The 72,089-nt window shown below is 35.4% G+C and overlaps 2 protein-coding genes across 2 annotated transcripts; both read left to right on the plus strand.

Annotated features, from left to right (window-relative positions):
* Nucleotides 1-26,540: 26,540 nt before the first annotated feature.
* PDHA2 (pyruvate dehydrogenase E1 subunit alpha 2) lies at nt 26,541-27,687 on the plus strand. Its single transcript, XM_036853808.1, is given in 2 exon segments — nt 26,541-27,238; nt 27,240-27,687. Coding segments are annotated over 2 exon segments (1,146 nt in total).
* A 23,387-nt stretch (nt 27,688-51,074) lies between these two features.
* LOC118895891 (transmembrane protein 135-like) lies at nt 51,075-54,029 on the plus strand. The gene is given in 2 exon segments (XM_036853456.1): nt 51,075-51,088; nt 53,072-54,029. Coding segments are annotated over 2 exon segments (972 nt in total).
* The last annotated feature ends 18,060 nt before the right edge of the window (nt 54,030-72,089 follow it).

Here is a 72,089-nt window from a genome sequence, read left to right on the forward strand (position 1 = left end):
GTAAGTCTCTATATCAGCTATCTATTGCTGCATAACAAATCATCCTAAAATTTATGACTTAAAACAACAGCAGTCATTTACTATCTCATAAGGTTGGGATATATAGGCTAGGAATTTGCAAATAGTTGATTTGGGCACCTCTGGCTCAAGGTCTTTTATGAAGTACGGTCAGATATCATTTGGGCTGGCATTCATCTGAAGGCTTGACTGGGACTGGAGGATTCATTACTAAAGGGGTTCATGCACATGGCTGGCAAATTGGTGCTGACAAAGTGGATCCTTTCTATGGGGCTTCTTGAGTGTCCTCACAACATGGTGTTTGGATTCACCTGGAGCAAGTGATCTAAGAGATCAAGCCAAAATCTTCAATGCCTTTATGATCCAGATTTGAATATTATACACTGTAACATCTACCATTTAATGCTGGCTATACAGCTCAGCCTTGATTCAGTGTGAGAGGGGATTAAACAAGGGCATAAATACCAGGAGATGAGGATCATTCATGGCCATATTGTAGGATGACTACCCTAACCACTAATGGTCTTTGAACTTTTAACCTTTCATTATATCACCTGTCAAACATGGAGATTTTACCATATGAGCTCAAGGTCCCTTCTGACTCTAAAATTTCATGATTTTATTCTTCACTTAGGCATATGATTCTCAAAGAGAGCATATGAAGGCGAGAGGGTAGAGTCAGCTGGAATCTTCTGTTTCCCAGCTTCCTACTAATTTCTATTCTGTTCAATAATTTTTTTCTTAGAAAATAGGATATATGATGGCTCTGCATATTCCAAATGGAAATAAGTAGCATTTTGAATAGTATTATAAAATGCTCATTAGCTGGTTAATAAAGTAGACTGGGCCGTGTTTAAAAACAAAACAACCACTCCCACCAAAACAAAAATCCCCCTGCTGTATTTAAGTTGATTTACTGAATCCTGATTAGGAAGAGCAATCTAAGGAATCCTCTAGGAACAATTAGAATACCAAAAAAGAGAGTATGTCCCAGCAAAATAACCATTGGTGGTCTAGTGGGAGGACCAAAGGCTTTGGATTAAGAACTGGGTTTGAATTCTGGCTCTGTCTTAACAATCTTCAGCAATCACCTAATCTCTATCAATTTCTTCATATGTAAACAGGGATGACAATTACTACTTCACAAGATTTTTTGGAAGAATTAACTATATTAACTATGTGAAGTGACTATGACCATGTCTTTCTCACAGTAGGTGTGTAATAATTGTTATTTTTTTCCTCTGGCCTATATGTTTTTCCCTAACCTCATTGAGTACTCAGGCAGCATAACCACTGAAACAAGTATATTTATAATATATAAAAGCAAGGAAAATTTTGCAAAAGGAACTTAAAATATCTGCTCCATTAGATATATAAGCCCCTAGTCCGTATCGATGAGTAAAGTTTTCTTTCCTGTTTCATATGTGACCATTTGCCATTCTGTCATATAACCAGTGACTAGACCACTGAACTCCTCTTTAGTTTCCCTCCAAGACTAGAGTGGCTAAAGTGCTGTGATAGTGTATAAAACTAACTACTTACCTGTGTCCTCTCTGTAGGAGAATTATGCTTCTCTGCCTGTTCAATTCAAGTACGTTCACGTCACTTTCTTTTTGCAGGATAATAAGACTAGTGTGTGCAGTACCGTGTTCCTTGTTCCCTCTGCCACTGAAGCTCTCAAAGCTCTAGGTAGTGGCTGAACTGTCAGCCCACAGAGTGAAGATGACGACAGCGCAGAGTAGAGCCCCAGCCAAAGATCACGAAACAAGAGCAAGGTGTAAAAACCTTTGTTTCTTTAAGACACTGAGCTTTGGGAGTTATTTTTTTTATCTTTCTTGACTGACACACATGCCAAGTGTGTTTAACAAGTATGTAAGAAAGGGACATTTTCTGCCTCATTTTTGACAGCAGTACCAATTTGAGAGACCAAATGAAAGAGACAGAGCAACCTGTACAGAATTTCAAAGGCATTATTAGCCAGAGCCAGTTTTTCACGCTTTTGAATCCCATATCCACCTGGAAAATCTAAAAGATCATTATCATATAAGAATGATTTTGTGAAGTGATCAATAAAGAGATTTATTTGGAGACAGTGATTGCATTTCTGTGATTTCCCACTATATCTTGCACATTTGGGGGTAAGGGGTGGAGGTGTAGCTACCTTCTAGTGCTAAGTCTAGCTAGAAGAATTCAGGAAGGGACGCTTAGAGAACTTTGAAATGTATTCCTTGAAGTTGGCAGACACAGAGGTTTGGAGCCTGAATCCTGACTCTGAAAGTTGGAGTGGACTGTGGATTGGGATCTGACTTTTGCCTGGGAAATTTAGAGGGCAAGAAAAATAAGTGCTTGGTGGCTAAGTGAGGAGGGTGCTGCTTCATTGGGATCTGGTGGTCTGAAGTCCTACAGTTTCTCTGGGCAAAAGATGCATTTATATTTCTGTGCCCAGGAGTGAGCCACCAGGAAGAAAGAAACATTGAGAGAACATTGTGTGTCCTGCCTCTCAGAGCTTTTTCTGCAAGAAGACCTCAGAAGAAAAAGAGTGTAGGCCTAAGATGCCCTGGCATTCAAATGACCACACAGAATACAGAACGTCTGCCAAGATTAAAGGAACTTCAGGAGAGAGGGGCTCAGCATGAAACCTATTCAGGCCCTTGGAAAGCCCCTCACAAGAAGAGCCAGCTTTTAACCATTGGTGTGGTCAGAGTGCAGAGTTGCATAGCTAAGTAAGTACTGTTTTACCCTTTACTCTTGTCCTTCCTCCACATTTTTTTGACCTTAAGTGAAACAGCTGCTAGTTTGTTGAGGGGAGAGGTGCCTGGGAAGAGAGTGTATAGCAAAAACACTGTGCCTCTACCTGCCCACTGTGGGAAGGAAGCAGGGCTGAGCTATGTGATTATATGACTATGCAGAGCTTACCCTCAACATTGACCATAGTGTACTCTAAATCCACTGAGTAGGTGAGGTGGAACTGAAATTCAGCTGGTGTTGCATTGGCCAAGTCCTGGCAGGGGACTCTGGTGTGCTAAGAGAAAGGGGTACTTTTTCCTGATTTCCACAGAGACACCATATTGGCTAACAGAGAGCCTGGAGAGAAGAAGATGAATGGTAAACTAAGGTCAAATTTTTTATTCATATCATGAAATGGACATTATAATTTCCAAATTAATACTCTGTTCTTGACTAACCATGACTATAGTATGGTCTGTAAGTGGGCAAAAAGGTACTGTGACACACAGAAATTGTCATCAGAAGGAAGGGCAAGATTATCACCACTGAAAATAAAAGGACAGTGAAAGACAAAAATAAAATGCAACTTTATTATAATCTGTATTTCATGCTTGCCCAATGTATTGTTTACATGTAAACACATAGAGAAAGAAAGAGATAGAGTGATGAGAGAGAGAAGCATAATTAAATAAGAGAATCCTCTGCCCTACTGTTTCATTCACACTTTTTCCACATCCTCTCCCCTCCATCCACTAAGGAGGCCTTTTAGAACAATAAGTTTCAAGTCAATGTGATGTTTATGGAGGCAGGTGACCAATATGAACAGAGGCGAAGCTTTGTTGTTGTTGTTTTGGGTGGTACTTTCTTTTGCTGTGTTGGGATGTTTTGTTTTCAGTATATTAGTTTTCTTGTGTTTGCTCCAATTTGAAGAATGTAGGAATCCACTATGTTATATCAGTTTGGAACCATAAATTTATCACTCTAGCTTAGATTTCAAGGGATTGCAGCAAGATGGAATTATGACAGAGGCCAGAGCAGAGGAGTTGCCAAAGAAAGTAGAATGGAGACCAAGGGAGAAATTGCTTCTAGGCGCCCATTCAACTTGGATTCTAATCTGGAATCAGTAACTTATTACTTTGCACCATCCTCTGGATTCTGAGTTTGGCTGTGATCATCTGACTGGTAAGACTGTTATTTCTGCTAATAGGCAGTAACTACATATGCTTCTCCAATTTTTTGAAGTATATCTTTATCTGTATGGGTGTATAGATAGATGGATGGATAGATAGATCGATATAAATAGATATGGAGTGATATATAAATTTAGATAGGGATATACACATAGATATTTCTAAGGAACTTATTAACATTTGTTTTATTTATATTTTCTCTACTATATAAAGCAGTGTTCTCTTCAGTTCTGTTCACCAGTGAATTTGTAAACGTGCTGCCGTATGAGAAGTGAGCATACATGAAAATAGAATTTACGTAGTAGCTTGGGTTGTAATCAGCTAAGTTGACTTAGATGGACCTATACCCATTTTTAAAAGGTAAACCCTCTGGAGAAGTTTCTAGACTTTATCATGTCCAATGTTTATGGAGTAGAACCCAGTAATAGGAGAAAAACTGTGAGAATATGTGCAGAAGTGTGAAGAAATGAAAAGTCTTCATATTTGTGATGGAAGGAGATTGTGAGGAATTCTCTACGGGCTGAAAGGAGGGAAGATGGAGATAAATTTGGAAGGAGGGCATTATTTTACTGTTATTTTAAGAGCTCAAAATCTTAAATTATGTGTATTTTTAGTAGGTATGACTTCTGCCTATTGATGGAGTAACCACATTCACGTGTTCTGTTAGTTTGCTCTCTTAGCTAGTTCCTAATCTCTTTTTAAAACCTCAGGTGGCGACAAGGGCATAGCCAGTGAAACCTTAGCCAATAGTCTGGTATACATGTAGGTAACTATCTAGGAATGCACAGGGTGAGTGGTAGAGGGCCACCTCACCTATAGCACTGGCATAGGCGTGAGGGTGCTACCAATTCAAATAATGGCTGATAAGGCAGAGTGGATTACGGATCATCCAGGCTTATGTTCCTAACCCTGGCATCCAATCTGTGCAGTTGGGATATAGGACTTTGTGACAGGACTCTCCTAACAACAGTACGTCTTACTGAAGAATCAGGCAGCCAGCACATTTTTTATTCCAGGAACTCTACTCTTGTTCAGAACAGACCCACAGTCATTCGCTATAGGTATAGGAAATAATCCCTGTAGAAAAACTGGGACAAGAGTTAGGTTGTGAAAACTGTAGCCAAAAAGCCTAAGCTTCATAGAAAGCTTCGTGTCCCAGCAGAAGAACTGAAATATAAATCAGTGAATGGGAAGAAACCCACTCCTCTGGCCAAGTCCTCATGACTGGGAGGATGGGAGAAAGGAGGATGGGTAGTAAAGCTCTGCAGCTTGCTGGGTTTGGAGTAGCCTGGGCTTGTGAGATTAATTGTTAATTCTATCCACTCTCTAATGTCCTAAGCGTGAGTATGATTGCCTCTGAAAATTGAGAAGGACAGGGACTGAAGTCTGAAAAGTATAAGTGAGTGAAATTTTTCAATACCTAGAGTTGAGCAGGTCTAGGAAAAGCAGGAAGATATAGGGCATACAAGGGTGGAATGAAAAAGAAAGTGGGAAATATCCAAGGACTTATTTCCTGTACTTTATAATGGAAGGCATGAAAAAGGACCCCAGTTCTTTGCCAAATCCCAAGGCAAAATCTTAAACATTGAACTTTGAAATGCTCTGGGGAAGAAATCCCTAAATTCATCCTTTTCTAATGAAACACAGCTTCTCATTCTTAACTCCATTCTAGGAAAGGGGCATAATGGGACAGCAAGTCTCCTAGCATTACTTAAACATCCCCAGTAGACAATTCCACACCTCATCCTGGGAACTAAAAAGGAGACCTTTCCCCATTACTTCACAATTAGACTCAGCAGCAGACCTTCTAAAGTAGACAAACACTTTCTCCTTTAACCTTCACCAAGTAGCCAAGGGACCCTTTAAAGGAATGAGCTCACGATAAGTACCAGGCATTTTGAAATCAGACGTGAGTGTCTTAGAGGCTACCTATACTCCAAATATTGGCTTTGCATATTTAAAATTTATGTTTAAAATTTTTTCTTTCTGGAATACAGCTAATTTAGTCCTTTTAAATTTTTTGAACAAAAGTATAGCAACAACAGCAAACCAAAGAGCACAACACCCATTTCAGTCCAATACTCTGAAGAATCCAACCCTTGAAGAATTGAATGTGCTTTTAAACTTGGAAAATGTGTTCCCCACTATTTAACCTAAATGCCACTATAATTATAACCATTTCAAACTTATTCCTATAATTCTTTCTGCAAGATATCCAATTAGAATAAAGTGTTAATCTAAACAATGAAAATAGAATGGAAACCTGCAATTATATAGTCAAACTTTTCTCATGTTAGAACAGAATGAAGAAAGGCATTATTTAATTAAAATACCAAATGCCACAATCCATGAGGAAAACCAAGCATAACCTAAGTACAGAAGATGGAAGGTGATATTAAAGACAAAACCTCATGTCTAATACTTGACATTATGTATGAATTTGAATTATACCCCAAAGAAATATTCCTATTCTTGGTGGTAACCATTAGTGAATGTATTTCATGTACATTATTTTTAAAACATAGCATGGGGTAAACAAATGTTGCCTGCTCCTTCTTTAGCTAGACACAAGTTCCTGGTACACTGGTCTGATCCAGAGCCTGTTTCATTACACCCAGCCTGTTTTGCTCTTATAACCAGTCCCTTTGACCATCGGAAATTACAAACCTTTATTGCAACCCCATCTTAAAATGTCTTTTGTAGCTCCTTCACCCAAATCAAGAGTAAGAATACTGAGAACCAAATAAGACTAAAAGGGAAACAGTTGCTTGCAATCCTATTAACAATACTTACTTACAGGAATAAGTCCTGCAAGTTTAAATATTAAAAAAAAGCAATAATGCAAGTACTTAGTTTAAAAATGTTAATGAAGTTTTCACTGAATGTACTAGCTGGCATTCTATTTGATATTATTAAGTTATTATTATAAGCGAGTTTGATGAGTCATAACTTCCTGATTATCTGCAGGGAAGTCTGACCAAACTATTGGCAATTTGTAGTTAATGTTTACTTAATAAGTAAACAGAGAATATTCAGTTTCCAGAATTACTGTATGTGTACCATGAAATAAGGAATACATGTATATATGAATATAAGAAGTAAATACGAAAAATCATAGTCAGTATATCAATGAAGAGAATCATGTCTAATAAGAAAGCTTATTATTACTATTATCGAGATAAATGTAACTAACCTAGCCTGTCATGGATATACTATAGATATTTTTTCCAGGTTCAAGGGTCAGAATATATATATATATATATACCTACATATGTTTTATATAATATTATATAAAATATATATATGCAGGTTTAAAGGTCAGAAAATATGTTACTGTATTTATGCCCCATATACAAAATATATATCATTAATTAAAGTGTTCAAAAATATTTGCCTTAAAAAATGCAGGCTATATTACACTTATCGTCATTCTAAGCACTTAGATACATACATAATGTACTAGGCATTCTATAGGATAGAACAAAACTGTATGAGAAGATGGAGTTGTAAATACAAGATTCTCCCTTAAGAAAAACTGACCCTGTCCTGCCTGCCCTCCCTATAGCATGTGACTGTGTTCATCCTTTTCCTCTTTATTTACATTGTCTTCTTCAGTTTGTAGAGCAACATATTCCATATTCTTCTGCCTTTTTCCTCCCTCATGGCTTTTTTTTTTTCTTTTGTCTTCTCTTCAGGATTCCTCTTCCCTTTCCTGCGTTTTTAATATTGCCTATCCCATTATTTCAGGTTTCTAGCCTAAATTTTCTTCTCTTGCTTATGGAACACACTTTCAGTAAGTGATCTCATCTTTCCTCTAGTGTCAATGTCCGTGCTGTTAGCCCTTGTTTATGTCTCCAGTTCAACTCATTGACATGCCCATACTGTTAAAAGCCAAATCTGTATTTCCAGCTCAGATCTTTCTCCTGAGACATGATGCCTACTAGGTAATCTAACTGCTTCACAGCACGTCAAACTTAGCTTGTCTAAAATCAAATCCTTAATTTTGCTGACCTTATAGTTTAAAATTTTTTCTTCCCTTCTTATTTCCTATCTCAATTAACGACATCACCACACACCTATTTGAATAAGCTGGAAATCTAGATGTCCAGTTTGACATCACCTGCCCTCATCACCTACAGCCATTTTGGCACATTGTCTTGTCAGTTTTGCCTCTTTGACAGTTCTCAGCAATGTCCATCATTTTCCATCCCTTTTTACCAGGCAGTCTTAATTAAATTCTATACCGTTTCTTATGTGGCTGATTCAGTATCCTCCTAACTGATTTTCACCTTCTTGGCTGTCCTATCAAGGACATAATAAAGACAGAATGATCTCCCTAAAATGCAAATATTATCATGTCATTTTGTTTTTAATATTATATGGCTCATCAAATCTTTTAAGGTTAGAAGATTCTAAATTCCCTGGTGTATAATAGAAGTCTCCTCATATACAATTTGCAACTCTTGCTCATTTTCCTGCCACTCAGTTCCTGAAACTCTACTGCCATAAGTAAAATGTTGCATTCTATATATACTGTCCTCCATGTCTTGTGTATATTGCTCATTCTAAGACACTTTTCCTTTCTCACCTCCATTAACTTTCTCTCTCCTGCCCATTCCTACCCTTCTGAATCACACACACACACACACACACACTTCATTTGGATCAATACAGTTGTTTCTTCAAAATCAGCCTGACTCTTGGAGAAGATTCTCCCATGACAAAACCACTCAAAATATTAAGCTCCCACATGTTCTGATGAATACCTCTTTTAAAGCCATTTTACATTACATCTGAATAAACTGTTTTTTTTAAAAATTCTCCCTCTGAACTGAAAAGTCCTTCTTCTTAGAATAATTCTTGGCACATAGGAAGTGTTCAAATTGGTAGTTCTAATTAATAAGTAATGTGGGGAGAACTTATTTTTAAAAAATCCATCCCATTTAAAATGTAGTTTTCAGAAGTCAAGGCTATGGCGTTTGTTACTGTTATTGAAAAAAAAAGATTTAAAAAATCACTTTACTTTCCTCTAAGTTCCTCTTTGTTAAATAGTAACAAAGTATAGCTCTCAGCATATTTTTCAGCGCAAAGCTGTAAGTACTATAATTAATTCTTTTCCAGTTGTTATTAATTTACCTTTTAAATTTAAGGTTCACTATAAGCAATACTTTAAATATACTTCTTAAAATGAACTTTTAATTCGTCACTGTTCTCCTCAAACTTTCTAGTGACCCCAGCTTATTAAAAAGAAGATCCAAAGTCTTTGCAGTCTTCAATCCCTCTGTGATTACACCTCCTTCCATATAACATCCTCTCAATAAATATTATTGAGTGAATTAGCTGTTGAATATGTTATATTTTCAGCATTCTCAGGAAGGCAATATATGGAATTGCATTGAAACATTCCTCAGATAAAACGATAATTGTTTATATTCTCCACGGAGCTCATTTGCTGCTGGTTTCAGACACCTATTTAACGTGATGCAGTTTTAGATATTTCCTTTGTACTATAAAACCATCTCAAAATGAGTATTCCAAAATGTATGTTTTGCAAAGTTTCTACGTGCTGTATAATTACTGTGGAGAAAGCATATGTTGAGAATTAAAATATTTTAAGTTAAGTTTAGACCCTAAAATTACTGCAAAATTATGTGTTTGGTTTCCTAAAAACTGATATAATGAATACTGAAGGCTGTGTCAGGTATTTATTTGAAAACAGCTTTGTAGCCTTTGGGAAATTCTTTATTCTATCTAATCACTTAAGAGTAAAAGGATGAATCTGAAACTACAAGAGGAGTATTACAGACGATTAGAATGAATTTAGTTAAATGGAGGGAAAAAATTAACCTTGAGCTTGCTATGGTATACCAGATATACTGAAATTGTAGTCCCTCCATTGAACATAATGACTTCATTCTACAAGCAGCATTAAGTAGTACTTTTCCATACATATTGTATAAAGGTGTATATTGTTACTTGGTTAATCACCATCTCTTGTCTTAAAAATAAAATGGATTTTCCATCATTAAATGTTTAAATGAAGGAATGTGAAATGACCAGTCTATTTCTTCATACTTTTTTGGAGTAATAATGTCTTTCATGATTTCTTTTTTCTCTTTTTGTCAGCACTTAAGATCTTTTATAAAAAGGACCTGTCCGCAGGGTGGGAGTGTAGAAATGCACAATTAAAACATGTCTTTATTACTTTACTGTTTGTTAATTAACTGAACAGCTTCATCAGCAGATCTATCAAGCTTTCTTTCCTGAAATTTTAAAGACTAAGTAATGTGAGAATGAGGCTCTTGTGCAGTATGTGTGGTATGGAACAATTGGATTCATTTTCATCTCATATGCAATAACATGGTGTGAAAATCAATGAGGAGTGAAGGTGTGGGTAATTAAAAGATGCTTTGTTTTCATTTTATATAAAATGCCTTTAATCTGTTTGCAAAAAAAATCCCTTAAAACACACAAATAAGCAAAAAGCCATACATATACACAAAAGACAAAAGTCATGTGAATTAGAAAGGTGTTCAAGTTAGTGCAAAGAGTGAGTATTAACTGAGAATGAATTTACTGCGAATGAGAATCATGCAATAAAATGATTGACTTTAAAACAAAAATCTCATCATGCCATCCCCTTATTAAACCACTGCAAGTGGTTGACACTAATAAAGACCTAATAGAGACGTGGGTCCCTGCATGCATCACCAGCCTCCTCTGCCGGCACTTCCCCACTGTCTCAGCTCCAAGCTCAGAGCTGTTCCTTGAGTTCTTTGATATGCCATGCTCCTCTGGGCCTCAGGGACAGCCAACATGTTGTTTCTTCTGCTTGGAAAACAACTACTTTTCTCCAATAATCCAATTTTTACTCGTATTTCAGAATTCAGAGGGGAGTGTTCTCTGAGAATTCTTCTGGATCACCTGCAGCAGGTGGAGGTGCAGACGGGGGAGATGTCACCACTTAGAAAATATCTAAGAGCATATGGAAGCAACTTTTATTGTACTAGTGTCTGCTGGACTGAGTGTTGCTGCCTTTTAGTGCTCAAGGACCAGGATGCTCAACGATCCACAGTGTGAGGTCAGTTTTGCACATTGAAATATTGTCCCTCTCAAAATGCAAATAGTGTCCCCATTGAGAAATACTGATTGAGAGAATAGATCAAGTCCTTTATTAAAATTTATATTAGCTCTCTGTAATTTTAAGTAAATAATTTTATTGGTTATTTAATATTAGGCCAAATAAAATTATTGGGCGAGGGGCAGGGATCTTTATATCTGATGTGTTCTTCTAAGTAAAGGGAATTAAAGAAGTGTGGCATTCTTGACCTCTGATTCAGCATTCAGAATGTTCCTTTACTCATTCTCCCTTATGGAAGACAAAAGGCTCCTTTGATTTGTAAATTTGGAAAATATAACCCAAGGATCCTGTTCAGACTTCCTCCCTTGGGAATGGGCTGCCTACAGTCCTGCTCCTCCTTGGGGAAACTTCACAGTATTGCTAGGTGTTGGTGGGTAAGTCTGCCTAATCGTGGATTACAATCCACAAACCCATTAACTTTGCTCACGAAACTGCATCTTCTGTCAATAATAAAAATGATATTTAGCTTCCATCTGATACTCTTTCAAACTTTTAACTTGTTAGCCCCCCTTACAAAACCCATCATTTCCTTCTTAGGCCAGACCGCCTTTAAGAAACAACTCACAGTAAGCAAAATTTTAGAGAGCAAAATAAAAGCAAATATAAACAAAGTAACAAGGCTTCTGGTGTGGCCATGCCTTTGGTTATGGACAAGTATTTTGATTTGGGTTTTTCATTTGTGCAGTTAGATTTCAATTTCTGCTGCCTGGACAAAATGCTTTCAAGCCAGCCACAGGATCTTGTAAAGGGATGCTTAGGTGTTAGCTAGTGGGCAGGCACGGGTAGCCTGGCAAGTAGAACTGAGGCCACAGAGACCTTAGTGAAGGCACAGGCCTGAGAAAGATTAGAGAATCAGACAGAGCATAAGCCTCAGCAAAACTGCTGTGTCTTCATGATATAGATGGCTTCAGGCTTCAAGATGTTAAGAAGCAGAGCTTTTCCTGAGCAGGCACTGGTGAGGCAAAGCTACCTCTGTGGGAAAGAGAGTCTGTCCAGTTATGGGTCTCTTAAACAACAGAGGAAGGAACTACACTTTCTTAAATCTCAAAGGTGGGTAAGCTCTTTATGTGCTGGAGAGCCCTAGGGAGTCTCTAGATTTAAGTTATTAGACAGAGGTCTAGGTAAATAGCATTAGGTCAGCTGCCCAAAATTCCATTCTGAATTCAGGACCAAGAGAGAAAATCTGGAGGAACAGGTGGAAACTACTCAGATCACTACTGGGTGTGGTTCAAAGTGATTTGGTCATTATAACTGGGCCTGCAGGTTTTCCCCGTGCTCTAATAGAGTATTCCCCAAAACTTCATGGACATCAAAAATGGAGAAATGGCAAAGTCAGCAGAAGCACAAGACTGTGGAATTGTTCCTTCCCAACGCCGGAGACCCAGACTTCAAAAGCTTCAACAGCAGCTTCAGTTCAGAAAGGGAGTCAGTGGCAGCAGCAACTGGGCACAGGACTAAATTGTCGATTCACAGGAAATGGTGACAGCTGTGTTACTAGACAAACCTCACCCGGAATGCTGCACCAAGTGCTAGGGACTCAAAGCTGAGAGAAAATGGACATTAAAAGATTTTGGAATGTATCAACTTAGAAAGAAGAGAAAAAAGTAAGATTGGGTGACTGTGTCTATCACTGCCATGAAACTCTCAAGAGCCACTTTCTGAGAGAGGATATGGTAGACATAGGAGCCTTCCACCATCCGCCTCCCCTGATGTGTTAAATGTGCAGTACCAAAATTCATCAATTCAACCTTGCTAGAGGTTTCTCCTATTAGTTCAGGTTAACAGTTCTTAATTCTGTAAAATTTACTAGCATTCTGTTGAGGCTAAACTGAAATACTTTACTTACTCCACTTCTTAAACTCTCTTGAAATGCTTCTGCATTCTTTGGCCAAAATGGAGGGAAAGATTTTTTACTTTGTCCTCATATTTGTTTGAGCTTTTGTTATCAGTTTCTTATTATCTTCTTTCATTCTCTTGCAAAATCTCTAGTATGGTATATTAGAAAGGTGACGGGACATAATTTGGGATGAGGAATTTTTAGCCCGGGTAACAGAGTAGCCTTTAGTATTAATTTAATTTATTCGGTGACAAGCTAATAGTTATGTATACCAAAATCCATTCTTCTTCTTTAGTAATTGCATCCTGTATTTTATTTATGTGCCCAATGGAAAGACTATTTTCCACCTTCCCTATTATTCATTAAACATGGCCTTGTCACTACTTAAGGACCAATGAATGTAAACAGAAAAGTGTGTAATTTCAAGGAAAATTCCTTAGATGATATCTGGCATGTGCCCTTCACCTATTTTTTGTTCTTTATTGTTTTCCCTCCATACTGCTTCTTGAAAAGTAGATGTGATGGTTGGAGATCTAGCAGCCACCTTGAAGTATAAAAACAAGGACCACATGCTAGAGATGGGGAAGCAGAGACCTAAAAGGAACCTGAGTTCCTGATGAGTCTTCTACTTGAGAGAATGAAAGTTTTTATATACAGTGGTATTAGGGTTCTCCAGAGAAATAGAACCAATAGGATAGACATAGATATAGATATAGATATAGATAGATATCAATACAATGAGATTTATTATAGGAGTTGGTCCACAAGTTTATTTAAGCTGAGAAGTCCCACTATCTGCCGTCTGTCAGCTGGACAACCAGGAAAGCCAACGGTTTTTAAAAAATGTTTCTTGGCACTTTCTTTTTATATGTATTGCTAATTATGAATCCTTTGCTATGTTCACTTTCATTATTTTTCTTTTTATAACTTGTTCTTTGTATACTAAGGAAATGAGCTCCTTAAATCTCATGTATTACGCATACTTTTCTTACTTTGCAATTTTTTACTTCACCATATTTTTCCTGCAATTAAAATAATTATTTGGTCAAATTTATTAGTTTTTCCCCCCTCCTTTGTTGTTTTTAGGTTTTATGTCAACCTTCTTTCCCTACTTATCACAATTTCTTCTAGAATTTATGATTGTTATTCTTTTTTGTAATTAATATTTGGATCACTCTGAAGCTGGTTTTTGTACAATAGCATGTTTAGTTGCCAACTTCATTTTTTAATTTAATTTTTTTTGCCTAGGTATATAGTCATTTGCCTAGGTGTATAGTCATTTGCCCAAGACCATGTTCCAGCATCCTTATTTCTTTATGCATAGTATTTTATATTTTTCATATATTTATGAATAGTATTTTATATTTTTCATTTTCATATTTTTCATATAAAATAGTATTTTATATTTTCATTTTCAAAATAGTATTTTATATTTTTCACCTATTTTTTTACTCTAGCTTGAATAATTGGTCTTTCACTCTATAAAGACCAAATGCTTTAGTTAATTGTCATTTTTTAATATTTTAAATACAGATCAGAGACAATCCCTCATTAATAATCTCTTTTGGGACATCCCTGGAAATTTTCCCTTGTTTAATTTTTTAGTTTAATTTTTAAACTTTACTCCTATTTCCTTATCTCCCTTCTTAGCCCCTCAAGAAAGTCATGTTATTTTGTTTTAGATAACATTTATTAAATTTAGAAGAACCAACATAGCCAAAATAATGTCTTGTTACCCACAAACCAGATGTACATTTCCATTTTTCATAATTTTTTATGTTCTTCTGTTGGAATTCTTCATATAAGAACGTTTCTCACTAAAATATTTCCCAGCTATTTTATTTATTTTGTTAATATTATAAAAGGTATCCTTTCTTCCTTTATATTTTTAAATAAAAAACAGTATAAAAGCTATTATGTTCTATATGCTCATTTCATGACAAACATTTGAATTTATTTTATTATTTTTTCAAAAATTGTTTGATTCATTCTTCTGTGTTTTTCCAGGTATAATATTTTAGAAGAATAATATTTCCAAGTATAAGTGTATTTCTTCTACTCCCACATCCACAATTCACAGAATTCACCACCAGCATGACCTGTCCACACTGAAAGAACTGAGTCATCCATTGAGGAAACAAAAGAAAAGATAGAAACAAGGAAATAAAATGAGCAGGATGCACGATTTCCCAGTTGCAGAAAATAAATCAACAGGAGGCTGGCCAAGAAGGAGCAGTTAGGATGAGAGAGAAAGGAGAGGACACTCATCAGTACTTGGAATTGGATGGAACACTTTTGGGTTTTTCCCATCTTTTCAGTCTCCTCACCTAGAAGAGGTGAAGTGTGTTATCTAGATGGCAAAATTGGGAACTATAAATTGGACAGACTAGGCTCAGCTCTTCTCGCTTCTTGGGAATGAACATACGACAGGCAGCAGAACTTCCTCTCTGTTCTTCCTATTCCATGACCTCAACCTCTGGGTCTCGCATTGCCTGTTTCGGAGGAGGTGAGTTTCCTTATTCCTGGGTTGGGAGACCAAATTTGCTCTCAAACTAAGATATCTTCCAATGGAAACTTTACAAAACTACTGATGACATTTTGGCCTCCATTTTTGAATCCTTTGTCTTATATACCAATTTATTTAGAATCCAGGCAGGAAAGAAGTATAATTTGATTGGGCCTCTCAGAGACCTGCACAAGAACTTAAGGTCCCTGAGGGCAGAGTTCCTATCTTTTTTAGTATTCTCTCTCTAGTGTACAGTGGTTAAGAGAATTCTGGACTCAGACTAAATTGGTTTCACAATCTGGCTACACTATTTACAAGCTCTATTATGTGTGATAAACATCTTCAATAAACCTCATTTTCACTGTGAGAAAGTGTGCATAATAATGGTACCTACTTAAAAGTGTGCCTGCAAGAATTAACCTGGATAACCTATGATAAAGTTTATACAATGAGCATTACATGCTAAGCACTCAATAAAAGTTGGCTATTGTTATTATGACACATAGGTGGTAAAAAATAAATATGACCTTAAATGAATGTAATCTATCAAAAACAAAAATGGACTAGTTGTTAGGAAATTTGAACACTGGAATCCAGATTTGTGCAAGTACAAACATAATCTTCCAAAAAAGAAATTTCTCTAACAGTCAGAAAAGAGAAGACTTTTGTGAAAATCAGACCACACAATTTGTTCATGAATTACATAAATACACTAACAAACAATCTGAATTTATCCTAGAAATTCTAGGAGAGTTGATTATTAGGAAATCTATAAATATAAGGTACTTAAGAATATGTTTTAACTAGATTATATAAATTGAACAAGATATTTTATATATGTGTATATATGTATATATATGTACATATATATATATATATATATGCTATCTATCTATCTAGCATATATATATGCTATCTATCCATCCATATCTTCTCTTGGGTGCCCTCTGACCCATCTATGAGGTTGACCAGATTCCCAGAGGAGCTCCAGAACGTCTGCCTATGGGGTTATCCCAGGGCCCCATGCCTGGGCATCAGATCCATGTGAGTGGACTGGCAAGTATACCACTCCTGCTGACTGGCATGATGTGAACCAAGCAAGACTGGACTGTCAGAACTGTACAGACACATTGACTTTGTGTAACTCTCACTTGCATGGGATACAGGACAAATTCAAAGCTTTTGGCTACCCATAGTTCAGCACCAGTCCTTGGGTTTAAGCATTGAGCAGGCGTTGGCTCTTGTACATCTGCGTTATGAGCATGGTGCTGTCTCCAGTCTACAGCACCCAAGAGTGGTAAGGATGGCAGCAGGCATTCTTTGCCCTGTGAACCAGTCATCACTTGTATCTAGGGTGGTCACTCACCCATTCTGAAAACCACTCCACCTGTCTGTCAGCCCTTCTTAGGTGGCTGCTCCTGTCTCTTCCCGGGACTTTGAGACAATTGCTCTACAATGTCATCAGGTCCTTCTTACATATTTCCTCTTTTGCCTCTAATTGATGTAATGTTGTGCTCTCCTTGGTTGGTCTTAAGCTGTGCCAAGGCAGGGCAGTCATTCCTTGCATGAATATCATGGCTCATCCCACTCCTTCCATGGCCCCTCTTACTGGTGTCAATGAGTAGATGACAGGAATGAAATCCACATGGAAAGAAATCACATTCTAGAAATTCAGTGATAACATTCTAAACTGCTCAAGAGAGGACATGTTTGGAAGATGTGTTGTTCTATATTTATGCCATAAATATCCTAAAGGTAAATTGAGCATGATCAGAAATATAATTATCATTTACTTTTACCTGCATACTTTGGGTAAAACTTACATTTGTGGTCATCATCAATAAAGCACAGTAACAACTTTTGAGAATCTAGTGTTTATGGTTGGCAGGATATATGCTGCAGCATCATAAGTAATGATGTAACCAGAATTAATTAAATGGTATTAGGGAACTATAGAGCCAAGAAGATCTATATTATTTGAGTACAAACAGATTCTGGAGAACCACTGCTTTGTGATTAACAACAGGTACTACCTCTTTCTTGGAAAAGCATATGAGAAATTAGTTAAAAATTATGCACTTGGCAATTAAGAACAGGAAGCGATGATTCTTGGACATGAAAAAGAATAGACTGTGCTTTTTTAACTGTATCAAGAATCTTCACAAGCTCTGATTGGACAATAAATGTGTAATTTCCTCTTCTCTACCTATTATTCTAAATCATCATTGACAAATGCCCTGCATGGATCCATGAATTTTGTAACGCACTTTGGAGTTCTGCAAAAGTATATTTGCCTGGGGTTCCACACACCATAGGAGTGGACTTGAATGACAATATACCAGGAAGTCAAGTAAAAAGATGTGATATAACTATTTCAAATAATATGAAAAGATATTTTTAAAAACTTAACATATTTGTTAAAAACATAGTAAAGATTAAATTTAGATTATTTCCTAACAAAACATGTTAAGGAAACATGTTTCCATCTCAGAGCTATCACCATAATTATTGACAAAAACAGAAACTTTGGGGTTAGACAATCTGGATTTGAGTCCAGTTTCTATCACTTACTGGCTTTTGGTTCCTGGAAATACTTACTATTAAAGTCTAAGTATTTTTATCAGTAAAATTAAGTAGGGCAATCTTGTCTATGTCCTAGGATTGTTGTGACAGTTAAGTAAAATATTGCTTGCAATATACTTAGCAAAATGCCTGGAACATAGCAAGAAGGTGGGATGGTGGGGTAGTCCAAGAGGGAGGGGATATATATATGTACACACATATAGCTGATTCCCTTCACTGTACAGCAGAAACTAACACAACATTGTAAAGCAATTATACTCCAATAAAAACAAAACAAAAAAACACCATCACCCAAGCTGAGAAACAACTTTACAAAAAATGGATAAGGAAACAATTCATAAGGAAAACCACATGATGTCAGTGTGTCAAATTCTGAGTAAGCTGAGAGATGAATAGACTTGAATGGGAAAACTAAATATTGTAAAGATAGACCTCTCTCCTATTCATTTTATATGTTTATGGAATTCTATTTAAATACCAAATTCTTTTAATATAATTACCCTGATCTTCATATGAAATAGTATATAGGCTATAAAATCTTAATGGATTTTGAAAAAGAAATGTAACGATTAAGGGCTTGGTCTATCAAATACACAATTATATTATGCTCTAATAATTAAAACTGGGAAGTGTTCACATAAGAATCAACTGAGAGATAATAAAACTGAAGAGCTTAGAAACAAAATTTTTAGCTTATGGAGATGTAGATATATATATATAGATATATAGAGAGATAGATAGATATGAAGCTAGCATCCCAAAATAATAAAAATATAGACTACTCAATCTACAACTGTGGAAGAATGAAGTGGACAAAATAAAATTGTAATATCACTTCTCTGCATTATCCGGTAACTTCTAGATGTCTCAAAGACTAAATAATAAAGTAAGTAGTTATTTATAGTATATAAACTCATAATTGTGTACAAAGAGTGGAACTATAACAAAAGAGATCAACACATTGAACACCTTACATTTTTGTGTTAAAAACATTATAAACTAAATTTTAAAAAGCAGTCTTTTCCCTAATGCATACTGCCAGGAACATAGTATGAGGTCAGTAATAACGCAAGTGTTCAGTCTTAGGGGAACATTTTATTAGCTATGGCACATCCATACAATGGAGATTATTTTAGCAGCCACTGAAATGATCTTTTAAATAGCTTTTGATTATTTTGAAAATAATTATAATTCTAAGAAATCTTAAGAGATATAAAATACACAATATGATCCTGATTTTATCAGAAATAAAAAATAATAAAAAGGAATAAATCAAAATTTGACAGCAATTGAGATGATTTAAATATTTTATCTTTGTGCTTTTCTACATTTACAGGATAGAATTTTTAAAAAGACAGAATAGTCAAAGTATATGCTGAGTTTATAAACCAGCAACAGGACTCTAAAGAAGACAAGAAAATTGGGAGGGACGTTATTTTTATTCAAATGGGTAAAAGGTAAGAACTCTTTCATTTTAGAATTTTTTTAGTTTAAATAACTACAGGACTTTCAAATACACTTTTCCCCTGGTAGATTAGAGAGAATGAAGGAAAGTTAATGTTGAAAATATGGTTGGCAGTACCCTACTGGTGAGAATTAAACCAATAAATCATGTGAGACTCTGTGGGTAATCATATAACTGGCAACAATAGAGCATATAGTATTGTATTAAACTTTAGACCTACTTTTACTTTTTGGGTCAAGGTTGAGATATCAGGAAATGAAGTGTAGGGTATAAGCAGCATAAAAACATTTTTTTTTCAAGTTAGGGTAAGGGAATATCCATGGAGAAACACATGTAATGCGGTGGAGAGTTCCAGAGAATGATGATACTGAAGTTGTCATTAAATTTAGCCAAGTCCTTGATGTGAGAAATTTCAATTCATTGTTGGTGACACAGATTGCAGAAGCATATGGAAGCAATTAGAGGAAAGTAAATGGAGACTGTGGGTACAGGCTGCATGTTTGTGGAGCTTGACTAGATAAAAGGAATAATATGGGATGAGATCTAAAAGAGGCAATGAAGCCTTGGGTATCTTCTTTCAGAGCAGAGGAAATATGAGCATGAAAGAAAACCAAAGGAGAAAACAAAATTGATGATTCCCTGGTCGGGGTGGGGAGTATATGAGTAAGAGCAGTGTCTCGTTATGAGCCAGTAGCAGGTTCTGTAGCAGGGGCTGAGGGTTTAGATTTCTAGATAAGAAGAGCACTCCTCTTCCGCTAAGATTAGTGGGAAGGACGCTCTAATAGATGTAAAAATTCATCAGAAGACAGGCAGCTAGGGTGAGGGGAGCAGTGTAGTATGTGAAGGCAAGGAGCACTTGATCAACTGAGGCTGGCTCTCCATGAATTAGATGTATGACTTGAAGACGTGCCTAATGTTTGCTGGACTTATCGAACTTGTTGGGTCTGTTTCTCCTCAGATCAATGGGGATATTACGCATTCCATATAATTTTCCATATGATTTGGAAACATTCTGTAAAATATGAGAAATCCCTTAGAAAGCTGTAATTCATCCTTACAGTAATTAGAGTAATTTTATCATGAAATGAGGTGGATGAGGGCTAGGTGAAGGCAGATAAAGATTAAGAATTTTTGAAGAAATTTGTTGTAAATTTTAATGCAGTGCTCATGGCCTAGGAGCTGGTAGCCCTGACAGAAGCTTGTTAACTTCCTCTGACAATCCTCCAACAATCTTGCTTTCTGAATATGATGCTTTTGATGAGTGCCTAACATGTCTGAGCTTAAAAACTCTTCTTACACACTATCTTCATTTAGCAATGTGGATGATGTTTATTAGACTTCGCATTTAAAAACCTCTCTGAGGCTTCTCCCATGGTGGCCTTTTAGACTTACAGTGCTGGGCACTATGGAAATGTCTTAGAATCCAGATGAACAGTGGGTCCGTGGGAACAGAGAGATTCTCACGCCCCAAAATCTCCATAAAACATCTACAGCATTGTCTCAGGTTGCTTGGAGAAACTGCATTCATATTCATAATGTATTGCATAATTATGAGATCCTGATTTTCATATTTCCCAGTGTGCCTTTTCAGCTCTGCTGTATTACCAAGTTAAAGGAGACAACACAACTTTACAAAGTTAGAGTGTTCTGTTTTTTGTGTCACTGTTTGACATTACTCTATTTTAATTTGTTTATCATTGATCCCAATAAAGACAAACTGTCATTGTAACCATTGCCCAGAATGCAATACATTAGTCTTACTGCCTCTATAACAGCTGTTCATGTGTCTCTTTCTCTGTCATTCAATGATGATGTGTCCTTTTCTACATGCAATGCCAGAAAATCTGGGAGAGCTCACAGCACAACACCTCCATATGAACTGGATTAAGTAGAGGAAAATCTTATTGTATATCATCATTTTATTTCTATTACTTAGTACAGAAAAGAAGGCACTTCATTATATGTGCTGAATAAGTAAGGGATGAATATTATACTTTTTACTAACTTTGTAATTTTTGCCTTTCATCTAAACTCTTTAGGTCTCAGTTTCCTCATATAGAAATTGAGAATGATAGAAACTGCCTTACCTGTCTCTGTAAAAATCAAATGAACAAACTTTGTATCTCCAACAAAGAGATGAAAGGTTTTTATAAACCTGGGCAGTATTTACAGTAGTTCCTTAAATCTCAGATTAATGCATATGATAGCTTCAAATTTCATCTTCATTATTTAAAAAAATATTATTTTGCTGAGAAAATTTTGTTTGTGTGACTCTACATATCCACAGGGATCTCTGGAGAGAGCCATGGAGTGTATTAGGATCTTAGTTTAGGATGTGATAGGCAACCCTGTGCCCAAGCTTAGATAAGAAGAGGGCACAGAAAACCAATGATGCAGCCAACAGTAGGTTGTTAAAAGTGGGGTGCCAGATCTCAGACTCTCTTTTTCCCAAGATTTGTCTGTAATGGTCAGATGTGCTGCACAAACTTCCTTCTAGGGGGCAGCAGTGCCCTGGAATTTTGCCAATATCCTTTGTCTCTTTAAATCTTAGTTTAGTGACTCAGGTCTTCAAAGAAGCAAAGTCAAAGGAAATAAATGTGCTAATTATGTTATCACATACTGATACTAGGAAAAGGTAATAATCTACCCAAAGTTGTTAGAAGGAAGTGTTGTTGGAGGGCATTAATACAGAAAACATCATAAAATGTACAGTTAAGAGACATATATTACAAAAGACTTTGTTCAAAGGAGAGAAGCCATCATTTCACTATTGAATATATAGTTTATTTTTACTGTCACATTTAATGTATACTTTATTGCTATTAAAATTAAAGCTACTAAAGATAAATGTATATTTATTTAGAGAATGAAAATTTGAGATATGGGTTTTTAAGTATGTGAGAATTAAGATCTTGTGAACAAAAAAATTTTCCCAAGAAATGTAAATAATAATTTTTGGAGGAAATGCAAAGAGACCTGACTTGGGCTTCTTGAATTTTCTTTGATTTGTTAGAAACATATATTGAATTGATGATTTTTATTTTACAAAACAACTCAAAGTACTGAGCAGAAATCACTTCACAGCTTTTGACACCTGCACTAGTCCTCTACTAGTTGAGACAGTAGACCATAGTAAATCTTGACACCAAATTATACATGAATTGCTTTTCTTGTCTCACTTGGCCATAGTCAATTTCAGTTCTAATTATAGGGGGCTTATTAAAATGTTTGGAAACTCTTCTTTTACAGTTTTGTATAATGACCTCTTTTATCATGATCTGCTAGACCTTGGTCCCAAACTCTAGGGATAAGGGTTGGATACTGTGGGCATGATGACTCAGGTGACTCTGCTCATCCAGCAGGAGAAAGATGGTGGCTCCAATTAGCCGCTACTAACAATTAACCCATAATGTCTTTCCTTTCTTTATTCCATCATTATTTGGGTGGAATGAGGAGCACCCTCACCTTACCTCTTGTTTTCAATTAAGTCTTCTCTTCATGATAATTTGTCCTGAATTTTTATTTAATGATACTTCAGAATTAGGATGAGGGTGAGGAGAAGAAAAAAATATTGTTTGCCCAGGGCTCTGAATTGTTCTGAACTAAGCTCATTTATTATAACATTGGAGGAGGACTTTGCTTGATTGTCATTATTTTGCAGAATATATGGTACTGACATTTTCCCTTTCTCCAAGGGAGATAATTAGACCAAATGGGAAAAATTCTTCTGTGAGTTATATATGTCTTAATTTTTTTCACCAAGTTCTCTTACTCATCACTTTTAATTGCCAAATCTTAGAGCTATGAAAAAAATACATTGCCAATAATCTTATACTGAGATCTGATATTATTTATGTAGAACATATTCACTCTTTAACAGCTTTCTTTATTTAACATTTGGTGAAAGTACATAATTATTACTGGAGGAATTTAATATTCTTCAAACATGCTGTTCTTTTTTTAGTATTTCCTTGTCGCTTATTAAAAAATATTTTATATGCTATTGATTCAATGGGGGTGACACTTTTAAGATGAATTCATAAATGCCCGTAGAGGATCAACCATTACACATGGAAAGCGAAATTCTGTCACACTGACATTAATGATGGCTACTATAATCACTGGCTCCTCTTTTATTAGGATTTCTATTAATTAATGCAAAGTCTACTATTGGCCTTATAAAAGTGCTCATCTGTTTCCCTTTAATTTCAAATAGATTAAAAGTAAGATTTGGTATTAATTAAAAACTTAGAATTTATGAGGATTTTAATTGCAAACATTTCAGTGGTGAACATGTAGATGACTCTTAGTTCTGTTTGCTAATAAACATGGTATTGAACAATGACAAGGCAAAAGAATAAATCATTTGCAGAAAAGTACACTATCATTGGCTGTATTGTCCATGTGTATTGAATCCTGTCTAGCCAGGGGCAGATAAGAGAGGCTCAACAGCTCAGGATTTCTTTGGGGTTTTTTTTTTTTTTTTTTTTTTAGAAATTCACGTTCTTTTATTTATTTATTTATTTATTTATGACTGTGTTGAGTCTTCGTTTCTGTGCGAGGGCTTTCTCTAGTTGCGGCAAGTGGGGACCACTCTTCATCGCGGTGCACGGGCCTCTCACCATCGCGGCCTCTCTTGTTGCGGAGCACAGGCTCCAGACGCGCAGGCTCAGCAATCGTGGCTCACGGGCCCAGCTGCTCCGTGGCACGTGGGATCTTCCCAGACCAGGGCTCGAACCCGTGTCCCCTGCATTGGCAGGCAGATTCTCAACCACTGCGCCACCAGGGAAGCCCCTCCTTGGGGGTTTTAAACTTTTACCTGACGTCTGGAAATTTTACTTTTACTTTGAAAATGTGGATGGGTTTAAACTTAAAGAAAAATCATCATCAGGTTTAATGAGTTTAATGGAAATACTCTGACATCAGTCTGCAAATATGATTTCATCTGTCTATCTTTAAGTTGAATTTAGGTTGTGTAGTGTAACTGATGTCCAAAAGGTCCCTACAAGTTTCCCATTTTATTGTATATTATCTTAACCAGAGCCTGTTGCAATAAAAGGGCCATCTTCTGTGGTGACCTGTAGCACAGGTATTTTGCAGTAAGCATCTTTGCATGTTCTCCTCTGGCATGAGTCAGGTTTAGCCTTGTCACACTGGGCTTTTAAGGGGAGCTCTATCTTTGCAGCCCAGGCTACATGTGACAAGATTAAACTGGCACACTTTACTGTACAGCTCTTGTGTTCCTGGCAGTGCTAGCCTGGCTGGTACCTCTGAGAGAAGGCTCAGCTGTCACTCAGTGACCCATTAACACTACTGTTCCATCATGCAGTGTCATTTTTCTCATTCTCATGGAGATAATGCTCCCTGGAGGTCTCCAGTACCTGCAGGAATGCAAGAGAACAGCAGAGACAGGCTAACTATCAAAGAAGGAGCAAACAACACAGCAAGACCATGAATTCCAAAAGCAGAATTTTAAATTGAGTGAAAAGATGAAGCCCATTTATGATGGCTGGGTTGGGAAGGTGGGAGGAGGATTGAGTTTTAATAGATATAATAACTTTTTAACAAGCTATTTTCTTCTTCCTGCCTGAATACTATAAGAGGTATCCATGATAATACTTATAACTAGGTTAGAGAAGGCAGCTGCTTTGAACATGTCATAGGGATTTGAGTGAGAATTTATTTATAAACAGGGATTTTTGTGTTTTGTTTGTTTATTTACAAACAGGTGGAGGATATAAAACAAAGCATGTATTAAGGTGAATTGCTTAATAGTCTAAATAGAACAGAATCCCTGTTTGTGGTTGGCTTATCGGGGTACAAAATCACAAAAGCACAAAAGAGGAAAATGGTATGTGATCTTTGTAACACTAGGCGTAAGACTTCTTTTGTCCTATGATTAAACCAACTGCTTAAGCAAACTCCATTGCTCTCCTTCAGTCCAAACTGAGTATTGTTTACTGGGTCACTTTATAAGAAGTTATGCTTTCTAATGTTTACTATATAAGGAAATATTATAAGAACATGCTTCTTGATTTCCCAGGCTAAGACTGGTTCAGTTTAGATTGATATAAAAACAAGAAACAAAGCCATATGAATCTTGATATTTTCTAAGGAAACCTGTTGAAGACGTTATAGGAACAGACCAACACCCCTCCAAAAAAATTAGTCAGAAAATAGGGATAAAACCGAACAGGATTCAGGATTACAGTAAAGGGCAAGGAGAAGTGCCACGTAAAAACTTGTTAGCAGCTACTTTAACCCTGACTGCTTCCTGAACACGTGGAACATCCATTCCATCTGCCCTGAGATCATTTCAACCCTGATTTCAATTTTCGCTTACCAAGCAAAGCTTGTTATTGGGTTTAGACTTTCAATCTCAGGTAGGGATTTGTGTACCGTCACGTGCCCTCCCTCACCACCAATCAGGAGACACAGGCGCTAGAATCCATAGCGTAAATGTGCATATTCTTCCAGTGCACCAACTTTTTAAAAGAAGTGTTTGTGTGTTTTTTTTAACTTATGTAAACTACAAATAATTTGCATCTTTATTTTTACTTTAAAATAAATATGGTGTGTTGTGGAGTAGGATAAAATATTCTTACATATTTTAATGATTTTTAAAAAGACTTTAAAGAAATATTGGTAAGAATATCTTTGGCTTAACCTGTCAGAGCTCTTGTGTGCCTTAAGGATTGTGTTTTCTCCTCTTTTCCATTTAATACAACGTTCAGGAAGCATTACTTTAGCGTTTAGCAGGGAAAAGGGACCCAGATTATGATGTTTTAGCAATGATGATGGCGTTAGTTAGGAACAGGGTGTAGTTCAGCCAAGTCTTCCAGGGCAAGAAACAACCTTTATTCTTAATTTTACTGTTGGAAGGCACTGTAAACGTCAACTGATCCAGGCTGCGGCCCGCGGCCCAGCGCGGCATGACGTGGCCTCTGCCACCAGCGCGCGGTCATTGCGGCGCAGCGTGCGTTCGGGGCGTGGAGGGTCTGCTGGAGACTGGGACTCAGGCAACCCTGGCAGATGGAGACTCACGGCCTCCCTGGCTGCGCTCCACGAGGAAGATGCTGGCTGCTGCTGTCTCCAGCGTGCTGTCTGTTGTCACCCAGAAGCCCGCTAACAGGGTGCCTGTGGCATCCTGTAACTATTCAAATGATGCTACATTTGAGATTAAGAAATGTGATCTTTATCGGTTGGAAGAGGGTCCCCATGTCACCGCAGTGCTCAGCCGGGAGGATGGACTCAAATACTACAGGATGATGCAGACCGTTCGTCGAATGGAATTGAAGGCGGATCAGTTGTAAAAACAGAAATTTATTCGTGGTTTCTGTCACTTGTGTGATGGTCAGGAAGCTTGCTGTGTGGGTCTTGAGGCTGGGCTAAATCCCATGGGTCATGTCATTGCATCCTGTCGGGCTCATGGCTCATGCTGTACTCGTGGACTTTCTGTCCCATCAATTCTTGCAGAGCTGACAGGTCGAAGAGGTGTCTGTGCTGAAGGAGAAGGAGGGTCAATGCATATGTATGCCAAGAACTTCTGTGGAGGCAATGGCATTGTCGGTGCTCAGGGACCGCTGGGAGCTGGTATTGCTCTGGCCTGTAAATATAAGGGAAACAGCGAGGTGTGTTAGACTCTACATGGGAATGGTGCCGCTAATCAGGGTCAGATATCTGAAGCTTATAATATGGCAGCTGTGTGGAATTTACCTTGTATTTTCATCTGCGAGAATAACCGCTATGGAATGGGAATATCTGTTGAGAGACTACAAGAGAGGCAATTTCATCCCTGGTCTAACGGTAGATGGAATGGAGGTTCTATGTGTTTGGGAGGCAACTAAGGTTGCAGCTGACTATTGTAGATCTGGAAAGGGGCCCATACTGATGGAGCTGCTGGCATACCGTTATCATGGACACAGTATGAGTGACTCTGGAATCAGTTATCGTACACGAGAAGAAGTTCAGAATTTAAGAAGTAAGAGCCATCCTATCATGCTTCTCAAAGGTAAAATGCTAAACAACAAACTTGCCAGTATTGAAGAACTGAAGGAAATTGATGTTGAAGTGAGGAAAGAAATTGATGCTGCTGCTCAGTGTGCTATAACCGATCCTGAACCACCTTTGGAAGAATTAAGCCATCACATCCACAGCACTAATCCACCTTTTGAAATTCGTGGTGCAAATCAGTGGATCAGGTTTAAGTCAGTCAGTTAAAAGGAGAATATATTCATGGTCAACTTTAAGAAACTGTGTACCCAATTCTGTTAAGGAGGAATAAAACCCGTAAAACAAGTCTTTTAAACTTTTATTAAGAGGAATTGAGATAATTAAGAGATAATGGAAAGACATAAATGAGATCACAGAAAGATATACATTCAGTTGAGATATTACATTCAATTGTACATTATTGCATTAAAAGATACTATACAGTTAATCATTTAGTATTGTTAAAAGATAAACTGAGGCACATTAAAATTTTCAAGAGTTTATTTTGAGCATACATCAGTTAGAATCAGGCAGTCCAAACCAAAGGTAGAGTATTCTACCAACAGGAGCTGGGGGAGAGGTTTTTAGAGAGAAGCAGAGCAAGGAAATGATTTGATAGGTGATAGCTTAAGGAGTTACCTTATTTGGGAAAGCCTAGTTGGCTGTTTGTGATTGGTTGTTCTTAAGTTTCATTTGCTTGGATCTGAGTGCATTGACCCTGGCTTAGTTTTGGTTTGCTTACGTAGGCTCCCAAGACATTAGAGCCACCTCAGTCTGATGACCTCCTTGTTTAACTACTTAAACAATGTGAATATCTTAAAGATTATTTTAAATTTATACAAGTCTAGAATAGGAAAAACAGGGACTTCCCTGGTGGTCCAGTGGTTAAGACTTCACCTTCCAGTGCAGGGGGTGTGATTTTGATCCCTGGTTGGGAAGCTAAGATCCCACATGCTTCACGGCCAAAAAACCAAAACATAAAACAGAAGCAATATTGTAACAAATTCAATAAAGACTTAAAAGAAAAATGGTCAACATCAAAAAAACTTTAAAAACAATAAAATAAGAAAAACAGAGAAAATATTATTTAACTTCCCAAATTATCTTCTGTAATAGTTCTGTTTGATTTAGCTTTATATTATTTTAGTAAATACTCTTATTTAAAGGAAAAATAGTTCTTTGATTCCTGCTCAACCCTGCTAGAGGTTGAGGTGTAAAGTCACTATTCTGAAGTTAAGAAGTAATTTCAAGCAGTACCAAAGTATCAGGACCCCTACTGCTGTGTCACTTAAAATAGTTTGCTTAAATTAACCAATTGAACACAGCCTACTAAATAGTGTGCATGTGCACACACACATGCGTGAATATTCAGTATTGATGCTGAAGCGACTTAACGTTGACCATTTTTCCAATAAAACATGATATATAACAGAGCAGGGGGAGATAGGACAGGGACATTTTTTCATGTTGTACTTAATTGCAATATTTTTAGTGTATCAATTTAAAGGAAAAATATAAGCAAAGTTAAAATCTAGAGGAAAACTGCATTTTGCTTTAATCTTCCAGTGAAAGCTACTCTTATTTTACAATCCATTTATACCATTATTCCATACTTTAAAGAACTCTTAGTAAATTTCAGACTGAAAAATAAATGAACAGATATGACGACACCAAAGGAGTTAAGCAGAGGAGGTGATATTAATAAAAAATTGAAAGTAAAATCTGCCTTGGCCAGAACTGAGCATTCACAGATAACTTTTTTCATGAGAAAATCTAACTTGGATCATACAGGTTTTGTTTTCTCTATAGTCCAATACCATGTCAGTTAACAAGTCATGACAGTGAAAACATCTTTACTTGGTTATATTTACCAAATGACCTAAAGTCCTATTGAGCATGATGTTTGGCATACCTCACTCCTCTGAGATAGACTCACTGAAATCAGAAATCAGAATTTGCCTGTGATTTAAGAAATAGTTTGCAGATAACACCAAAAGTTGTTAAAGGTTAAAACCCATCACAAGAAAAAAAAATTGTGACTCTGTGTGGTGATGGATGTTTACTAGATTTATTGTGGTTATCATTTCATAATACATACACATATTGAATCATTATGTTGTACACCTGAAACTAATATCATGTTATATGTCAATTATATCTCAATTTTTTAAAAAAGGTTAAAGCCTTTTCTTTACAGCATCTGCTTCTACAAATAAAAGCTTAGATACTTCCTAAGAACTCTAACAGAAAACCAAAATCTTAGAGGCCTGTGAGTCCATAAACATATGAACACATATGTGGACACTTATCTCCATACCTTTCCCCAAAGAGGTTTAAACAAGTAAGATAACCTCAACATTCTAAATTCAGAAAGCAGAGATAAACATCGATTTGTTTATAAATCGGTGATATTACTAGTTAATGTGTTTTGGTTATGCAGCTTCAGTTCAGAGGTGACTTGATTGAATCCCTTTCATCAAAAACAAAGTAATTCATAAGATGGTCAAAATAATCACATTCTTTGAATGACAAAGAATTCTTCTACTTTTTATTTATTTTGACATACTTATATTTCCATAAACTTGCAAGTGGAAAATAAGCTGCTCAATTAAAGCTATTTTCTGTAGACAATATACCGAAATCATTTTAAATTTTTGTTTATATTATGGATTCTTTTAATGCCAGTAAAAATTAACATACACATAACTGATTAGACATGAAACCATCATAAACCAAGAAACACAGACACTTAATTTCAGGAAAAAAGTCCAATCTTACTATAGCAGAAGAAAAACATACATTTATCACAATACAAGTTTCAAATTTCATTAAAGCACAGAGTTTTGAATATTTTCTATATTAAAAAATGTACAGACATTTATGTGTATATTCATGATTGTAATTTAATCATATCACTGGTTGCACACAATTCTGTAAGGACACAAAAAAAAAAAAAAAAGAAAAGAAACAAAAATCCCTGTTGTTCTCATTTAGGTCAAGGAATAAATTAATAATAGCAATTTATTTACCAAGATGTAAATCAAGTGTAGAAATCCAGCAGTGGGATTCTATTTCCTGTCTAAAGTACTATGCCACTTAGTCTATTTTATCCACATATTAGAAGACATAATAAACCATGATGGTCAGAAGAAATAAATAGTTGCAACAATGCTGGAATATCTGAGAGAAGGAAGAGTTCCTAATATCTTAATCTTTATGATACTCTATAAAGGTAAGGGATAGTGTGCATATCTGTGGAATGAGATAAGAAAGGAAGGAGGTTAAGTATATAAAGAAAATACTTAGAACCTTAGAATTACATTTATTTAAAAAAATTGACATGTCTGCCAATCTAACATACAAAAAACAGAGCAGATATTAGTGAAATTTAATCTGATAATTTGTGAGAAAGTGCTAGTTTAAACAAATTGAAATACAAGTCATATACCATAAAATTCATCCTTTTAAAAGTGTACAATTCAGTGGTTTTTAGTATGTTCACAGACTTGTGCAGCCATTACCACTATCGAATTCCAAAATATTTTCATCAGCCCAAAGAGATAACCCACACCCATCAGTCACTCCTGATTTCTCTTCATCCTCTGGAAAGTACAAATCTGCTTTCTGTCTCTGGATTTGCCTATTCTGGACATTTCATATCAATCATACACTATGTGCTCTATTGTGTCTGTCTGCTTTCACTTAGCATAATGTTTTCATTTTGCTGTAGCATACATCAGCATTATATTCCTACCATTGAGAAGTAGGATCTGTGTTCCTTCCCCTTAAATCTGGTCGGCTTATGACCGCTCTGGCCAATAGAGAGCAACAGAAATGATGCTGTAGAGTGTCAGGGCCCAAGACGTAAGAAACAGGCAGGTTTTGCTTCATGTCTCTTGGAACCTTCTCTCTGGGAGTTGTGATTCTCCAGTTAAGAAGTTCAAATACACTGAGAATCCCCTGCTAGAGACTGTACGGGCAGGCACTCTGGTTACCAGTCGCAGCTGGCTCAACCTTCAGCCAGACCTGCAAAGACAACAGGTGTGTGAGTGAAGGCCATCTTGGACCCTCCAGATAGCCCATTTGCCAGCTGAAAACGACAACTATGTCTTGAGGATCGGTGGGATCACTAGCCAAAATCTGCCCAGATTCTTAATGTACAAAAGCACAAGAAAAACAACATGGTTGCTTTTAGGAGTCTAACTGTTGAGGTACTTTGTTACACAGCAATAGACTCAGCAGAAATGAAAATTATATTGCTTAGTCCAAGCCAGGTATGTCAGGAGAACAGGTGAGGATTAGTAAACCAAGTCAGAATCAGAAAGCCCATAGGACGTATCAGTGCGGAGTTTCAAAATTTAGAAGTAGCAAGGGAAAGATACAAGTCCTCAATAGAAATAAAATCTAGGAACAAAATTACAACTGTTCAAAACATATTTTTCCACCATCAAGGTTGGTTTTCAGATGAACTAAAGCATGATATTGTGTCTTGAGGATTTTATAGTAAAATACTGTCAACCATTGGTCAAGAAACACACTGCTGTGAACTGCAATTTCACCGACTGAGGCTTGTCTAGAGTCCAGAAGGAAGTTTTCTGTTGATTGGTAAGTTTTAGGCCTTGATGAGTCAAAGCCAGCACTTAAAATGCCAACACAATGTGGGAGCAAGTCGTTACGAGTTCACAGCTATTCGTGACTAGTCTACCCAGTTAATGAAGAGGAATCCAGGAAGCTAAGGGCTCAAGACCAACAGAACCTGAGAGGCGAAGCTGGAAGGAAGTCAGGAACTGAATCAAACTGGTAGGTATAGACAAGGAGAGAGACATTAGGACTAAACCAGAGGCAAGGAAAATGAGGTGGAAATATGTAACAAATAGGTTTGCATATTGGTGACCTTTGTGTTATCACAAAGTCAATATCTATTGGATGAATTGAGTCAGCAGCATCTCATGTAATGACAGGCCCTTTGGAACCTAATGCTTTCTGATCAGCATCACTTGGTCTGAAGGCAGCCCTGCCTTTATGTGACATGGAAATAAAGTTTGGACTTCAATGGCATTTACATCTGGGTTCAAATCATGGCACTGTCACCTTTGAAAAATGGTACCTTGAGAAAGTGACTTAACTCTCTGTGTGTCCACTTCTTCATCTGTAATAAGGCTGAACCAAAGGACTGTTGTAAAAGTTAAACAAAGAAGTAAAATAACATCTAACTGAGTTCCAGGTGTACCCAAGGTGATCAATAAATGGAAATTTCTGGTCCATAGGAAGAGAGAACTGTTCACTGAGAAAAAAGACAAAAAGTTGAAGAGTCTACCTCATCTGAAAGGAATTTTTAAAATCTTCTTAGATAGCTAAGTGTAAGGATTGCAGTTGTCAGAAGAAAGACCTTTATGTGGAATATATTTTTGCAATTTCAGCCACCATCTGTTTTCTCATGATCCTCTCACTTTTGACAAGTCATTCTCCTTCAGCCAGCATTAGATATAGAAGACAGTAATGAAGGGCCAGCAGGTTTGGACAGTAAGACCATGTAGGAGTAATGGAACTGCCCAGTTTGCACCCAAACTTTCTTCAGAATTGGGGTCTGTTGCTCTATTAACTATAGTAAAGCATGTTGATATTATGCAGACACTATTTTGGTAGAATCACGGGTGGGAAATACAGATTTTGCCATTCTATTATAAATGACTACAGATAATCTAATACTAGCGATTCCTTAAAACTCAGCCGCACTCTTCCTATTGTAGATCCCTTTTAGGGAATGCTCCCAAATATTAATAAAAACAATGATCTGATCAACCAAAACTCTCCATTCAATCAGTATTATAATTCTTTCTCATTGACTTAATTTGTGTCTGTTTGATCCATGAGGCTGATGTATATAGCAAAGAGCAAAGATGAGAGGTCTCTGTACTGGAATTTGAGAAAGAGAGATGGAAATTTTCCACCGACTTTTATGCACAGAATGGAACACAATCAAATTAGAAAATGGTGAAGAGCAACAAAGAGTTCATGCAATACTTTCCTTTTGACAGGCCAATAAATACTCAAACTGAATAATTTACCAAAAGAAAAAGAGCCCACTCAAACCTCATGACCTTTTGAACAATGAGCAAGAGTTCAATTATCCACAAATGTTCTATTAGAAGGCAGCTTTCCAGGCTGCAGTGCTATTTCAGCAGTCATATATTAGAATTACGAAAGAGGGAGAATATTGCCTATGTAGTTTCTGTGTCCTGCTATAGTTTAAGTTACCTTCTTTTTAAAAGCCGACTGCCACACAAAGTAGGACTTTGACAAAAGAAAAAAAAGAAGAAAAAAGTAGGCGGAAGCAATTATTTTAATAATGGTTCTAGTGAGTTTGAGCTATTAGATTTCACCGGAACACTTTATTTGCAAATTGCTAGAGCGATACTGTCACTTTAGAAAATATATAATTTGCTTCCATTAGAGACTTAGAGTACCTTTCCAGTAGTACCCAGAGAATTTTTCCATCACCATCCATGTGGGCTGCAGTGCTGCCGAGTGCGCAGCTCATTACTTCCTTGAGGCGATCTGGGTTCCAGGAATGGAGAGCTTTTTCTTTCACTGATACCTTGTAAAATCCTACAGCTTCCTTTATACGTAAGGCTGTAGAAATCATGTGGAATATCACAAAATTTGGAACCAAATCATCAGAGTTTACTACCACTATGAAAGTATCAATACGTTATGAACTCAGCGAGTTCTTGTGGAAGTGACATTTTTTGGTGATTTAAATTTATCTTCAAAAATCCTTTGCCAGTCTTCACATTACCTTTTGATATTCTTCTTGATCCTTTATGTATTTTGCTATATCTTTCTGAATTGTTGAGATTTGAACCAAGGGCTCTACAAAAAAAAAAAAAAAATCAAAAAACAAATTCTGACAGATCTAAAGAGAGTAGAAACACAGTTTCACTATTTTGACACTGAATGATTATTTATTCACTGAATTAGGCTAACTGAGGAAAAAGAACTGAATTCTTAGCAGAGTTAACTAAACTCTCAAATATACCTGAGGTCAGACCCAACTGAGGTTGACTCTTGTCATTTCTGGCTGTGTCGTCTTGGGTGAGTTATGTTCCTTTCTCAGTCATTCTTTACTACTCTGTAGAAAAGGGGAGTATCACACACTTGCCTTGTAGTGCTGTTGTGAGGATTGGAAATAACATCATAAAATGTTTATTGCTTGACACCTATTAAGTGCTCCAAATGGTACTTATATTTTCCCTTCTCTTCCGCTTCTTCTCTTTCCCTCCTGTCCTATGTTGAAAGCTTGATTTTTCTCACAAACCTTTACCAAAAAAACCACATTGTTTATTTCTTACCTTTCACACATGTCATTTAGATTTTGAATCTGTCATTCCAAAAGTTTAGTCATGATTTTTATTCAGTGATTCCAGGAATTCACTAAGCATTGCTCTTATTGCATTATACAGGTCATCAGTGGAAAATTTAAATGTCACCTGGTCTGTAAATTGAGTTTACTGCATATTTTGTGTAGGCATGTGCTGCTAAGAGTGTGGCTTACCTATCCTTATTATCCAGACTACTTATTCACTTTGAACTACCCTGTTTTCTAATAACCCTATTGCATTTTATTTTGTCAAATTTTAGTATGAAACATAGCACTTGCCATAAAGATTTTATTAGCATGAAACCTTTCAAATCTCTAAAATTCTATGAACCTTACATATATTAGCTAATTTGGAAAGAAATTCGTCATATGCACAATAAGCTTTACATATGTGTCAATGTTTCCTTAGAGGATAAATTTGCTCTTTTTATTCCTTAATAAGGACTTTATTTTCATGTTCATCGAAAACATTAAGGAGCAGGTGGCAACATTCTGTCAAGTTAAAGGAGCAGCAGTGCAAACACTCTATTTATTAACATTATTCACAGTTTCTATCCTAAACAACAGCTTTAAACTACTTACTATTCACCATAAGGGTATAAAACATGCATTGGAGCTTCAAAATCAATGACATGTTGCCCTCTATCCAATGTTGTTCTTTGGCAAAGAGAAAGAGCTGCTTCTCAAACTCAGCATGGCAGTTTTTAATTCACACTTAAATTTCCACTTGAGGAGGCAAGCCAAAACAAACTAGTCCTCCCTGAGATGCACCCTGGGAATAAGTGCCCTCCCAACTTTAATAATTATCTGAGAAGAGTCTTTCCCCCACTCCCCTTTTCCATCTGAATAGAAGTTGCCTATTAGGACCTGGTTGTTTTCTAGTCCTTTATTTGCATAATTCACAGACATCAACCTGCTGACTCTATTCTGTCCCATAGAATTATATAGTCTTTGTTTGCTGAGTAAATTATCTCTTTGCAGCTATAATTAGGGAAACACTATATAGAAGCTGTAAGATGAAATGACTATCAGCATTTAGATAGATAGATAGACAGATATTACATTTTTAGTTAATCATATTTTGATTCAAGTCTGCTTTTTCTTTTCTAAATTAACCTATGTGCATGCCTGCAAAACATAAGTATGTGTATTTAGGAAAGCTTCATTTAAACATAGATAGCTTGAGGCTACGTAAATATTTGTTATTGTCACCTCATTCATCTTTAAAAACACACTACTGTAAAAGGAAATATATCATTATTTAGTTACAGAGCTTGGTAGTAGAAACAAGAAACTATGATTTTTGTATCCACCCACAGTTGTTTCTCAATGATTACATGGATATTAGGTACAGTTTTTCCTTCCCCATTTTATATTCTATGCAATTCAGCCTAATTCTTCAAATATCAAATGTTTTTAGTAATGTTTTTGTATTTTATTTACCTAAGTTCCTAACAAAGTATTTTTCAGAAGAAAGTGATACACAGAGACCTTGGTACTACAATTAAAAGAGACACATGTTTGAATCACACAGGGTTTCAAAGATGATCAAATATAGTAAAATTGGGAGAAAACGGTTCTTTTTTTTTTTAACTTTTTATTTTAGATTGGAGTATAGCCGATTAACAATGTTGTGATAGTTTCAGGTGCACAGCAAAGCGACTCAGCCATACATATACATGTATCCTTTCTCCCCCAGACTCCCCTCTCACCCAGGCTGCCACATAACATTGAGCAGAGTTCCCTGTGCTATACAGTAGGTCCTTGTTGGTTATCCTTTTTAAATATGGCAGTGTGTACATGTCAATCCCAAACTCCCTAACTATCCCTTCCCTCCACCCTTCCCCCCAGTAACTATAAGTTCATTCTCTAAGTCTGAGTCCATTTCTGTTTTGTAAATACATTCATTTGTATGATTTCTTTTTAGATTCCACACAAAAGTGATATCATACGATATTTCTCTTTCTCTGTCTGACTTACTTCACTCAGTATGACAATCTCTAAGTCCACCCATGTTGCTGCAGATGGCATTATTTCATTATTTTTTTATGGCTGAGTAATATTCCATTGTATACATGTACATCTTCCTTATCCATTCCTCTGTCAATGGACATTTAGGTTGCTTCCATGTTTTGGCTATTGTAAACAGTGCTGCAATGAACATTGGGGTGCATGTATCCTTTCGAACCATGTTTTTCTCTGGATATATGCCAGGAGTGGGATTGCAGGGTCATATGGTTGTATGGAAACACAAAAGACCCCGAATAGCCAAAGCAATCTTGAGAAAGAAAAATGGAGCTGGAAGAATTGGGCTCCCTGACTTCAGACTATACTACAAGCTGTAGTCATCAAAACAGTGTGGTATTGGCACAAAAATAGAACTATAGATCAATGGAACAGGATAGAAACCCCAGAAATAAACCCATGCACCTATGGTCAATTAATCTATGACAAAGGAAGCAAGACTATACAATGGTGGAAAGACAATCTCTTCAACAAATGGTGCTGGGAAAAGTGGACAGTTACATGTAAAAAAAAATGAAATTAGATCATTCTTTAACACCATACACAAAAATAAGATGAAAATGGATTAAAGACCTAAATGTGAGACCAGACACTATAAAACTCCTAGAGGAATACATAAGCAGAACACTCTTTGACATAAATCGCAGCAATATCTTTTCTGATCTGTATCCCAGAGTAATGGAAATAAAAACAAAAATAAACAAATGGGGCCTAATTAAACTCAAAAGCTTTTGCACAGCAAAGAAAACCATAAAACAAAAAGACAAACCATAGAATGGGAGAAAATATTTGCAAATGATGTGACCAACAGGGGATTAGTCTCCAAAATCTACAAACAGCTCATGTGGCTTAATATCATCAAAACAAAGAACCCAATCAAAAAATGGGCAGAAGACCTAAATAGACATTTTTCCAAGGAAGACATACAGATGTCCAAGAGGCACACAAAAAGATGTTCAACTTTGCTAATGACTAGAGAAATGCAAATCAAAACCAAATTGAGATATCACCTCACACTAGTCAAAATGGCTATCATCAAAAAATCCACAAACAATAAGTGCTGGAGAGGGTGTGGAGAGAAGGGAACCCTCCCACTGTAGGTGGGAATGTAAATTGGTGCAGACACTATGGAGAACAATATGGATGTTCCTTAAAAAACTACAAATAGAGCTACCATATGACCCTGGGAGAAAACAGTTCTGAACAGTATATTCATCTACAGTAGTATTTTAGGAAGCAATAATTTGGGCTTCAACACATACAGTGAAGAAAATGTTGATTCACAAATATTTTGCTCAAGTGGTATATTTCTGGAGTTTTATTACATTTAAAGTTTTCTCTGTTCTTTCAATTTGCTGTAGATTGGTCCACCCAATGGTTGATGACTAGTTTTTGAACACTGAAGTGTAGGCAAAGTTCACTGCATTGAAGTTGTTACTGAACTCGGGTTTGGCTGCTCACTGATCAAAAGCCACTAATTCAAGAGGGAAGTGTCAATAGAAAGGAAAGGTGCTTTAATCAGAAGCCAGGGAGAAGGTAGAATCATGTCCCAAGACCAACTCCAAAGATTCTACTCAGCCATGACAGTTTTTAAAGGGAAAAATGGGGGAGGGGGAGAAGATCAGTGAACCACTGAGGTAGGAGGTTGGGGTCTGCATCATTCTCCATTGCGTGCGGGCTGGCTGGCTCCGTCTTCAGAGGTTATCTTGCCTGCATGATCTGCCTGCAGGATTACTAAGCGGGCTGTGGCAGGTAGAGAGCTTAGCCATTCTTTAACTACTTAGTTCTTCACTCTTATTTATTTTATCTAGGAAAAGAATCACCAGGTTAAGCAAGGCATGGTGTGCATGCAGGAGACTACAAGTCAAAGAGTTATTATTTAAACTGCCTAGTGATCTCATTTCTGTAATTGGGTTCTTTCAAGGTCAGAGGGGGACAGAAATGGGCAAACCAGAAAGGGGCAAAAGGGCTGCTTTCAAAGAGTAGGCAAAATTCACTGCATTTTTTCATTTTAATAACAATTTTGGATGAGGATTCTTGGAAGTGTAAGTTGACATTAATGACCGTATGTCACAGCATGGTTTTGTAAACACACTTAAATAGTAGTGAACATTAATTCTTAATGTAAAAGCAGTTTTTTGGCCAGGATTCAGCAGCCTCTTAATTCATTTTTTAAAAGAAGTTGTTTTTTAATGTATAGAAAATTTTAATTGAATTGCTATATAAAAAAATGAGGTCTCTGATAGTAAACATGTGCAATCACAGTTATGGTTTCCATTTTTCTTGAGGGTGGCAAATATATACATGGTACAAGCTAATCAGAATGTTGCATTATCTTTCCATTATATATATATATGTTAATCTTTTATATGTGCAAATAATACAGAAGTTGGGGTCAATACCACTCTCTTACACTTGCAGAGTATTGGAATATCTGTGCCTCACCAAGAAAATTCACTTTTTTAAAAAATTCGAGTATAGTTGCTTTACGATATTGTATTAGTTTATACTGTACAGCAGAGTGAATTGGCTATGTGTACACATATATACCCTCTTTTTTGGATTTCCTTCTCATTTAGGTCACCACAGAGCATTGAGTAGAGTTCCCTGTACTATACAGTAAGTTCTCATTAGTTATCTATTTTATACATAGTATCAACAGTGGATATATGTCAATCCACATCTCCCAATTCATCCCACCTGCCTTTCCCCCTTGGTATCCATACGTTTGTTATCTACGTCTGTGTCTCTATTTCTGCCTTGTAAATAAGATCGTCTATACAAATTTTTTTCAGATTCCACATATGTGTGTTAATATATGATATTCGTTTTTCTCTTTCTGACTTATTTCACTCTGTATGACGGTCTCTAGGTCCACCCATGTCTCTAAAAATTACCCATTTCATTCCTTTTGATGGCTAATATTCCACTGTATATATGTACCACATCTTTATCCATTCCTCTGTTGATGGACATTTGGTTTGCTTCCATGTCCTGTCTATTGTAAATAGTGCTACAGTGAACATTGGGGTGCATGTGGCTTTTTGAATTATGGTGTTCTCTGGGTATATACCCAGTAGTGGGATTGCTGTGTCACATAGTAGTTCTATTTTAGTTTTTAAAGGAATCTCCATACTGTTCTACACAGTGGCTGTATCAATTTATATTCCCACCAAAAATACATGAGGGTTCCATTTTCTCCACACCCTCGCCAGCATTTATTATTTGTAGATTTTTTGATGATGGCCATTCTGACCAGTGTGTGGTGATACCGCATTGTGGTTTTGACTTGCATTTGTCTAATAATTAGCGATGTTGAGCATCTTTTCATGTGTTTGTTGGCCATCTGTATGTCTTCTTTGGAGAAATGTCTATTTAGGTCTTCTGCCCATTTTTGGATTGGGTTGTTTGTTTTTTTGATATTGAGCTACATGAGCTGTTTGTATATTTTGGAGATTAATCCTTTGTCAGTTGCTTCGTTTGCAAATATTTTCTCCCATTCTGAGGGTTGTCTTTTCATCTTGTTTATGGTTTCCTTTGCTATGCAAAAGCTTTTAAGTTTCATTTGGTCCCATTCGTTTATTTTTGTTTTTATTCTCATTACTCTAGGAGGTGGGTCAAAAAAGATCTTGCTGCAATTTTTGTCAAAGAGTGTTCTTCCTATGTTTTCCTCTCAGAGTTTTATAGTGTCTGGCCTTACATTTAGGTCTTTAATCCATTTTGAGTTTATTTTTGTGTATGGTGTTAGGGAGTGTTCTAATTTCATTCTTTTACATGTAGCTGTCCAGTTTTCCCAGCACCACTTATTGAAGAGGCTGTCTTTTCTCCACTGTATATTCTTGCCTCCTTTATCAAAGATAAGGTGACCATATGTGTGTGGGTTTATCTGTGGGCTTTCTATCCTGTTCCATTGATCTGTATTTCTGTTTTTGTGCCAGTACCATACTGTATTGATGACTGTACCTTTGTAGTATAGTCTGAAGTCAGGGAGCCTGATTCCTCCAGCTCCGTTTTTCTTTCTCAATATTGCTTTGGCTATTCAGGGTCTTTTGTGTTTCCATACAAATGGTGAAATTTTTTGTTGTAGTTCTGTGAAAATGCCGTTGGTAGTTTGATAGGGATTGCACTGAATCTGTCGATTGTAGATAGAAAGTCAACTTTCATCAGTGTCTTATAGTTTTCTGCATACAGGTCTTTTGTCTCCTTAGGTAGGTTTATTCCTAGATATTTTATTCTTTTTGTTGCAATGGTAAATGGGAGGGTTTCCTTAATTTCTCTTTCAGATTTGTCATCATTAGTGTATAGGAATGCAAGCGATTTCTGTGCATTAATTTTGTATCTTGCTACTTTACCAGATTCATTGATTAGCTCTAGTAGTTTTCTGGTAATATTTTTAGGATTCTCTATGTATAGTATCATGTCATCTGCAAAGAGTGACAGCTTTACTTCTTCTTTTCCTATTTGGATTCCTTTTATTGCTTTTTCTTCTCGACTGCTGTGGCTAAAACTTCCAAAACTATGTTGAATAATAGTGGTGAGAGTGGACAACCGTGTCTTGTTCCTGATCTTAGTGGAAATGGTTTCAGTTTTTCACCATTGAGGACAATGTTGGCTGTGGGTTTGTCATATATGACCTTTATTATGTTGAGATAAGTTCCCTCTTTGCTTACTTTTTGGAGGGTTTTTATCATAAATGGGTGTTGAATTTCGTTGAAAGCTTTTTCTGCATTTATTGAGATGATCATATGGTTTTTCTCCTTCAATTTGTTAATATGGTTTATCACATTGATTGATTTGCGTATATTGAAGAATCCTTGCATTCCTGGGATAAACCCCACTTGATGATGGTGTATGATCCTTTTCATGTGCTGTTGGATTCTGTTTGCTAGTATTTTTTGGAGGATTTTTGCATCTGTGTTCATCAGTGATATTGGCCTATAGTTTTCTTTCTTTGTGACATCTTTGTCTGGTTTTGGTATCAGGGTGACGGTGGCCTCATAGAATGAGTTTGGGAGTGGTCCTCCCTCAGCTATATTGTGGAAGAGTTTGAGTAGGATATGTGTTAGCTCTTCTCTAAGTGTTTGATAGAAGTCACCTGTGAAGCTATCTGGTCCTGGGCTCTTGTTTGTTGGAAGATTTTTAATCACAGTCTCAATTTCATTTTTTTGTGATTGGTCTGCTTATATTTTCTATTTCTTCCTGGTTCAGTCTCAGAAGGTTGTTCTTCTCTAAGAATTTGTCCATTTCTTCCAGGTTGTCCATTATATTGGCATATAGTTGCTTGTAGTAATCTCTCAGGATCCTTTGTATTTCTACAGTGTCAGTTGTTACTTCTTTTTCATTTCTAATTCTATTGAATTGAGTCTTCTCCCTTCTTTTGGTGATGAGTCTGGCTAATGGTTTATCAATTTTGTTTATCTTCTCAGAGAACCAGCTTTTAGTTTTATTGATCTTTGCTATTGTTTTCTTCATTTCTATTTCATTTATTTCTGCTCTGATCTTTAGGATTTCTTTCATTCTTCTAACTTAGGGTTTTGTTTGTCCCTCTTTCTCTAGTTGCTTTAGGTGTAAGGTTAGGTTGTTTATTTGAGATTTTTCTTGTTCCTTGAGGTAGGATTGTATTGCTCTAATATTCCCTCTTAGAACTGCTTCTACTGCATCTCATAGGTTTTGGGTCGTCGTGTTTTCATTGTCATTTGTTTCTAGTTATTTTTTGACTTCCTGTTGATTTCTTCAGTGATCTCTGGGTTATTTGGTAGTGTATTGTTTAGCCTCCATGTGTTTGTATTTTTTACAGATTTCTTCCTGTAATTGATATCTAGTCTCATAGCATGGTCAGAAAAGATATTTGATATGATTCCAATTTTCTTAATTTTACCAAGGCTGGATTTGTGACCCAAGATATGATCTATCCTGGAGAATGTTCCATGAGCACTTGAGAAGAAGGTATATTCTGTTGTTTTTGGATGGAATGTCCTATAAATATCAATTTTAAGTCCATCTTGTGTAATGTATCATTTAAAGCTTGTGTTTCCTTATTTATTTTCATTTTGGTTGATCTGTCCATTGGTGAAATTGGCATGTTAAACTGCCCTACTATTATTGTGTTACTGTTGATTTCCCCTTTTATGGTTGTTAGCATTTGCCTTATGTATTGTGGTGCTCCTATGTTGGGTACATAAATATTTACCATTTTTATATATTTTTCTTGGATTGATCCCTTGATCATTATGTAGTGTCCTTCTTTATCTCTTGTAATCGTATTTATTTTAAAGTCTATTTTGTCTGATATGAGAATTGCTACTCCAGCTTTCTTTTGATTTCCATTTGCATGGAATATCTTTTTCCATCCCCTCACTTTCAGTCTGTATGTGTCCCTAGGTCTGAAGTGGGTCTCTTGTAGACAGCATATATATGGGTCTTGTTTTTGTGTCCATTCAGCCAGTCTATGTCTTTTGGTTGGAGCATGTAATCCATTTACATTTAAGGTAATTATGGATATGTATGTTCCTATGACCATTTTCTTAATTGTTTTGGGTTTGTTATTGTAGGTCTTTTCCTTCTCTTGTGTTTCCTGCCTAGCATTTGTTGTAAAGCTGATTTGGTGGTGCTGAATTCTCTTAGCTTTTGCTTGTCTGAAAAGGTTTTAATTTCTCTGTCCAATCTGAATGAAATCCTTGCTGGGTAGAGTAATATTCATTGTAGGTTTTTCCCTTTCATCACTTTAAATATGTCCTGCCACTCCCTTTTGGTTTGCAGAGTTTCTGCTGAAAGATCAGCTGTTAACCTTATGGGGATACCCTTGTATATTATTTGTTGTTTTTCGCTTGCTGCGTTTAATATTTTTTATTTGTATTTAATTTTTGATAGTTTGATTAATGTGTCTTAGCCTTTTTCTCCTTGGATTTATCCTGTATGGGACTCTCTGCCCTTCATGGACTTGATTGACTATTTCCTTTCCCCTATTAGGGAAGTTTTAACTATAATCTCTTCAAATATTTTCTCAGTCCCTTTCTTTTTTTCTTCTTCTTCTGGGATCCCTGTAATTCGAATGTTGGTGGGTTTAATGTTGTCTCAGAGGTCTCTTAGACTGTCTTCAATTATTTTCATTCTTTTTTCTTTATTCCTCTCTGCAGTAGTTATTCCCACAATTTTATCTTCCAGGTCACTTTTCTGTTCTGCCTCAGTTGTTCTGCTATTGATTCCTTCCGGAGAATTTTTAATTTCATTTATTGTGTTGTTCATCATAGTTTGTTTGCTCTTTAGTCCTTCTAGGTCCTTGTTAAACGTTTCTTGTATTTTCTCCATTCTATTTCCTAGATTTTGGATCATCCTTACTATCATTACTCTGAGTTCTTTCTCAGGTAAGCTGCCTATTTCCTCTTCATTTGTTTGGTCTGGTGGGGTTTTACCTTGCTCCTTAATCTGCTGTGTGTTTCTCTGTCTTCTCATTTTGCTTAACTTACTGTTTTTGGGGTCTCCTTTTCGCAGGTTGCAGGTTCTTAGTTCCCATTGTTTTTGGTGTCTGCCCCCAGTGGCTAAAGGTGGTTCAGTGTGTTGTGTAGGTTTCCTGGTGGAGGAGACTGGTGCCTGTGTTCTGGTGTTTAGATTGGCTCTTGTCTTTCTGGTGGGCAGGACTGTGTCCGATGGTGGGGTTTGGGGTGTCTGTGACCTTGTTTTGATTTTAGGCAGGCTCTCTGCTAGTGGGTGGGGTTGTGTTCCTATCTTGCTAGTTGTTTGGCATAGGGTGTCCAGCACTGGAGCTTGCTGGTCATTGCGTGGAGCTGGGTCTTAGAGTTGAGATGCAGATCTCTGGGAGATCTTTTCCTGTTTTATATTATGTGGAGCCGGGAGGTCTCTGGTGGACCAGTGTCCTGAACTCGACTCTGCTGCCTCAGAAGCACAGGTGTGACACCTGGCCGGAGCACCAAGATGCAGAAAGAAAGAAAGAAAGGAAGAAAGAAAGGAAGAAAGAGAGAAAGGAAGAAAGAAAGAAAGGAAGGAAGGAGCAAGGGAGGGAGGGAGGGAGGAAAGAGGAAAGAAAGAAAGAAAAATGAAAGAAAGAAAGGAAAGAAAGGAAAAGAAAGCTACTAAAAATTTTTAAAAGTTATTAAAAATAAAAAAAATTAAAAAGTAATTTAAAAAAAGGAAAGAAAGAAGAGAACAAGCAAACCAAAAAACAAATTCACCAATGATAACAAGTGCTAAAACTACACTAAACAAACAAACAAAAAACAAATGGACAGACAGAACCCTAGGACAAATTGGAAAAGCAAAGCTGTACAGACAAAATCACACAAAGATGCATACACATACACACTCACAAAAAGAGAAAAAGGAATAATATATATATATCTGTATATAAAAAAAGAGGAAGAGAGCAACCACATCAGTAAACAAATCTACCAATGATAATAAACTCTAAATACTAAACTAAGATAAACATAAAACCAGAAACAAATTAGATGCAGAAAACAAACCCCAAGTCTACAGTTGCTCCCAAAATCCACTGCCTCAGTTTTGGGATGGTTCGTTGTCTATTCAGGTATTCCACAGATGTAGGGTACATTCAGTTGATTGTGGAGATTTAATCCACTACTCCTGAGGCTGCTTGGAGAGATCTCCCTTTCTCTTCTTTGTTTTCACAGCTCCTGGGGTTCAGCTTTGGATTTGGCCCCGCCTCTGCATGTAGGTCACCTGAGGGCATCTGTTCCTCGCTCAGACAGGACGGGGTTGAAGGAGCAGCTGATTAGGGAGCTCTGGCTCACTCAGGCCTGGGGGAGGGAGGGTTATGGAATGCGGGGCGAGCCTGCGGCGGCAGAGGCTGGTGTGACGTTGCAACAGCCTGAGGTACGCCATATGTTCTCCCAGGGAAGTTGTCCCTGGATCATGGAACCCTGGCAGTGGCGGGCTGCACAGGCTCCCGGGAGGGGAGGTGTGAATAGTGACCTGTGCTTGCACACAGGCTTCTTGGTGGTTGCAACAGCAGCCTGAGCATTTCATACCCGTTTCTAGCATCCACCCTGATAGCCGTGGCTCGCGTCCATCTCTGAAGCTCGTTTAGGTGGTTCTCTGAATCCCCTCTCCTCGCGCACCTGGAAACAATGGTCTCTTGCCTCTTAGGCAGTTCCAGACATTTTCCAGGACTCCCTCCTGGCTAGCTGTGGTGCACTAGCCCCCTTCAGGCTGTGTTCACACAGCCAACCCCAGTCCTCTCCCTGGGATCTGACCTCTGAAGCCTGAGCATCAGCTCCCAGCCCCCACCCATTCAGGCGGGTTAGCAGACAAGCCTCTCAGGTTGGTGAGTGCTGGTCGGCAGTGATCCTCTCTGCAGGAATTTCTCCACTTTGCTTTCTGCACCCCTGTTGCTGCGCTGTCCTCCATGGCTCCACAGCTGCCCCCTCGCCACCCCCTGTCTCTGCCAGTGAAGGGGCTTCCTAGTGTGTGGAAACCTTTCCTCCTTCACAGCTCCCTCCCAGAGGTGTAGGCCCTGTCCCTATTCTTTGGTCTCTGTTTTTTCTTTTTTCTTTTGCCCTACCCAGGTACGTGGGGAGTTTCTTGCCTTTTGGGAAGTCTGAGGTCTTCTGCCAGCGTTCAGTAGGTGTTCTGTAGGAGTTGTTCCACATGTAGATGTATTTCTGATGTATTTGTGGGGAGGAAGGTGGTCACCACGTCTTAATCCTCCGCCATCTTGAAGGTCTCTCCATTGGTGTTGAATTTTGTCAAAACCTTTTTCTGCATCTATTGAGATGATCATATGGTTTTTCTCCTTCAATTTGTTAATATGGCGTATCACATTGGTTAATTTGCATATATTGAAGAATCCTTGCATCCCTGGGATAAATCCCAACTGATCATGGTGTATGATCTTTTTAATGTGTTGTTGGTTTCAGTTTGCTAGTGTTTTGTTGAGGATTTTTGTGTCTATCTTCATCAGTGATATTGGCCTATAATTTACTTTTTTTTGATATCTTTGTCAGGTTTGGGCATCAGTTTGATGGTGGCCATGTAGAATGAGTTTGGGAGTGTTCCTCCCTTTGTAATTTTTTGCAAGAGTTTGAGAAGGATAGATGTTAGCTCTTCTCTAAATGTTTGATAGAATTCGCTTGTGAAGCCATCTGGTCCTGGGCTTTTGTTTGTTGGAAGATTTTTAATCACAGTCTCAATTTCATTTCTTGTGATTGGTCTGTTCATTTTTTCTATTTCTCCTGGTTCAGTCTTGGAAGGTTGTACTTTTCTACAAATTTGTCCATGTGTTCCAGGTTGTCCATTTTATTGGCATATAGTTGCTTGTAGTAATCTCTCATGATCCTTTGTATCTCTGCAGTGTCAGTTGTTACTTCTCCTTTTTCATTTCTAATTCTATTGATTTGAGTCCTCTCCCTTTTTTTCTTGATGAGTCTGCCTAAAGTTTTATCAATTTTGTTTATCTTCTCAAAGAGCAAGCTTTTAGTTTTATTGATATGTGCTATTGTTTTTTTCATTTCTATTTCATTTATTTCTGCTCTGATCTTTATGATTTCTTTCATTCTACTACCTTTGGGTTTTGTTTGTTCTTCTTTCTCTAGTTGCTTTAGGTGTAAGGTTAGGTTGTTTATTTGAGATTTTTCTTGTTTCTTGAGTTAGGATTTTATTGCTATAAACTTCCCTCTTAGAACTGCTTTTGCTGCATCCCATAGGTTTTGGCTTGTTGTGTTTTCATTGTCAGTTGTTTCTAGGTATTTTTTAATTTCCTCTTTGATTTCTTCAGTGATCCCTTGGTTATTTAGTAGCATATCATTTGGCCTCCATGTGTTTGTATTTTTTACAGTTGTTTTCCTGTAATTGATTTCTTTTTTATTTACTTTTAATGGATGAGTGATATACATATTTTTAAGATTTCTAAAAAATGTGGACAATTTTTAAAGTCTTTATTGAATTTGTTACAATACTGCTTCTGTTTTATGTTTTGTTTTGTTTTTTTCACTCCGTGGCAGGCATCTTATCTCCCTGACCGGGGATCAAACCCACACCCCCTGCATTGGAAGGTGAACTCTTAACCACTGACCTTCCAGGGATGTCCCCTGTAATTCATGTCTAACCTCATAGCATTGTGGTCAGAAAAGATGCTTGATATGATTTAAATTTTCTTAAATGTATTGAGGCTTGATTTGTGACCCAAGATGTGATCTATCCTGGAGAATGTTATGTGTGCACTTGAGAAGAATGTGTACTCTGCTACTTTTGGATGGAATGTCCTATAAATATCAATTAAGTCTATCTGGTCTAATGTATCATTTAAGGCTAGTGTTTCCTTATTAATTTTCTGTCTGGATGACCTATCCATTGGTGTAAGTGGAGTGTTAAAGTCCCCCACTATTATTGTGTTACTATAGATTTCCCCTTTTATGGCTGTTAACATTTGCCTTATGTATTGAGGTGCTCCTATTTTGGGTGCATAAATATTTAAAACTGTTATATCTTCTTGGAATGATCCCTTGATCATTACATAGTGTCCTTCCTTATCTCTTGTGACAGTCTTTATTTTAAAGTCTATTTTGTCTGATATGAGTATTGCTACTCCAGCTTTCTTTTGATTTCCATTTACATGGAATATATTTTTCCATCCCCTCACTTTCAGTCTGTATGTGTCCGTGGGCCTGAAGTGGGTCTCTTGTAGACAACATATATAAGGAGCTTGCTTTTTTATCCATTCATCCAGTCTGTGTCTTTTGGTGGGAGCATTTAATCCATTTACATTTAAGGTAATTATTGATATGTATGTTCCTATTACCATTTTCTTAATTTTAGGGTGTTTGTTTTTATATCAAGAAAATTCTCTTGATTTTCATCCTGTGACTGGCCAGTTATGATTTCCATGGCCTTCTAGGGTCTTGAACTAATATTTCTAAGGTGTCTTGGAAGATGCGTAGTATTTGAACCAGGGTACCTCACTTAATTGTATAAAGAAATGAGGAACGTGAAGTGTTTCCTAATGGCCACATGGTTTAAAAAAGTGCAGTGGTCATGACTATATCTAATCATTGCTTTCCTTAATTTAACTACAAATGAACCAAAGTTAATTGTAATCAATGTTATGTGGGAACTAAATATAGCAAACTTGCTCATTATCCTCAGCACAGAACACATGGTACATGCTCCATAAATAAAGAGTAAATAAAGAAGACATATAGTTTTACTAAAAAAGGGAGGAAAACTGAATATGTGGTTAGAAAATGAGAAAATGAAAAATGACTCAAGTGAAACTGCCTTTCTCCATCTGGCTTTTCCCAACGAGTTCTGAAGAGGAACTGAGAATAGATTTTTTTTTTCTTCCTTTACTGGTAAAGATGCATTTTTCAAAGATCAAAGAGAGAATCAAAGAAGTGCCTAAGACTATTTTATTTTAACCATCATTAGTATGTAATAGTACCAGAGTCACCTTGGCAGGCCATGTGCTAGAAAATCATATATGGAAAGTCATATTTTCTTTTAAGACAAAGATTTTTGAATATTCCCTCCATTTCAATAGTTATCATTGGTACTAGATGTTATCAATTTAAATTAAGCTTTCTTCCATTCTGATTTGAGTAAATGATTGAACAAACATGCAAAGAAGAATAGACAAATTCTCAATGCAGAAAAATTCTGAATAATTTCTATAGATTCTCTACCCTCAAGTAGGTGGAGCATAACTCCCAATTCCTTAAATGTAGGCTATGCATAGTGACTGCCTCTCAAAGAGTACAGAATTAAAATAGGGAAGCATAGTAACTTTACAGTGGAGAAACCTGACAAATACTACCTAAGTCAGGTGATTAAGGTCAACATTAACAATGATTGATCATGTTGATAGTATTTACCCTTCATAAAATGTGATGGAAATGCCACTTTAACTCTGTGGTCTTCTTCCCAAAACTTGTAACACTAGTCTGATCATGAGGAAAACATTAAGTTCCTGTTGAGGAACATTATGCAAAATGCCTGGTTAGTACTACTCAAACCTATCAAGGTCCTCCGAAACAAGGAATGTTTGAGAACAGCCAAGAGGTGAATACAGAGACAGGATGACTAGTAACATAGTATCCTGGATGGGATCCTGGAACAGAAAAATGACATTAGATAAAAAATAAGGGAATAGTAATAAAGTATGAACATGAATTAATAATAATGTTTCAATACCGATTCACTAATTGTGACCATACTAATGTAAGATACCAAGATACATACTAATAGATCAGTATTGATTCATTAATTGTGTACCATATTAATGGAAGATGTTAGAATGGGGGAAATTGGGTGTGAGTTATGTAGGAACTCTCTATACTATCCAGATTTTTCTATAAATCACTATTCTAAACTATGAAGTATATAAATATAACCAAAATATTTCAGAATAATTAATAAAATAGATTTCTACATTTAAGAAATCAACTATTTTATAGACCTTTAAATCCAAAATTTTATTTAAGTGTTTTTCATTAATCTAGTATTGAATTAATTTGCTCCCAAATATTTATTTATGATGTTGTATATTACACTCTTTTGGGTGTTAAGGTAGAGGAAACATCATCACGTTCATAAGGCCTGTTTAAAGGGTGAGGAAGAAAATACCAGCTAAATAGAATTTTAGGATATTAAATAGTTTTTTATATTAAAGTGTTAATTAAAGCTTTATATGTCAATAAATTAACACTTACTAATGCCCAACTTGCTTGCTTATAGTCCTTCTATTTTTGGAAGGAATTAAGTTAATTTTGCATATAATGGTAAGTAAATATGACCTTTGGTATAGGTGGTTGATTTAAACTAATATGACTTTAAATAAACAAAAATATTAAACATTCAAAATATTTAAACATATTTATTATACAAAGTAACATGTTACTTTTCAGTCTATGTATCAGTAGTGTGTGAAGTGCTTTCCATTATTAAATGCAAGTTTATTTATCTTAAATACTCTGGCCAGTTAATTCCATCATATAGTATCTATGCTGCCACATTGATAAATACCTCAAGGTGTACAATCACAGCTCCTGTGTGTTCAGATGATGAATTTGCTAAATGGGATATTTCATTTTTATAGGAATTTTATATTGATAATATGTAGTATGAAACTTTTAAAACTAAATTATCAGATTTTGAAAATACTCTCAATGAAAATGGAAATGAAACTAACTTATGTTCAAAAAAAGTGCTGAATAAATTAGAGTCTAAAAAAGTGAGTAGCATGACTACAGACAGGCAATTTATCAATGATCAGATCATGAACACAGAAGAGCATTAAACATTGGAACATTAGAAAAAATTGAAAAAAATAATTATAGGTAATTTATCAAATATTCTGTGGAAGTATTTATCATTTCTATGTGAAAGGTAAAATTCAAATTCCAGATTTTGGGTCAAAATAGATTATTTCTTTTCGTACACATCTCTTGATAAAGAACAGAATCTGAATTGCAGCATCTTATTTACAGTCATGATCTGGGATGAGAGCAGAGTAGCCTGACATTTACAATACTTTAGTGGCAATTATAGCACAGTTAATATATCAATTTAATTAAATTCCTATAGTGATTCATGACATAAAATTCAAAATAAGTTAACTTGCACAGAAACGGACAAAAGATCAATGCAGTGGGCAGTGGTATAATGAATTAAATTAAAGTATGACTGCCATCTACTTAAAGGATTGTGTGCATAAGTAGATTTTTTTGTAAAGCAATCTCTTAGAAAGATATCCTTTAGGGAAGTTAGAAAAGATAGATCCCAGAAGGTTCCAAAGATTCCTAAAGTCAGCCTTAAAACAGTATCTAAATTATTTTGTATCTTACTTTTAAGGGGGAGTCCAAGAACTATGCTTGCATTAAATAAATGCAAATGGAATTCTTTCTTACACCTTACTAAGTAAAATATGAATTTTGCAAATGTGATTTGCCACTAATTTTACAGTGTTTTTAGATAAACTAAGTATCACTGAAATCCTTATGACAATATAAAAGCTATATGTAAAATCAAGAACCCATGTGTCAAAGAGAAAATGTGAAAATGTGAAACTGGTGGGTGAGTTGATCAGGTTCTCTAATCTTCTCCCAGTAGTGAGATCTAAGTAAAATCTGAGAGCTGAGTATGATCATGAAGTTCTATAGCAATTGAAAAGAAGGCTGATGGCCTTCCTACTAACAAAGGCAGTAGGATCTTCAGTAATTTAAAAAAAAAAAAAAGAAAGAAAGAAAGGAAATGTCATTCATTTAGTATTCCAAGCTGATAAAGTGGTTCTTACTGGTTACAATAAATGTGCTAGAGAATAATAATTGGTGCTTTTCTGTACCACTGCTTTATAAATAATCTTGTGATCTTGTAATTTTTACCTCGTGGCTCTGAACATCTTCATCTGAAAAGAAGAATGAGTTGAAGTAGATGTTTACTAAGATATCTTCTAATTCAAACATTTTACAGTTCTATGGTGGAGACATGATACCTAGTTATCTTCCTGTGCTAGTAACCTTAGTTTATTTACTGCTGGAGTAATTATTAACTTATAATTTAAAAAGTATTTTGCTTCATTGAATCAAGCAAAATAAGGTATTGTGTATGTGTATGCAAATAAGAGTGTGAATTAGTTCTGAAATATTCCCACCAGTTAAAAAATATCAGTAGCTTTGTATGGACATGTGCTCTAGAAATAGGATTACCAAATATTCCAAGAAAATTTGAGTTGCCACCCTCGCCTTCAATAGTAATCTACTATCTTGAAAAACTCCATTGGTAATGCTAATGGAAAATCACTTACACTAGGAAAAGAGAACAAATAAACAGATAAAATAGAGTCCTATTCCTCTAACAGTACTGCTGAGTCATTCTCAGTTAAAATTAGGTTCAATTATGAGTAACAGGAAATCTCAAATTATAGCTGCTTACTCAAGATTGAAATTTGTAGATAGAAATTTGTTTCACTCTCACAAAAATATTGGCAGACTATGATGAATATGGTGACTCTGGTCTCCTTAGGGACCCAAGCTCCTTCTGTGCTCTACCATCTTTAACATGTGGCTTCTACCTTGCTGTGCAAGATATCTGTTCCAGTTCTAGATATTGCATCCACATTCCAGTCTTCACAGAGTTTTGTTACCATTTTCCTTACATTTCACTGGTCACACCTAACTGCAAAAAAAGCTAGAAAATATTATAGTTTTGGCAACCCATTTGCCCAGCTTAAGTTCATAGGGTCTATTACAAGAAGAAAGTGAGAACAGATATTGGGGGACTACTGGTAGCCTCTACCACTAGTCTACCCTTTAGCAAAACGTTTCTGCATGGGTGCAAAGACAGTTTGAAAGGATTTACATTCTCTGCACTTAGGTTCATTGTTGGGAAGGAAGAAATTCCCACACATTCTTATTCACCAGAGGCGGCATATGCAAAAGTGGAACAAAAGACTGAGAAACATGAGGAAAAACCAAGAGGAACGAATATAATTGCTCTAGTCAGGAAGCTTGTGGATTCAGTATGTAAGCATGGACCAAGGCATTGACGTTGCAAACACTATGAGGATAATTGCATCTCTTATTGCATTAAAGTTTTCATCAGAGTGTTTAGCATGGGATACTTGATCCAGTGCTGCCTCCGGAATTCCTCTGCATTTAGGCATCTGTTTACACAGCCATTCCGGCTACTTTCTCTCTTCTACAATAAAGAAAACTTCCAGCTCAGAGCTTTTTTGGGCTCTTTTGTTAGTATATACAAGGGTACTAGTTGCTTCCTGCGCTGGGTCAGAAATCTGGATGATGAACTGCATGCCATTATAGCTGGGTTTTTGGTGGGAATATCAATGATGTTTTATAAAAGCACAATTTCCATGTATTTAGCTTCCAGATTGGTAGAGACAATGTATTTCAAAGGCATTGAAGCAGGAAAGGTTCCCTATTTTCCCCATGCAGACACTATCATCTATTCCATCTCTACAGAAATTTGCTTCCAGGCAGCTGTCATGGAAGTTCAGACCTTGAGACCATCTTACTGGAAGTTCCTTTTAAGGCTCACCAAGGGCAGATTTGCTGTCATGAACCGAAAAGTTCTTGATGTTTTTGGTACTGGTGCATCTAAACACTTTCAGGACTTCATCCCTAGGTTGGATCCAAGATATACAACTGTAACACCAGAATTGCCCATCGAGTTTCCTTGAAGATGACTGTAACTTGTTAATGTGACTTAATGTTTCATTATTTTTTCCTAGAGAGTTAATTATGTTGAACATAAAGAAGGGGGCCTGAGCTTGAACGTCAGTGCTATTTCAATGAGAGATGCTCTTTTTGGTGTTTGTTTTTCTTACCAATCAGAAATACAGAAGCTTTTTAAGAAAGTGTTGCTTAATAATTAAGCTCGCTCTATAGCCAGAATCTCATTCTGGATCACTGTAATGGTTGACATTATGATATATTATAGATTAAATTATGTCCACAAGCAATCTTAAATAATTTATGTAGAAATGTAGTAACAAATAAGAGTATACTCAAAATTACTCTAAAAGTTATTTTACTTCATTCCAATATAATTCTTGGTTAAAACTAAGAATAGTTCTACATTTTAGGATACAAAGGATCATGGGTACATGGATTTGGTCTGTATTTTTTTTTTTTTTTTTAACCTCTGAATTGGTAACTATACTAGTGAAATGTTATGGGTATGGAGTAACTCTTCACAGACAATGCTGCTTTATTTAGTATAGAGCAAATTAATTGGAGAAACTGGCTATTCTTACTTCAGGGATGCAAAGACAGGTCATACTGTTTGGATAAATGCTGTAGTATCCATGCTCTTTTTCCACTGATACCTTCATCTCTCTCCATGATCAGCTGGGTTCTTTGGCAGCCCAGTGAACCTATGTATTAGTGGCAGGTTAGGAACAAATGGAAATTGACATATCTGTTAAAGTTGAAACGTATGTTTTAATCTTTTACAGAAGCATTACACTTGAATATTCAAATGAAGTTACTTTTAAACCTCCTGTAGGTTTATTATGTTTGTTGTCATTTATAAGAACTGAATTCTTCCTAGCTAAGTTTGTATGCTGTTGTCGATTTAGAAGGGATCAAATTCTATGGAACAAAAGTAGTTTGGGCAAGTTAGGCAGTTTGTTCCTCAGCTGTTTCACCTATAGGGATGTTTGACAACTAAAAACATTCTAAAAATCCAGTGGTTGTTTAAAAGTCCATTTCATGACTAATTGGATGCAGGTTCTCTAGCTTCTTTTCCAAAAATCTTTGTCATCACTTTTACTCCTGTTAGAGCAAAGAAGTGACAAAATGTAGTCACTGCTGATTATGAGTTAGTTCAGGACAGCTTTGATTGAAATATGATCACTCTTTAGAGCTTTTCAGGGACAAGTTATTCTTTTCTAAGTTAATGCAAGGCTTAAGTTGTTGTGATATGTTACATTACAATTAATGTAACATATAAGGATAATGGTATTTTTTTTAATATAATTTTGTTGCTGAAAAGTTTTAGGCCGCTGAAAATTAATTATGCAGTAGAACTTGTGTAGCAATAAGAATTATAACCCAGACTTTTAAAATGCTTAATCCTCTGTATTCAATTTCACCAAGCCTTGTATACTTCAGTTTACATGTAATTCTAACCTTGGTTGTTATGGCAGATTGAAACCAAACAAAAAAAACAGAGTATCAAAGAGAGCCAGTTTAATTAGGCCAAAATTTTGCATTGTGATTACCTTTTTAAGATTGACTTGTCTATTAGGCAATACAGTTAAAGGATCCTTTTGGCTTCAGACTTCCAAATTGATTAATAAATTCAGTTTTAAGTTTTTATTCACTGGAATCAAAATGATTAGTACTGTGTTTACTTTTAAAAATTAAGTATTATAGCAGTGAAGAAAGCACTGCTACTTGCATCTCATTTTCTCTATTCAGAAATTATGTTTATGATATTTTTCCTGTCAGTTAAACAGAAAACTTTTTAATCCATAAGTTATTGTTTTCATTCAGATTAAAAGACTATGAAATTGGAAGACAAATTCTACTGAGATATGATGAGATTGTTTAGTGAAATTTTACTGGTCAAAAGGTACATTCTTATGATTTATTTTTTTTAAACAGAAGCTATAGTCATCTTTTATTTTACAGAAGATATGAAATGAAATAACCATCACGAAGCAGTCATATAATGAATGTATAGCTGGAATGAACAGTTAACTAGTTTGCAGTGGTGAATAGAGAAGGATAATTTGATTTCATTGGTACAGACTGCAAAGTATTGAGCGAACACAAAGAAACTGTTTGTATTCCTGAAGACAATCAAGATGAATGTGTTTCTACCGCTAACTAACCAGGTATGGATTGGCAACTTGCATCATAAATAAAGTCAAATAGATGTGTCCATTCCAAAAAAAAAAAAAGTGTACCTGCATGTGGAATGCACTGACCTCACATTCTAAGTTATCTTCTGAATATAGTTAACCATGGACCAAAAGACAAAACATCTTCTCCCAGCACCAATACAGAACTGTGGAGTAGGATCAGGATAACCTCAATAAAAACTTCCATTGAGAAAAGGAAAGCATGTGAACTATCTGGCAATTACTAGTTCATTAGTAATTTTATGCACTTATTCAAGGTGATTTTCTATTAGTAGATTTTCAAAGTCAGTGGTTCTCAATTATTATACTGAGGAAAGCAAAGAGCTTTCTAAAATGTAGGATATGTCTATCAATATTTGCTGCTTTAGAAATTAAAACTGATAGATTTTCAAAATACTTAGTGATTTGTTGATTTAAAATAATAACAAACCTGATGTCAACATATTTTTATGAAAAATAACTATATTTTCCAAAACAAAAAATTAGTGACATCATTTAAATATTGTGAGTCTTTTTAATGTCTGACAATATAAGACAGCTGAATTCTGACATCTGCTTCAGCATTCAATGTACTGTAATGTTGGTGAAGTGGATGAAAATTTGGCTTCACCCATATAGAAATTTGGAAAAGGGGAAGATTTTAGTAACTTTTACAGAAAATTGTAGATGTTCCTTTTTGATGCTACACCAAAACTTGACAAGTGGAAGTTTCTTTTCTTTTTAAAAAGATTTTTTTTTTTTTTGATGTGGACCATTTTTTTAAAAGTCTTTATTGAATTCGTTACAACACTGCTTCTGTTTTATGTTTTGGTTTTTTGGCCTCAAGGCACGTGGGATCTCAGCTCCCAGACTAGGGATCGAACCCGCACCCCCTGCATTGGAAGGCAAAGTCCCAACCTTTGGACCTCCAGGGAAGTCCCAACAAGTGGAAGTTTCTTAAAGATTAGTTGCAATGTGGAATCTGAAACCAAATTAATTATTCGTACTGTAACATTAAAATTTGTGTTTTACATTTTGAATGACCCTTTTACTCATGCATGGATCATTTTGAAAATATTGGTTCCCTGAGTTATTAAGTTTTCACAAATGTTGACATTTTGTTATAGAATATGAAAAAACATCACATTTGTTAATATCACCATACAAAAGTCTTTAAGTATGGGGAAGCTGTCAAGTTTTTGGTGATGGATATAATTTTTCAAAATTCTAATTTTTGCTTGAAAGCTCGGATTCTATTATTGGCAACAAATAGCGTCAGTTGTTTTTCTTGAAGTGACAGACTCCCTTTGTTCATTTTAGAAAAAAATATCTCCCCAGTATTCAAGTCTGAATAACCATAGTTTGTCTGTCAGTTATTCTTTCTAGTAAAAATGATGTTGCATGAGATAAGGAGCTGGTTCAACGAATATAAGAGCTTTTCCCTTAATTCAACCATCATACTTCAGTAGGCAACAGACGTGCTTAATGTGTACCTAATTTTTCATCATATAAAATATTTTAAGAAACGTATACTATTAGTAGATTTTTAATAAAATGAATAATTTTTAGTGCTTCATCAGGATATTACGAGTGAAACTGTGTATGTGTGTGTGTGTGGATGTGTAACTTTGTGTGCATGATGGAGGAAAATATGACTATTTGCAACATTTGTTGCCACTGCCTTTATTCTGGCTAAAGTGACAGCAGTTTTACCAATCATTGCTTTTAAACTGTCAATGCAAATGTTTACACAGTGAAAAAGGGCAAGTGATGTCTTAGTATTGTGATGAAAACATTTGGCCTCACAAATCCCCTGAAAATATCTTGAGGACCCTTAGGGAACCTCAAACCACACATTGAGAATCACTGTGTGAAGTTAAAGAGAGTGCACATTTAAAATATTTACAGATGCTGCCTGGTTGAACAATTTTCAATTCCACCAAAATTTTTGGTGTGACTGGATTTGACATTCTGACCAATACTTGTATTATTAAAAGTACAAATCTTTGTCTATCTGAAAGATATGAAAAAGCTCATTGTTACCTTAATTTATTTCCCTTTTGCCATAAGTGAAGGTCAGAATCTTTCCATTTATTTATTGTTCAGTATATTACTGGTGCAGGGATAGGTGGGCAGCTCCATGAGACAGAATAAAGACTTTATAAAGTGACCTAAACTCATTTGGGAATGCAGTTTACGATCAAGTTTGGATTTCCTTAATAGGTAATCAGTTGGGAAAGAGGTAGAAACTTTAATAAATGATATTGGGATAACTGTCTGGCTACTTGAAGGAGAGGTTGATCTGTAATTAATTTTCATTTTGTATCAAAAATTCTGAATGAATAAAAGATCAAAATGTTCTTAAAATTCAACTCACAAAGTAAAAGACTGGGTAACTTATTTTGTATTTTATGTTTGAAACATCTGACAAAATATAACACAGGAAAACCAGAAGAATTAAAGAAAATAAATGATATATATGACTATATAAAATTATTTAAATTTTTAAATGGAAAAAGTGCACAGAATAAATCATAAGAAAAATAATAAATGAGAAATAGATATATTTAATACATACTATTAAAAACTAATTCTACTTTTTAATATATTAAGTGCTATTATAAATGTGTAAGAAAAAGAAATAAACAGCCTCTTAGAAAAATAGGAGAGGATATGAATGTAGGATCTTGAGGTAAATCATAAAAACAATTCTATAGCTAATATATAGTCAAATCTTCCAGCTCTCTCATTTGTAGATGAGGAAACTTCAGTCTAGAGTGGCATAATAAAAGTTAAATTTCTTTTCTCTCCATTAAATGCTTTAAAAACTAGAAATTATTTATTCATTTGTTTCTACTATACAACTAAGTTACCCTAATCTGATTTGTTTTAAACTATGTATAAATTTAAATATATGTCATATAAATCACTCTGTAACTACTCCATGAAAATGCAATAGCATAGAATGACCTTTAGCTATTTGTAACTGATATATTTAAAAAAATAGATTAACATCATTCTTTCAAAATTGATACCATCTGTTCTTATTACACAGGACTAGATATCGTGGTTAAGGTCTCAGGCTCTCAAGCCCAACTGCTCCAGCTGGAATTCTTGCTTTGTGACATACTCAGTAACCTGAACAATTTCCTGAAACTCTGTATGTCTCAGTTCCTGATTTATGTATCATCCTAGTTTCTAAGGTTATTATAGGATTAACTCATGCTTATAAAGAGCTTATGATAAGGCATGACATACAGTAAATTATCATTTTCATCATCATTTATAGGTGGGGACACTTTTGGTGACCAATAACAGTTTCCTCTGTGTATTGTTGCACTGTGGATTAGAAGCATGTCTTATCTTGCTCTGTTACCACCACAGAAATGATCTGCATATAGAATTGATTTCTATACAAAGTCTGTAACCCAGTTATTTTCATAATGTATTAAGTAACACGATGAATGAATCCCAGGTGTATATTGGCAGTAAGAGGTTGCAGAAAGGGTTTAGGGTCATTTAGCATAATGGAAATTGAATGAATTTATTATTGTAATCTTTTGTATGAGGAAGAACTTAACAGAACCTAGTTCCAAAGTTCATATGAGAGTGAAGAGAGAGACTAAATGACACAAACAGGGGATACAAATCAGCTGATTTCAAATTCAGATTATATCTACATGCCCTCTTGTTTGTCCCGCTTATATTTCTCATTGTGAGGCTACTATCAACTTGACCTTGATGTTCTTTGTTCTTTGAGAACTCTTCTGGAAACACTACAAAGGCTGAAGGGATTTATCATAAGCCTAGATATGCAGTATTCTAATGTAGCCTGGAAACTAAATTGAACTGGAAATCATCTATGCATACTAAGGCCAATGCCTGCCCATTCTAAGTGGATCACTGGTGGCTTATCACTATCTCTTAGACACCCAATACTGAACGTAGACAGAAAATAATTCTCAGGCGCTAAAAAGGCTTTCATTTTTCAGATTTTCTTCCCTTTGTCCTTTACGGTCCTGAACTCAATCAAATTGTCAGAGGGCTACCTCCCATCACAAGGATGATGGAAATGGGAATTTGGGTCTATTTATTTCTGAAAAGAAAGAGCCATGGGTATGAAAACCTCACCACTCAGCCCTTTAGCAACATGCAACGCACAAAAGCAATCAGTTTTCTTGCATGAAATTCTTCTCTAAAGATCCAAACACCAAACAACAAATGGAGTTTCTTCTTAAGTCAAATTGCTGCTCTCATTTTCTGTCTAGTTGCATACTTTCTGAATTTCTAAATGTTTTCCTTGTAACTAATTTAAGGGACAAAATTTGCTGAATTATACTAGTGGATGACCATGAGGTTTCAGGCTGACAAAGGATTTATGACACTCTATTCATTACTCATTTAGTCTATTTTTAAAAACACATTCAGTATTTTAAAATTATTCCTCTGAGTTTTTACATAACAATTTCTTATTGTTTGGAAAAGGTTGTTTTTTTAAATAGCATTATTAAGATATAATTCATATACTATAAAATTAACCAAGTTAGAGCATGTAGTTCACTGCTTTTCAGTGTATGCACAGAGTTGTGCAACCATCAGTGCAATTTAATTTTAGGGCATTTACTTCATGCCAAAAAGAAATCCCCCACGTGTTAGTGTCACTCCCATTCTCGTCTTCTCTTCCAACCCCCAGTTGTAGACAGCAACTAATTTACTCTCTAGCTATAGATTTGCCAATTTTGGACATTTCATATAAATGTAATCATATAAATATGTGATCTTTGTGGCTAGATTCTTTCAAATAGGATAGTATTTTCAAGGCTCATCCATGTATAGCATGCATTGGCAATCCATTCCTTTTTATTGCTGAATAGTATTCCATTGTGAGGATATACCATGTTATATTTATCCATTCCCAATTGATATTTAAGTTGTTTCCATTTTGACTATTACAATTTATGCAGCTAGGAACATTTATGTACTAGTGTTTATGTAAATATATGATTTTAGTTCTCTTGGGTATATGTCTAGAGCGACTAGAATTGCGAGGTCCCATTGTAACTCCTTGGTTAACTTTTTGAGGAACTGCCAGACTGTTTTCCAAAGCATTTGGGCCATTTTACATGCCCATCAGTAGTGTAGGAGGGTTCCATTTCTCCAAATTCTCACCAATACTTATTTCCTGCCTCTGTGATTATGACCATTCTAGTGGGTATGAAATAATATATTATTGTGGGTTTAATTTGAATCTATAACTAATGATGTTAGGGATGTTTTCATGTGCTTTTTGACCACTTTTTCATCTTTTTTGGAGAAATGTTTGTCCAGATATGTTTCTCATTTTTCAATTGGGTTGTCTTTTATTATTAAGTTGTAAGAGTTCTTTATATACTCTTGATACAAGTCCCTTGTCAGATATATGATTTACAAATATTTTCTTCCACTCTGAGTTTTCTCACTCTTGATGGTGGCCTTTGAAGCATCAATTTGTTTCTTTTTCTCTTGTCACTTATGCTTTTGTTGTCATATATAAGATGCTTTACCTAACCTAAAATCATGAAGATTTATCCTTATTTTTTTCTAAGAATTCTATAATTTTAGTTCTTACATTTAGATCTATGATTGAGTTTGACTTATTTTTTTTGTGTGGTGTGAGGTAGGAGCCAAATTCATTATTTTGCCATATGGATATCCAGTTGTCCCAGAATTATTTGTCAAAAAAAATATTCTTTGCCAACTGAATTGTCTTGGCAATCTTGTCAACTATCAATTGACTGAAAATGTAAGAGTTCATTTCTGGACTCTCAATTCTATTCCGTTTATCTATATGCCTATCTTCACACCAATACCACACTGTCTTGATTTTGTAGCTTTGTAGGAAGTTTAAAAATTGGGAAGTATAAACCGTCCAACTCTATTCTTTTTTTCCTTTCAGTGTCTGGTTTATTTCACTTAGCATAATACCTTCCAGGTTCATCCATGTTGTTGTAAATGACAGAATTACCTTCTTTTTTTAAGGTTAAATAATATTCCATTGTATGTTTATATACATTTTCTTTTTAAACTATTTTTTTAATTGAAGTATAGTTAATTTGCAATGTTGTGTTAGTTTCAGGTATACAGCAAAGTGATTCTGTTTTATATATATATTTTATATATATCATAATATATATATTTTAGAGTTGGTTTATATTTCCCAATTTTTAAACTTACTACAATTCTACAAAATTAAGAGAGAATGGTATTGGCATGAAAACAGGCATACAGATAAATGGAATAGAACTGAGAGTCCAGAAATGAACTCTTACATTTTTGGTCAATTGATTGATATACATTGATATATATATTCTTTTTCAGACTCTTTTCCATTATAGGTTATTACAAGATATTGAATATAGTTCCCTGTGCTATACAGTAGGTCCTTGTTGTTTATCTACTTTATATATAGTAGTGTGCATATGGTAATCCCAAACTCCTAATTTATCTCTGCCACACACACCCACCACCCCCTGCCACTATCCCCATTGGTAGCCATAAATCTGTTTTCTATGTGAGTCTATTTCTGTTTTGTAAATAAGTTCATTTATATCATTTTTTGATTCCACATATAAGTGATATCATATGATATTTGTCTTTCTCTGACTTACTTCACTTAATATGATAATCTCTAGGTCCATCTATGTTGCTGCAAATGGCATTATTTTATTCTTTTTTCTGGCTGAATAATATTACATTTGTATATATACCACATCTTCTTTATCATTCATCTGTTGATGGATACTTAGGTTGCTTCCATGTCTTAGCTATTGTAAATAGTGCTACTATGAATATTGGGGTGCATGTATCTTTTTGAATTAGAGTTTTCTATGGATATATGCCCAGGAGTGGGATTGCAGGATTATATGGTACCGTTATTTTTAGCTTTTTAAGGAATCTCCATACTGTTCTCCATAGTGGCTGCATCAATTTATATTCCCACCAACAATGTAGAAGTGTTCCTTTTTCTCCATATCCTCTCCAGCATTTATTATTTGCAGACTTTTTAATGATGGACATTCTAACTGGTGTAGGGTGATACCTTATTGTAGTTTTGACTTGCATTTCTCTAATAGCGATGTTGAGCATCTTTTCGTGTGTCTTTTGGCCATTTGTATGTCTTCTTTGGAGAAATGTACATTTAGAAGACCTAAACAGACATTTCTCCAACTCTATTCTTTTAAAATATTGTTTTGGCTATTTTGGGATCCTTACATTGCCATATGGATTTTAGGACAATCTGTCACTTCTGGAAAAAAAAATAGCAGTTGGAAGTTTTATATGAATTGCTTTGTATCTGTAAATCACTTTGGAGAGTATTGCCATGTAAACTATATTAAGTCTTCTGACACATGAACATGAGATGTCTTTCCATTTAGATCATTCATTTTTAAAAATATTTTGTAGCTGTCAGTGTACATAATTGCACTTCTTTTATTAAATTTGTAAGCTTATTATTTTGATACCTTATGAATGGAATTGTTTTCTTAATTTCAATTTGTGTTGTTTATTGCTACTGCATAGAAATACAATTGACTTTTACGTATTAATCTCATATCCTGCCATATTGCTGCACTCATTTATTTGTTTTATATTTTTTTAGTGGATTCCTTAGGATTTTCTATATACAAGATCATGATATTTGTAAATATAGCTTTTCTTCTTTATTTCAACCTTATACTTTAATTTTTTTTTTCTTTCCTAATGGCAATGGTTAGACACTTCTGTACAAAGTCGAATAGAAGTGGCAAGAGTGGACATCCTTGTCTTGTTTCTGATATTAGGAAGAAAGCATTCAGCTTCTTCATTAAGAGTGATAGTACATGTAGAGTTTCATGCATTCTCTTTATCAAGTTGAGGAAGTTCTCGTGTATTCTCAGTTTGCTGAATGGTTTTATTATGAAAGGGTGTTGGATTTTATCAAAAATTTTAACCACATCTGTTGAGATGAACATTTTTTGTCTTTTATTCTATAAATATGGTGTTGTATATTGACTGATTTATTCTATAAATATGGTGTTGTATATTGACTGATTTTCAGATGTTAATCCTATTTGCAATGCTGGGATAAATCACACTTGATCCTAGTGTTTAATTCTTTTTATATGTTGTTGGTTTTTTTTGTTGAGTATTTTGCATGTATATTTAAATGAGATACATTAAGTCCCCTACATACCAATGAGTTCTGTTCCAAGAGTGTGTTCGTAAGTCCAATTTGTTAGTAAGTCTAACAAAGTTAGCCTAAGTTTTACAGATAGTGCCAGACACGTGAACTGACTTACATGATTGGACATGTGAATGCACGTTTGCATCTTTGAAAGTTCTCAACTTGAAAGTTTGTATGTAGGGGACTTACTGTATTGGTCTGTAGTTTTCTTTTCTTGTTATGTCTTTGCCAATGTTTTGTATCAGGGTAATACTGACCTCATAGAATGCATTGAGAAGTGTTCCCTATTCTATTTCTTGGAAGAGTTTATAAAGGATTTGTATTATATCGTTAAATGTTTGGTAGAATTCATCAAGGAAGTCTTCTGGGCCAGAGCATTTCTCTGTGGATTTAAATAATTAATAATCCAATCTCTATTTTTTATATGTCTGTTCAGATTTTATATTTCTTGAGTAAGTTACAATACTTCCTGGGAATCTGTCCATTTCTTCTAAGTTATCTAATTTTTGGCATATAACTATTCTTAGCAATTCCTTATAATTATTTTTATTTCTATAAGGCTGGTAATAATGACCCCTTTTCATTTCTGATTATGGTAATTTCACTCTTCTTTTATTCTTTTTCTGTATAGCTAAAGGATCGTCAATTTTGTTGATATTTTCAAAGAACTTTTATTTTCATTGATTTTCTTTATTGATTTTCAGTTTTTTATTTCATTCATTTTTTCCCTAATCTTTATTATTTCATCCTCTATGATTGCTTTTGGTTTAGTTTACTCTTATTTTCTGTTTTCTTGAAGAAGAAGTTTAGGATAATAATTGAAGATCTTTTTTCTTTCTTTTATACTATAGGCATTTACAGCTATAAATTTCCCTTTAAGTGTACATTTTAGTATGTTTTATTTTTGTTTATATTCATCTCAAAGTATTTTCTAATTTCTCCTGTGATTTTTTCTTTGACTCACTGTCTTTTTTTAAGAACTGCATTGTTTAAATTTTTACACATTGATGAATTTTCCTAATTTACTTCTATTTTGATTTCTAATTTTATTCCATTTTGATTGGAGAATGTAGTTAGTATAATTTTAGTCTTTTAAATTTATTGAACTTATTTTATGACCTAGCATGTAATTTATTCTGGAGAATGTTTCATATGTGTTTGAGAAGAATGTGTATTATACAATTGTTGGATGAAGTGATCTATAGATATCTTTTATGTTTGGGTAGTATCTAGTGTTGTTCAAGTCATATTTCCTTGTTTATCTTCTGCCTTATTGTTCTATCCATGATTGAAAGTGGGTTATTGAAATCTCCAATTATTATTTGTTTAATTGTTCATTTTCCCCTTCAATTCGAACAGTTTTTGCTTTGTTTTGGGGACTCTTGTCCCAAAACTCTTGTTGTTAGGCGTATATATATTTATAACTGTTACATCTTCCTGGTGGGTTGATATTCTTATCATTATACATACTATTCTTTATCTCTAATAGCAATTTTTCTTAAAGTCTGTTTATATCTCATATAATAAGACATTTAGTCCAGTTTTAGACTGAAACTGGACATTTAGTCCAGTTGTTTTACTCTATGCATGGTATATCTTGTTAGCCCTTTAGTTTCCCTCTATTTGTGTCTTTGAATCTAAAGAATGTTTCTTATAGAATGCTTTATTTGGATCATGTATTTTTCTGTCCATTTTGCCAATCTCTGCCTTTAGAGTAAAGTATTTAATCAATTTATATTTAATGTAATTATTGATAAAGCAGGATTTTTGCTATTTGTATTCTATATGTCTTATGTCTTCTTTTTTGTCCTTCCATTGGTCAATTAGTATCTTCTTTATGTTAAGAAGCTATTTCCTAGTAAACCATTTTCATTTCCTTGTTGTTTATTTTGCTATATATATATTTTTAGTTATTTTCTTAGTGCTTTCCTGAAAGGGATTACAGTTTGCATCTTAATTTAAAACAATCTAGTTTGGATTAACACTAACTTAATTAACACTAACTTAATTTTAATAATACACAAATCTTTGCTACAATATAATTTTCTTTCCCCCCTTTCTTTGTACTGTTATTGTCATACAAATTATACATTTATACATTACAATTTTAACAACAGAATTTTATAATTATTGCCTTATGTAGTTGTCTTCTTTAAAAAAGAGAAGAAAAGAGTTATGAATAAATATATGTTTAGGGCTTCCCTGGTGGCGCAGTGGTTGAGAATCTGCCTGCTAATGCAGGGGACACGGGTTCGAGCCCTGGTCTGGGAAGATCCCACATGCCGTGGAGCAGCTGGGCCCGTGAGCCACAATTACTGAGCCTGCGTGTCTGGAGCCTGTGCTCCGCAACAAGAGAGGCCGCGATAGTGAGAGGCCACGATAGCGAGAGGCCCGCGCACAGCGATGAAGAGTGGCCCCCACTTGCCACAACTAGAGAAAGCCCTCGCACAGAAACGAAGACCCAACATAGCCATAAATTAAAAATAAATAAATAAATAAATAAATAAAAATTAAAAAAAAAAAAAAGGAAAGCATTAAAAAAAAAAAACCTAAAAAAAAATAAATATATGTTTATACTGTGCTTTATATTTACCTATTTAGTGCCCTTTACCAGTGTCTTTATTAAATCATGTGGATTTGAGTTACTATTTAGTATCCTTTCATTTCAGCCTGAATAATTCTCTTTAGTTTCTTTTTCTTTTTTTTTTAGTAGAGTAGGTTGTCTAGCAACAAATATATATATATATATATATATATATATATATATATATATATATATATATATATTCATTCTCCTTTCCCATGTTTTTCTTGGGCTTAGGTACAGCCTTTGAGATCCCCATGAATATGTTGGAACATTTCAAAGTTCCCTGTGGTAATCTGGTTCTTCAGGATTTCTTTGAAAAATTTTCCCTCTTCAGGACTCCTGTTGGCTCCAGCTGAACCTCAGTCTTAGGCAGTCGTGATGCTGCCAGTACATTGCTATTGTTTTGATAAAACCCTGGGGCTCCCCCTTTACCCAGTGAGCTGAGCTCTGAATCAAATCAAATGGCCACAACGTCCTGGGCATAGAAATTTTCCACATAGATGTAACTTCAGACAAAATATTGACTGTGCTTTTGGGGTGGTGCTTTTAACGGAGCTCCAAAAGAGGTCAGACTTCTCCCTTGTTCGCAAAAGCTGGTGGCTTTTGACTACCACAACACTGTTTTGGGGAAAGAAGGGGAATGGGATTAGCGCCAAGTTAAAAATGTCACATACTATGTGGCAGTATAAAGTTTTAGTAGCTTCTCTTGGAGAGTTTATACTTAGTTTGTTCTGCAGCCTTAGTTAATTTCCAGACTCCTGAAATGGTTGATTTTAGTTACAGTTAAGTCCCCTACATACGAACAAGTTCAGTTCCAAGAGTGCATTTGTAAGTCCAATTTGTTCGTAAGTCCAGCAAAGTTAGCCTAGGTACCTAACTAACACAATTGCCTATACTGTAGGCATTGCCATTACTGTACTATAATGGTTTGTAATACTTTTCACACAAATAATACATAAAAAACAAACAAAAAATAAAGAAAACATTTTTAATCTTACAGTACAGTACCTTGAAAAGTACAGTAGTACAGTACAACAACTGGGCATACAGGGTCTGGCATCAAGTGAACAGGCAAGAAGAGTTACTGACTGGAGGAGGGAGAGGAGGTGGGAGATGGTAGAGCTGAAGGATCGTCAGCAATAGGAGATGGAGGGCAAGCTGTCATTTCACTCACTCCTGACGTTGATGGCACAGGTTCTGGTTCCTTGCTGGAACCAGATGCACTTTCGCATCTTTGAAAGTTCTCAGCTTGAAGGTTCATATGTAGGGGATGTACTGTATTTTTGCCTGTATTTTCATAGTTTCAGTGAGAGAGTGAGTTCATGGAGGTCCTCATTCCATCATTCCCAAAGTCTTTTTGCATTACATATTTTTAGGAGAAAAGGTACACTGTGATCTTGCTTACTTTCTCATTTCTATTAGCTTCTCTTCCATTTGTTCATTACTTATTTTCTTGATATCTGCATTTTCGAATAAAATTTATATTTATCATGTGATTTCCATTTTGAAGTCTATTAGGACTCGTTCCTCCCTCTTCCTGGTAAAATAGGTATTTTTAATGGGGTAAGAGATATAAGTATCATTACATATTTTATTATTTTTATGCTTGACTTTTACATATTTTGTAAGATTTTATTAATTAAGTTGTATTATTTTTGTATTTAATTAATATAGCTTTTCTCAATGTTCTTACCTTTCAAATGCTGCTTGCTTCTATATTTAGCTTTACAAAAAGGAATTGAATTCCATGTAATTATACCCTTGCTTATCTTTGTGATTATAAATTACAGATGGAATAAGAGATACAATTATTTATTTTATAAAGTACATTTATATAAATTTCCTACAATAAGACAGGATTGTTCAATTTTCTTAGAGTAAATTTACTGCAGTAAGTTTACATTATATTGTTTATTTACATTATATCCTTTGCATACAATTAGTGGGTGAATCATGGCCTAAGAACACTTCTAGAAATAATTATGCAGCAATAAAATCCTCAATATGTATTATCATTTACAATTTAATATGCTAGATGATACAGATGAGATGTAGCAATGAGTAACATAATTGCTCTTTTAACGCTGTGGTAGGTATACCATGGTCATTAATTATCAATCTGACTAATTATTATTGGTAGCAATTAATCTTTGCTCTAATAATTATTGCTGATGAATATACATGTTTCCCCCCTTACCTTTTGCAATGACATGAAGATGATATATGTGATTACTAAAATACAGATTGTCTGAAACAGAGTTAAATAATTTGATATGGTAAATATGTCTCTGACCTCATAGATTCTCATTAAACCGTTGGAACTGTAAAAAGGAAAATAATATAGTGATTTTTTTCAAAAATTAAGGGTGCCCCGTTTCCCCCCTCAGATTTGTTTCTTTGTATTGCTTATACTTCTGTGCAAAGCGTCTGGCTGCCTTAAATAGGGGAGTTGTTAAGAAATGTGCTTATAAATGAGTGAGTGTAACTTAGCATTGGGAAAACAGTCATGAAATGATGACTCTTAAAAACACCTCATAACAAATATCATAACTCATATTTACAAATCTCTGACCATGAACAACATTTATAAGAAGAAACATGGACCTTGTATTTCCTGTATTCCCAGCATAAGAATAGTGCTTGGCATCCAGTAGATGCTCAATAAGTATTTGTAAAATAAGTAATTGAATAGTGAAGTGAACTAAGAGTCTGGTAACAAGGAGAAGCTGGTGTAAATCAGTGGGTATCAGCTAACTTTCACTGAGGATATCATTCAATGTGTCTTCACTGAAATAACTTCTACCCTAACACCATTCAAAGACTCTCAGAGAAATACATTGACATTCACTGAATCAGAAATAAAAGAAACTTGAAGCTGATGATGCTGATTTTAAACAAGATTTGTTGGTTCTTAAAACAAGAGAGGTTTAAAATTGCTGTATAATTTATCAGAAATGATTGTATCATCAGAACAAACGTCAATGGACTACTATTTTAAGAAATCTGAACCAGTACAGCATAGGCAGAAATATTTTGCTATAGCAATTATATGAAGTATTTGCTCTAAAATGTTTTTAAAAAGAGATATTTGTGTGTTATTTTACCCTCATTTATTTTGGAGAGACAATTTAAATATGTTTTATGGTTCAAAATGGGTTTCCAGTATTGCAACTTTTATATATATAATATGGTGACTATGGGAAATAAGGATTTAACTTGAGGAGACTTGATTTATGACTGAATGACTGACTATTGTCCTAGAAATAATTAAATAATATGTTGGTGGTTCCTCTGAGAGAGTACGTGGAATGTGCCTGTGTGTATGTGGGGGGTGTGTGTGTGTGTGTATGGTGAACGGTGAGTTCCTATAAACCATACAGGAGAAATACTTAAGCACTCATTTGTCTGCCTGAATAAAACTATGGCTATAACACAGCCCCTTAGCTTTTCTTATGATTGATATTTTCCTAGAAAATGCCACTATTTAAACAATATATGGGATAAAGAGATGGAAAGCAGCATGGTTAAGAGCAGGAGTTCTGAGCTCAGGAGATCCTGGATTGGAGTCTTGCCTCACTACTTACTGTGAGTCTTACTGCAAGTTACTTATTCATTCTTAACCTAGTTTCATTATCTTTAAAACACTGGCTGTGAAAATAAGATTGTGTCATGGGATTATTATGGGGATTTCATGGAGGTAAAGATCTTATTATGGTTATGATGATAGCACCTGCTTCAAAAATTGTTGAGAGGATTATATGTAGGAAAATTACTTACATAGCAAGAGCTAAGTAAATATTATTTTATCATTATTATTATTATCAGTGAGTAAATACAATTTGAATACTACAAAAACATTTTAAAATCACATGTGAAAACGAATATAAGTACTAATACAATTTTTTAGACAATATTTTCAAAACCAACTATATAATATTTATTGAATAATCTGTCTCAAATAATTCATCAGTAAACCTACGGAAGAGCATTTCTTTCTTTTGTGAGATATTCTTTTTAGCCTAGTTGATATTCTCTGCCCTGTGGTGTAAGGAAGTATGTGAGCAGAAAGATGGTTCATAGCCAGTCACCTTACTCCTCCAGGTCATTCTAGAGAGAATTCTAATGTGAATTTCACATTGCATCATTGGTATGAGTGGTTTACTTGGTCTGACTTTTTCTAAATAGATCCATACCAATAAATTATTTGAATTGTGATGTCCTTCAACACTTGATGAAGAATAACTTCCCAGATTGGGGAAAAGTCTATAGTGGTGACAATATTAAAAAATTTTATATTCTAGTCCTGCCCCCTAAGACATGCTCTGCTTTTAGCTATACTGAATACAAGCTCATGGCTTGGGAAGTGTTAAAGATTTATCTATTTATTAACATTTTACTCACAAGGATAAAACTCTTGAAATATTACAGCTCATTTTCAAGAATGTCCCTGGGATGGAAAGCAGATATATTCTTTGTCACATTATATTTTCAGACCATGTAGGTCACTGTCATAAAGCAGTCACCAGAAAAGTTAAATGCAACTGCATTATGCAATAGTTTTTTTCATGTTTTGGATACATATACATTTATATAATACCTGATTGTAAATTTTGATGGTAGGGCTAAAAACTTTATGGAGTGATTGCCAAGCTCTTAAGTAGGTAAACAATTTTTGGAATAGATAGAATTGTATTTTTTGCTGAAATGTGGCAAAATTTTCATGTCTACCTTTATGAAGAAATTAGCCTTTTTTATTATGGTTAAGAATTAAGTGACAACTAGAGTAGAGTTTCTTGCCATCCCGTCCTTTCTGACTGTTTTGCACTCATTTTGCATAGAATAGAATTAGGATTGGGGGATGTCAATGTGTTGAACAGGGAGTATCATCAGTTTTCCAACCTAATTGGCTTCAGAATTTTTGCTAGCTGTACTCAGCTGCTTTTGTGAGGAATGTATTGGACACTGGTGTGCATTATAGCATGGGGGTTAAGACTGTAGAAATTGCAACTGACCAGAGCTGGGTTTGTGTCCAAGTCCGACTACTCAACCTTGTTCTTTAGGCTTCTTGTCTCTGAAAGGGGTGTGATAAGAGTGTCAGTAT

This window comes from Balaenoptera musculus, chromosome 5 (assembly GCF_009873245.2).
Source record: "Balaenoptera musculus isolate JJ_BM4_2016_0621 chromosome 5, mBalMus1.pri.v3, whole genome shotgun sequence".
NCBI classification, from domain to species: domain Eukaryota; kingdom Metazoa; phylum Chordata; class Mammalia; order Artiodactyla; family Balaenopteridae; genus Balaenoptera; species Balaenoptera musculus.